The sequence below is a fragment of the Myripristis murdjan genome, chromosome 15 (genome assembly GCF_902150065.1).
Source record: "Myripristis murdjan chromosome 15, fMyrMur1.1, whole genome shotgun sequence".
Classification (NCBI taxonomy): Eukaryota; Metazoa; Chordata; class Actinopteri; order Holocentriformes; family Holocentridae; genus Myripristis; species Myripristis murdjan.
In genome coordinates this window covers 17297997-17363143 of record NC_043994.1, presented here as the reverse complement: position 1 = coordinate 17363143, position 65147 = coordinate 17297997, and the positions used below count along the sequence as shown (strand labels likewise).

Here is a 65147-nt window from a genome sequence, read left to right as displayed (position 1 = left end):
ACTGAACTACAGCCCACTGTCATCCAGCAGGGTTGGGGTGATGCAGCATCCTCTGCCATGGAACAGGATTGCACTATGCCTCTCTGAAGCCTAGGTGAAACATGAGGCTACGTGGCTGCAGAGCTGTCCATGTAGCCTGTGGTGTCTCCAAACAAAGTAGTGCTTGTGGCACCAAAATACTCCAGCTGTATCCATCACACTGTTCTCAGTATTAACAATGACAGTTATTCAGTTATGTGGTTCATTGTAGCGGGTTTAGCTCAAAGCCGTGCCATAGGTTGTTTATGCAAACCAGCTCTAGATGACTGTTCAGCTGTATCTTATTTTAGATATGTCTTTAATAAGTGTAAATGTGTAACATGCATCTCTAGGCAGAAGGTAAATGGATTATTGTTGCTTCACAAAATGATAGAAAATTTGCATCAATGCATTTCTCATTAAATCTTTACATAATGCTTGTTGTCAAGATTAAATATAGTTTATGCTGGAAAAAAAAAAAAAAAAAAACAATTTGTGAGAGGTTCTTCAATTAATTACACCTGCTCATTCACTGATTGATGAAACAAAGCCTAGGGGGTTATTATAGCAAACACACCACACAAGATCCACATGGGTATTTTTGGTTTGGCTCACTTCATTAATCCTTTATTCCATATGGTGGAATGTTTTGATTAGCTGGCTTAAGTTTGTACTCATCAGGTCCTGGTGTGCAGCCAGCATGTTCCTTCTCTGTCGTGGCCCAAGTTTCAGAGACAAAAACAACAGAGTGTACCGTAAAACCTCTCACAGACACCAAGTGGTACACTGACCTCGTTTTACAGATCAAAACCAACTGTAGGATCTCAATGAAATGAAACTGAAAATTTTTATTTTTGGAATCACAGCCATAAAACATGCCAACAGAGGCTTAATTTAGAGTGGGGTTTACTGTGTAATAGGGCCAAAAATAAGATCTCAAAAGAGGAAAGAAAGCCTTTAACTAATCAACAAGTGTGTAAGTTAAATGAAATCCTGCCATAATTTGGCATGATTTATACACCCCCATTCTTCAATGGATTCTTCATGTTTCAATTGCGACATCATTTGCAGCTTTTCATACCATAGGGCTGGACTGGAAACAAGGGTGACATTGTTTGGCTCAATTCTGTCTCAGTCTCCAGATTATAAGATCGGGGACCTTAGGAAATGTAGGTGAACATGTGTAAAGTGCACAATCATATGACAGTGCAAATGATCATTAAAAGGCTCGAGCACTTTATTAGATTTTAGGATGCTTAACATCTGTATGCTTGTAAATGAAAGGCTAGTTCAGCCTGTTCACATATATATTACAGCATATTCAGTGTATCAGAGTGCTCTTGGGGCTATAATAAGAACATTATTTATCTGTGTGTGTTCCCAACATGAAGACACTGTGACCAGATGGCTGAAATTTTCTAGGTTGTCGCGTTAATATATAAACTCCAGACTGCTAAATCCCTGCATCCTTGGCTGACCTCAACAGGACAGAGCTTAGGTGTGCACTTGTCACATTTGTGCACTGGCTGCCCTAAATGTGCTCTCGTAAAATTGGTCACAGTATAAAGAAAACACTGTGATCTAAAGTAAAAAAATCTTTTTCTAATTTAGCCTGTTTTTAAATTTGACCGGACAATAAATGCCCTAAATGGAAAAATATTGATGCAAACAACAACTACTTTTAGGTGTGTTTTGATGACTGTATTTTGACTGAACTGTGTTGTGCATTGATTAAGAAAGCAGCATCACAGTATAATCATTACATCTTATATGATAAATACACCACAAACCTTCCAGTATTAGTAGAGTCCATGACTGCTTTATATGGGAAAATCTGCACACTAAGAGTGACATTGTACCTCAAATGAAGTCCAATCTTATGGGTTCAGCAAATGAGATTAACTGCTTTCAGTACAATATGGAATGTTTAAGTTTTACAACATAAGGGAACATGATTGCTCAACATGTTTAGAGACCCCATACAGATCCATGCCGTTTAAAATCCATACCGCCCTAAAGAACCTATGACTTGAAAGGATTTAGATACAAAAGGTTAAAGGGGGCCAATAAAACAGAAATGGTGCTTAGAGAGGATGAGAGAACATTCTCAAATTTCAATACAAGGCATTCACACACAAACACACTTAGAGGAGAGAGATATATAGATATAGAAATTGAGAAAAATAGAGATAGCGCTCTATTCTTTATGCCTTTGTATCCCCTGTATTTGCAGGATGACGGATTCAACCACACTTTATGCCGTTTGAGGAATCAAACATCCAACATGGCCTTGTGCACAATCTGGTGGTAAATGTCAGTCGTCTGGTCTGGTAACTACACAGCTGGAGGTAAGTTCTGCCTACCAAGTCTTTACAATACATGAAAGGCCTGAGTCATTTCGTCATCTCGCCATACCAGAGCTGGCACACTTTGTAATGCAAGCCAAGTGTAACACTGAACTTGCATTGTGGGGGAAATGCAAGGGGAACACATGGGACAGGTGCCAAGATTCAACACATGTAGTATTTACCCAAATTGCAAAACAAAGGGTTTCCCTCAAGGTATTTCCCCAAGTCTGTTGAATTCTGTCCAAATAGGTTACTTAGGGCAACAACTAATAGCCCACGCTGGGTCTCCTTTCAATCAAACTAGGTAAGTATGATTCCAATATTTTATTTCTGTTTCTCCATTAGTTTGTTAGAACTTTGGCTGACTGGAATAGACTTGTGATTTACCTGCAAATAAACAGCCTATATATTAATATATACTGCTGCTTGCATTTACTAGTTGTAGTTTTATTTCCTTTCGCCATGATCAACATGTTGTAACATCACAGTTTTCATCAGGGTTGTTTTATCTACAATGAGACACAGCACAGTGTGTCATTTTAGGAACAATGACCCTGAGGAAGACTGTCAAGTCATAAGTTATAAGATGACAGCTGTTCCTGTTCAACTGTTTTTGGAGGAAACAAAGTTTTACAACTAAAAAGTGATCAACAGTTAATGCAAGAAGGTAATTTTCCCATGCATCTCATTAATTATTAAAATTAAGTTTGAATATGCTGTAACAAACCTGAATAATAACATATTGTACAATGGAAATTGCTGTACATCTCTAGTACTAATACTGTATATTATCTAAGTTAACTTGGAAGATCTCAAACTGAGTTCTTCAAAGTTCACTAGATAAAGACTTTGAAGTAGCATATGCAGTACTGCTTGTTCAAATGTATGTATTTTCTTTTCTTTTCTTTTTTTTTTTTTAGTTTGTGTCCTGCATTTATAATGTTTTGAAAATATACTTTCAAAGAATACATTTCAGAATTATAAACAGTATTACATTTGAGTAAAATATATTAAAATCCTGCTAAAGACAGAACACCTACAACTGACTTTACAGATTTAGGGACATCAACTGAATATCCTGAAGTAAATGAAGGTCCTGATTAAATAAAGACCATGTCTTTCCTGTTTTCTCCCCTGTTGTTCAATAAAGGCAAAAAATTTAAAAATAAAGACAAAAATGTGTATGTTTTCCATTTAATCAAACACACTGGTGGTAAAACTAAAATATAAGTTAAGATTTTGCTGATGTAGATCTATTTGTTGTACTGAAAATGCATTTGCAGCACTCTAAAAGTGCATAAAAACTCTAAAAATGTGTTCTAACGCCATGAATGCATATATAGTGTGTTTATATAAAAGATAATATGTGCAGAATTGTATTAACTCAAAATATGGAAGAAAGTTTAACTCAGAAAAACATTACTGTAGTGATTTTATGTACACAACTCACACTCTGTGCACTATTGTGTCAACTTAAGGGGATGTCAGTAAACTTTTATTGCTATATTTTTTAATATATTTTTCTGCTGTTGTAATCACACTGCCATAGACAGTGTCAAAAAACACAATTTAAGCTGTTTTTAGTAGCCCACTGCTATTGAATGAACAAAGTGTACAAAACAGTACAAAACTATTTCATTTTAGTACACTTAGAGTATACTGTGTATTAAACTACTGCAAGTAACCTATACTAAGTACCCTATATTGTCATTTAATGTATTTAAGCATATAGTTTTTCACTAAGGTGCATCCAGCCTAGAACAACCAATTTGTGATCAGTGATTTGAATATTTTCCTTTGCATTTTGAAAAAAGAAAGAAAAAAAGAATATAATTGTTTCGTTGGAAAACAAAACAAAACAAAACAAAAAAAAACAGATACAGTCTAAGTGAAATTCAGCAGCTTCAAAAAATGTTAAGTGAACATCTGTAAAGTGCACAGCAATCCTCAATGCAGCAGCCACAAGCTATGCTATAGGGGCCACCTTGTGGCAAAACAGAGCCGTCCACTCACAGATTATCAGTCACGGCAGTGCAAATGAACAGGCGACATTTGAGGGAAATAAAAACAGCCAAACATCAGAGTGGATTATGACCATTTCGGAAGTATTTTTCTGTGATAATAAATAGGGACGTCTCTGCGCAGCCTATCGGATTCCGGGATGCAATACGCATCCAAATGAAAAGAACGCCAGTCCTTTCGCTAATCCTTGTCTATCCTTTTTATCTCGGGACTCATAGCAGTATGATCACTATGGGACAGCGAAGCGGTGGGACAAAGCCATGCGGATGATATTCCGGTAAATGAGAGAAAAAGGCAGGTCTGAGTGACTTCAAGGGGGGCAAACTGGGCGCATGTAGGCAAGCTGCGTGTGCGTAAAACTGGGCCAAAATGTACCTCTTCCTGCTGCTGGGGATCTACCTGGCCACAGGTGAGCTTCGCTCCTCGGCGAGCGCCTGCCCGTCGCAGTGTAGCTGTTTTTACCACAACCTGAGTGACGGATCTAAGGCCAGGTAAGTTTTGGAAACACGGCGAAAAGTAATTAAAAATAGACACAAAAAGCAGCGTTTATTATCATGTTTCTGTATTCATACAGCATGCAGTTCTTTTTGATGGACAGTTCTTGTTCTCGCATGATGGCAGATGTTTTCATGGAGGTGAACACGTGTACAAAATATAATTCAGGGAATGCATGCCTGTCCAATTTTATTTAATGCAAGATTATCCCTCAAAGGCACTTTCTACCTCCGCATCCTTGCGTTTTATGCGAGTTTGAATGGATTGGGGGAATAGGAGTGGTTTCCCAAAATTAATAGACCATTTATGTTACTTGTGAACTTACCAGACCTTTGAGGGTTTAAACGTTATTCAGACTGTTAGGCTATAAACCCTGACTGCAATTTCGAAGTGTTTGTGCAAAACTGTGCATTTAATTTTTACACTGTGAAGGTGTGTCCTATGCGCACCATTTGATTTGTACAGCTAAATGAACACTTGTAATATCTTCCTTTTAGGAGCGTAATCTGCAATGACCCCGAGATATCTCTTGTGCCTGCCGGGTTCCCTGTCGACACGTCCAAACTGCGGATCGAGAAGACTGCAATCCAGCGCATACCGAGCGAAGCCTTCAACTACCTCTCCAGTCTGGAATTCCTGTGGATGTCTTTCAACACGCTGTCCGCCCTGAACCCCGACAGTTTCCGGGGCCTGTTCAACTTGGAAGAACTTCGTCTGGACGGGAATGCCCTCACCGCCTTTCCTTGGGAATCTCTCATGGATATGCCCAGTCTCAGACTTCTCGATTTGCACAACAACCAGCTGACCTCGCTGCCGGCGGAGGCCACCACTTACATTAAGAACCTCACATATCTGGATCTGTCCAGCAACAGCCTGCTGACCCTGCCGGCAGAGGTGCTCGCCACCTGGCTGGCGACAAAACCTGCACAGGGGCCCGAGAGCTCCAAGATGATACTTGGTAAGGTGCAATGCACATTCAAGTTTATTCGGTGAACAAAGCGTTAACTCGTTTAGAGCAGCGAGCAGTGTGCCATAGAGCACTACGTGAAGAATAAAGCTCATTAATAGTTTTGTTTTCTGCCAAGCAGTACGCCAGATCTAGTTGTAAACAAAGCTGTCAGCAACGCACAGCAGTCGTAAATACGGGTGCAGTGAGTACGTGTGAGCGCATGTTCCAAACTGCACTAACGTAAGCACAATTCTTAAGCGTATCACTCACTGCCAAATTTAGTGAATCCCTCAGACAGTTAACATGATAACCAAGTGCTTATATCCTACCTGCTATACTTTAAAACACAAACATTTATTTTAATTTAGTGGTGCCAAACGGTATATTCTGCAGAATTCCTCAAAAGGCGAATATAGGCTTTATATCATTTTGGGATGAAACAAATTGATCATGTGCTCTACAAATTAATCGGGTGCACCTGTCTCACGTTTGCGAGCCTGACTCTGCCAATCAGAACTCAGGACGAGGATGTAGGTCTATCTGTTTAGTTACAATTATTTTATGGGATTAAAGTTTAGAATCAACGATTAGAAAACCAGTGCCTGCGTGGTGCTGCTCCACTTTTAATGTTGTTGAAGGTTGGAGTCACAACAAGATCTGCCCTTCATCATCATCATCATCATCATCACCACCACCACCACCATCATCATGAACAACACCATAACCACCAGCGTCGTCGTCATGATGTAGTTTATGAATTAAATATTAATCCTCTTACAGGATTTATCACATAGGCTACTAACATCCACACCAGTCATCTGCATGCTTGTCTATCAGTTTCCACGCAGCTGGAAGCTGGTCTTCCTCTCTCACTCTTGCCTAACCCCCACACCCCTCCCTCCCCCTCTCCCCCTCCCCGTCTGTGCATGTCGCCCTCAGGTCTCCATGACAACCCCTGGGCGTGTGACTGTCGGCTGTACGACCTGGTCCAGTTTCAGAAGTCGCCAACGCTCTCTGTGGCGTTCATTGACACTCGGCTCCGGTGCTCCGCTCCGGAGAGTCTGTCGGGGGTTTTATTCAGTGACGCGGAGCTGCGTCGCTGCCAGCTCCCGCGCATACACACAGCTGTGGCGCGCGTCCGGAGCGCGGTGGGAAATAACGTGCTGCTGCGCTGTGGGACCATTGGAGTCCCCATCCCGGACCTGACGTGGCGCAGGGCGGATGGAAAAGTCCTCAACGGGACAGGTGAGTCAGCAGTCCTCTCTCCTCTGTATCTCTCTCCTCTAATAGCTTTCTGCTTAACAAATTTGCAATAATACTACTGTGCAGACCAAAGGTCTCTCTCTCTCTCTCTCTCTCTCTCTCTCTCTCTCTCTCTCTCTCTCTCTCTCTCTCTCTCTCACACACACACACACACACACACACGCAAACACACTTTGTTTTTGTATTGTGTGCATTTGTAGTATTGCATGTTGATTAAAAAGAGAACGACTGGTGGAGATAGTAAGGTTGTAAGTCTGACTGACAGCTGTGGCCACAACAGAGTTATGCAACAGTAATGATGATCAATTCAACATTTTAAAGACATTACATTTTTTTTTTTATCCTAACATGGACTTACACACATTGTTTAGCCTACATTTAAAATGTTCACAGATAAAAAGGATATTTCTCAGATTATGTTATTGTTACAGAATCTATTCAAAATAACCTCACCCTCTTTTTTTCATTAAATTTCTACTCATGTGCTGTTTTGTCACTTGCTATTTTTATGTTGTCACAGCAATTGTCTTTCTGTCCTCACAGTCCAGCAGGAAACATCAAAGGAGGGAATCACCTGGTCCATCCTCAGTGTCCCAGCTGTGTCGTATCGTGATTCAGGAAAGTACATCTGCAAGGCAACCAACTATGCAGGGAATGCTGAGGCTGTCATCTCTCTCATGGTCTCCAACACACCAAAACCAGATGGCAACCAAACCATCACTGACAAGAAACCCAAAGCCAAGAAACCCAACCAGATGGGAAAAGCTGCCTACCAGGAGAAACTGGTAGCCAGATATGTTGCTCAAACACCCACACCTCCACCTTTGCCTGCAGTAGACCCTGGCCTTCCAGCTGTTCCTGATCCTGGTGTGGCCAGTTACAGCCTGGCTGACAGAATCACCCCTGGGCCTGTCACCTCCTCCAGCCCAGACGGACTGCTTGATCTAGAGAAGACCAATCTCAGCAACCTGGCGGCCAACACCTCGTCCCTTCAGCAGGACCCAGACAGGGTGGTCCGCTCTGTGAAGGTGGTGGGGGACACAGACAATACTATTTCTCTTAACTGGAGAGCCCCTAAGGCCAAGAACACTACAGCGTTTAGTGTGCTCTATGCTGTTTTTGGAGAGAGGGACATGAGGAAGATCAATGTTGGAGCAGGACAGAACCGTGTGACCATAGAAGGGCTGGTGCCCAGGACGAAGTACATCGCTTGTGTGTGCGTACGGGGGCTGATCCCCAAGAAGGAGCAGTGTGTCATATTTTCCACTGATGAGGCAGCTAGTGCCACTGGGACCCAGAAACTGATTAATGTTATTGTGATCACAGTGGCTTGTGTGATTGCCGTCCCACTCACTGTCATTGTTTGCTGTGGGGCGCTGAAGAGGCGCATTCAGAAGTACTGGGGGAAGAAGTCCAAGGACATCCAGGACTCTTATGTGACCTTTGAAACGCTGTCGCCTGGCACTAAGGCCAAAGGGCTCGAGGGTGAGTATCTGACCAGGCTGAACCCAGAGGAGTCCAACAGACTGCTGTCAGCCCGCTCCAGCTTGGACTCTGAGGCCACAGCTAAGATCGAGGGACAGCCTAACGAGTACTTCTGCTGACGTCATGCTCCAGCTCCGGCTCCTGCTCCACGCCATCTCCCACGCACTCACCCACATCCTCATCCTCATGAGGACACCAATACTCATTCACATCACCATCTGCACCACCATTTCCATCCATATCCTCATCACTACCCTTATTCCCACCCTCACCAACATCCAGAGGTCAGCCCTCCTCCCACACGTTCCCATAGTCCATTGCCATGGGACACTCCCCCACCTGTCCCCCCTCGCTGGATCACACCACCAACACCACCGCCACAGCGAGCCAACTTCTATCAAAGGACTTTTGCACGCTGCACTATCATGGAAATATCAGTTTAGAGGGTTTTTGACATTTCTTATTCATGTTTTTTCCAGATATCTCTAGAATATATAATGTTTCTTGGAGAGAGTGAATATGAACGCTGAAACTTGCTGGCATGTTGTAAATGTATCTGTAAGATAACACAGACAGAATTTATGCAGTGAGTCAAAATTCATGTTTTTATTCACCAAAGAATGTCAATATCATTAAGTCTGTAATGGAAAAACGTCAAAGGCCGAAGGAGCATAACCATTATTGTAATTTAAATTTCATCTCAAGCCACTCACATGCTGCAGTGAAGAAAACTCTGCAAACTGATCTGATCTAAAGGGAACTGAATGATAGCTACTCCATTGTTTATATCATATATGTATGTGTATGATTTGTAAATAATTTTCTGGATGATGTACACTTACATATACAGTACGTCTATGCCTCTGTATATATCTGTCATATGTTCTCAGAGAAGATATAGACATAGGCATGGTTCAATACTCTGATGAAAGGAGAAGAGCTGGAGCTGGAGTGAAGTACACAGAAAGAACTGAACCATGACACAATGTAAATAGGGTGGAAATGATGCAAACTGTTGAACTATTTCTATTCCCACCAATGAGACAAATATTGCTTCAAATATCTCTATGTAGCCCACCTGTTTTGTGCCACCTACAGGCATCATTGCCTCATTTTATGTAGATCTATTCACCTCAATTACATTATTTGAATGAAATAAACTTTTATATATATGTATCCAGTTGCAGCATGTGTTCTCATCTTTATTTTCACCTCACCACATCAACATCAACCAGTTTTCAAACTGGGCCAACAAGGAGTTGAGTAAAATAAAGGGTGACACAAATTACTCTCTATATTATCTGGCGTTAGTTTTCACACAGTAGTTTGCCGTTAGCTGATTTATCGAATTTACAATGCATTGTGTTTATCTCAGTGTCCCACATAGCCAACTAAGCAGTGTCCTGTCAGGTGGCCAGTAAGAATTAAAAATGAAGTAGGCCAGGCCTACAGACACTGCCAAGTGTTAATCATGCGCGTCTTTCCCAAGAATCAGATGCCACTTGTTTGTACGTCAGGGATTAGTGTTAATAGGCTTCTCTCGTCTGCAACCCTTGGTATGTTTCGAGCACGAATGTAGCCCACAACTGTTGGAATTTTCTCGGACTATGGACATATTGTGTTACTTACTAGTCATCGTTTTGTTAAATTTCCACGCATATCGAGCTTATTCGCAATGTTTACCTGGATGCAGCTGTACAACAGACCGCCATGGAAGGTAAGTGAGTAACTGAATAAAGCTTTATTTACATGACACTTTTTAAAACACACGGTTATAAAGTGCCCCACACACGCGGAAAGACAAAGGTCAATGTATAGAAAAACCAAATACATTAAAAAAGACACACACATATGTATATATACATATTCAGACACGCACACACACGTATACATACGCTCATATACACACAAGAAAATCCATAGATCCTCAGTTTAGATCTGTTGAAAGGCTTGCGTTAAAAAAAGAGTTAAGAATACGTGCCTCATGACTAACCTATATCGAGGTAAATGCATTTAATCTGCTGTGACTGCGTCGGTGTGTGGCCTTGGATCAGTCATTGACGGGTCATATGTTCAGTGCGTCGGCCTGTTACAGTAGTTTTGTTTGCCCATTGATAAACACTCCTTATTTAAATAGGCTAGGTAGTCGAAATGGTGAACGTTTTTAAAGCTTTTTTGTTTTTGTTTTTTTAGCTGAGGTATTGTGCAACAGGCGAGGTCTAATGTGTGTAATTTATTTAGGAAGTAGTCTATTAGCATAGAGGGTAACCAGAGTGTAAAACTGCTTCCCTAGGTCGCTGATTTGTATGGAGGAGAGAGCCTATGGGGCCATACCAGAGAATCTTCCAGATGATATGACCAAAATACGAATAGAAAAATCTCACTTCACTGAAATTCCTCGGGGGGCTTTCTCTAAAGCATCTGCTTTGGAAAACCTGTGGCTGAACTTCAATGACATCACTGTGATAAACTCAAGGGGTCTGGAGGGTTTGCGGAATCTGACCGAGCTCCGTCTGCAAGGCAACAAACTGCGCTCAGTACCATGGACAGCGTTCGAGGACACGCCGGCCTTGAAGATCCTGGACCTGAAGCACAACCAGCTGGACGTCCTGCCGGAGCATGCGTTAAAGTTTTTGCCAGGTCTGACTTACTTAGACTTATCCTTCAATCAGCTTACGGTCATTTCGAAAGAGGTCTTTCTAAACTGGCCTCTCTATCAGAGACTACAAACCGAGGAGGAGCAGGAGGCGACCGGATTGGGGCCCAATGTCGTGCTGGCGCTTCACGACAACGCCTGGCTTTGCGACTGTCGCCTGAAGGGTTTCGTGGAGTTCATCAGGTCCCTCAGGCCTCCAATCATACTGATGAACTCCTACTTGACTTGCTCCGGGCCGGACTTTAGGGCGGGCAAATTCTTCCATGGGGTAGAGCTTCAGGCGTGCATGAAGCCCGTGGTCACCACCCCGTCCGCCAACATCAGCATGCCTCAGGGGGCAAACCTCACACTGCACTGCCTCGCCCAGGCCAGGCCCATCCCCGCGGTGTGGTGGACATATGGCCTCAAGATAATCAGAGGATTTCATGGTAAGAGTTTGATGTGTTATCTAGACTCTAGGCTTGAGCTATATCTTGTTATAAATTAGATACTTAAAACCTTAAAACTTTCGTCGCAGATTCCCATCCTTCTATGAACAGTTAGGCTTACTAATTAGGGGAGGGGGGGTAAATCTGGATAGATGTAATCACCACAGAGTCTCTCGGTCTGCACGTACATGGAGGATTCTCTCCATCTGCACCGCGCCATCACTGTTGATTAAGAGATACTGGAGATTATCCATTATCCACATCATCATAGTGGAATGGTTTCAGTAACTGAGGGCACCAGACCTTCACTTACACACACAACCTTTTTATAAAGTACATTGGAACAAAGTAATAATGGTCATACAGTATATCACTTGGCAGCTGCTGCTCCCGTCCAGTACCACTACTTTTACTGGCACAAGGACAGTTTGGCCTACAACTAGACAATTACAACCATTACTAACATTACTGCCAGTAAGCCAGTAACATTACAATATATTACATTAGAAACAAAAATCACCACTGCGTGTCATGTCTACTATGATCATTATTTACATTATCTTCACTGAAGATACGATCAAATGGTAAAAACAAGCCAGAGCAAGGCCATCAAGCATTCTTTGTGTGTACGTGTGTGTTCTCATGAGGTAAGGGGTAGTCATGTAAATGTTTTCCCTTTCCTTTTGACTGAGACAAGATTTGGTAATGTCTTGCACCTTTTAAAGGTTCCTTTAATAAAATAAATTTGAAATGTATTAATGGATAGCCCCCTGAGATGAACCATCTTGTTTTCAAGGGGGTCCAACATAAAAAAAAAAAAAAAATTATTATAACTACTTTGAGGGAGAAAACCTGATATTGGTGACATAATAATGTTTGAATCCCAAAAATGTGGGCCTTAAGTTGCAAAAGTGTTAATGATTTTCTCATGCAGAGTTTTGGAAGCATATGTAGCCATGTGGATGTGCTTGTTTTCCTCTCAGAGTCTCAGGACAGAGTCGACGAGGACACCATCAGACTGCGCCTGGTAATCCCGTCCCTTCATATGGCTGACCGTGGTGTCTACACCTGTAATGCTGTGAACTTCATCGGAAACTCCTCTGTCAGCATCCTCCTGGACGTCCACTCTCCAGGCGGCTCCCAGTTGTCACTCTCCCCGGGGTTCCAGGCCCCTGCTGGCACTGCTGAGGAAAACGTCTACATCGACATCCGCATAGCCAAGCAGACAGCGCGTGGCATAACCATTGAGTGGTACGCTGTCCTGGACAACCCGTCAGAAACCTGGTTCACCGTCCACTTTGGCCGCTCAGATTCTGCCAAGAAGGAGATGATCTACATTGGCCCTGGAATTAACTCTTACTCAGTGTCTGATCTGATGCCTGCAACCAAATATGAAATTTGTGTCACCCTTAAGAACCAGGTGCCTCGTCCTGGCCAGTGCATCGTCTTTGTAACAGGAAGTGACATCACTCAGATGGAACAGAGGGAGAAGTTAATTCATATTGTGGTGATAGTTTTAGCCATGGTGCTGGCTGTGCCCATTGGTATATATGCCTGCACCACTGACACCAAGCTCGCCTGCCTGGAGGGCATCCTGGCATCTTGGAAGAACCGCCGGAGACATGGCGGCACGGCGGAGACAGGAAGGGAGCGGCACGGCACTTTTGATAGCCTGCAGGCGGGCAGTGATGAAGGCCTGGTTAATAAAGATTCCAGTGAGGAGAGGAAGGTGAGGAGGAGGTCAGAAGACAGACAGCATAAGGGCAAGACTGACCCCAGCAGACTCACAGCTGAACTTTATTAATATTCATTGAACCGATAAGTGAAGTTAAGTGAAAAACTGATCTTATTTCACACTCATGTCACACAATGTTTATATCATTTATCTTAAAAAATGAGTGCAGATAAAGTATCTAGGACTTGATTGGCAACCAACAGCTTGTATTATGTATATGAAAAAAGTTAATCGGTAACACTGGCTTTGATAGTGACAAATAGTAAGACCAAAATTCAGAAGAATCCAAATCATGTCTGCCTTGGTTTTAATCTTATCTCTTCCTCTGTTCTAGGCCGAGGAGTTTGTTGCAAAGATGTGAGTGGTGACCGTTTTGTCAAGACTGTATTTCAAGGATTTGCACCACTGTAGAGAATGTGCTGCTGTCTGTTTCTGTCTCATTTGTTGTGTCATGACATATTTCAGTTTCCATTGTTTGCGCACATTTTGATTGCTATAAGAAGCCACTGTGAATGATTTAAATGTAAGGGCACTCAAGATGACTCTTTTTTCCATTCTTAGCACTTTGAGATTGTTGTATTTATTTATATGTCTATTTATCTATCTGTCCATTTATTTGTTATTGGGTCCACCTTGTTAACAATGTCACTTCAGTTTACACGTTTTGATGTAATTCTTCACCTAAAAAAAGAACTTTGATAAATAAGCCAGATCAGATTAAACATCAGATTAAAGTTTACACATACTATGTATAATGCAGTTATATGATGATCAGATATTAATAGATCATAGGGATGTTTTCTTTCCCTTGGCCACAGAATGTAATCAGTGGATTTTGAGGAAAACACAATATAAAATCTTACATCTTCGCTCTTTCCTGCCACCATCACAGCCTCCCTTATCCTTCCCTACCTACCCCTTTTGTAATGAAACTGTGTATGAGGGTGTGTGTGTGCGTGTGAATGTGAATTTATGCAATAATATAATAATATGCTATTCATTTAGGGACATTTGGCCTTACTGAGTCCATTATTGTTTAAGTGGGATTATGAGTGACACCACTTAGCTGTAAAAATTTGAACTACATGTCCTTTTGATAATTTCTGTGTTTGCGGTGGATAGAGCATTTACTTAGTGACATTTGTGTGTTTGCAAATTTGAGGCAAAAGTTAAAACCTTTAACTCTTCAACTCCCATGATACTTTCTGCCAGGTTTACTTTTGCCAACATTTATTATGGCATAACAAGCACGTCAGAACATAAGCTGACTTCATTTAATAAAGCAGAGTTTACTCATGTTGTATTTTAATGAATCTGATCCATAATACCCTAGAGAGTTTAGAGAAACTTGTAAGGAATGACAAGTATCAGCATCGGGAAGTTGTCCTTTCATTTATTATTTTTCACTTTCATTTCAGATTCAGATTCAGATTCAGATTACCTTTATTTGTCATTTTATGATAATACATAATTGGAACGTGTCGCAGCCCATGCTGTGTGTGTGTGTGTGTGTGTGTGTGTGTGTGTGTGTGTGTGTGTTTTTTTTTTTTTGGTGTACATTAAAGTTTGATTAAAGGATGTTTAATCCTTGTTGCGTCACTGCATGTATATGTTACAGTTCCTGTCTTCCCACTTGTGCGAGCAAGAGACTCAGCAGCTGTGCATAACACATGATCTGTGGTGACCAACCCAGACAGATGGCACATCAGCTACACGCTGGCCAATGGCATTGTTCATTTGACATAATACTCAAACACTGGCATCCTCCCCAGCATCCCCTCCCCCCATCCCTTTATAATCAAATCACACAAGCCCACGCCTCCATTTCATGTTGTCTTCTGTGACGCAAGGAGATCGGTTTATCTCTGCTGGGCCCGGTTCTATTGACTTAAGATCAAGGCATTAACAACTGGCTGAGATTGGCAGCTCTCATTTTTGTGGAGTGCAGACACATCTGCTTTGTTGCATGTTCAGATGTGTTTATATGCTTTGTGGGTGGCAGACTGATGTCGCTTTTTCTTGTAATCCTTATCCTTATTTGTCTGTGACACAAGATTGTGTATTCTGTAGCACTTCATCTCAGCTTTATGACAAACCACACAAAAATCTTTTTGTCATTACATATCCTCATGATGAAGCTGTTTGTTATTTAAACACTATACTAACAGCTGCAGGTCTGATGAATTGGCATCATTCTGATATCTGTTAGTGTAACACACAATTTAATTAGGAGGAAGAAAAAACAGCACTTTGATTTACTTTTTAGAACCTCTGTTGTTTCAAGCAGACCATCACATATGCACTGAAGCAGATTTTGTGAATACTGTACATAGCTTTCTTTCATGCTGGTGCATCAATGCTCTTTGCAACTTGTAACTCTGTAATCCTCTATCAAATAGCCCCGTAATCCCGGCTGCCTCTTACACGGCATAATGCATGATCATTTCGGCTGCTCCTCATATTCCACCATCTCTCTTCAGAGCATTAAAAGCCTGCAACACTGACAAGTGTGCATGTGTGTTTGTGACTAGGTGTGTTTGCCTGTGATGATTTTGTGATGATTCCTCAAGAGTCTTTAGACTGTACTGATGTCAAATAACGGCACATATGCATGTGGATCTGTTTTCAAAAACAAAAAAGAATAACCTAGACCATTTTGACAAGTAGTAAGTCACATCTCAGTTTATGCTTCACAAAAAATAAAAAGATAATCCGTAAATTCCACTCCTGGTCCACTCCTATAACTGTGTCTAATGTGCTGACCGAGGTTGGAGAAAGTTTCGAGCCAGTCACTCACATCTTGTTCATCCAAACTAGATCAGGGCAGATGGATTTTGGTTTCCAGCCAACGATGCAATATTGTACAAAGATGAACAAGTTGGTCCTTGGATTAGAGAGGGTAATCTGCAATTTCCATGCTTTATGTAACTTTGGAAAAGTGTACATGTTCGGTGGATGTCTACACAAATACCCACTGAGTGGTTTAGTGTAACTTCATAATTGATAAGAGCTGACAGACTGTAAATCTACAAAGAAAAAATGTTTGTTAATCAGAATCTAAAGAATAACCTACTCAGTGTTTTCTGTTACTTCTTTGTCTAAAATACCAGAAAATACCTTTGGATGCTGTGCTACTTTGTCTTCATTTATTTTGTTTTGTTTTCTCTTGACATAATTTTTACAAAGGCTTTTCAACCCACTAATTGCTTTTCTCTGCCACATCACCACAATCAGTAGAGAGGAATAACACGACTTCCACCTTACAAAAACTAAAGGTTCAGCTTAAATGATTGCACTTTGTGTTAAAGACAAGGATCTGGGAAATGTAGCTGATCTCAGACCTGACCTTTTGATAACGTCCTCAGGCTGACTGGCAGTGCTGCCAGCATCTTGTCTTCCTCCAGGAGGGGGCAGCGGAGTGTACATTTACTGTAACAGGCTCATTAAGTTTGTCTTAAGTGAGTTGACAGCAGCAGGCTTGATGATCAGCCTGCGAGATTTGTATCTCTTGTACTCCAGTCCAAATTTTTAAGTGGTTGTGGCCTGACATCCTGCCCCTTCTCACAGGGTTTACTAAAGTTCCCCTTAATATTTGAAAAAATGAAAGGAAATGAAATAAAATATTAATTAAAAATTAATTTTAAAAAAATTAAAATGAGCCAATAGTTTATCCACATATTAGTTCATTTTCAAAATTTATTTACAGTTCATACAATAAATTATGTTTGCTTTGTTGGTATTAAAATTCAGATTTTTTTTATGATGGCAATTATTTTTCAGAAACAAGTAAAAGCAAGCAAGCAAGAAAGAAACCATTAAAGATACAATCCATGTCAATGGATGAAACACATTAGAACTGAATCACAAATCTTTTGGGACAAATGCAATTATGAAGTAATATTTTTAATAGAAATAATTTCTATTATGTGAAATCTCCATTGATTTTATTTAAACATTACTCACCACACCACACCTGCACCTGCGTTGTAGGATTATAGGCCTTACTAAGGTGATCACTTTGGTCCACTTCCCCTGGGTTGATCTCTTTAGTCAGTTCAAGTGTCATGTAATCTCTTGTAAGGAGCTTTGCTGCACAGCAAATAAACAAGCTCACTTGTTGAAATGTTGTATATGACTTCATTTCCGACAAATGTTATGGGTTGACTCAAGTTAAGCAGCTGCTGAATCAACAAAAGGTTCAATAGTGGGTTTACCCATCTAGAAAGCTGAACCATAAACACATATAGCATCACAAACTTATTCTGAATGATGATACAATTGACTGGAAATGTTTTCTTCCATTACATGAAAATAAAATTAATAGTAAACATTAGTAATAAAAGTAAGTTGTTCCCATATATCAGGGGTGTCAAACGGGTGCCATGGAGGGCCGAGAGGCTGCAGGTTTTCATTCCAACCAAAAACTCCACCAGGTGATTTCACTGATTAGTTCCTTCTCTCTGCTTGGAGATGGGGTAATCAGTGAAATCACCTGGTGGAGTTTTCGGTTGGAATGAAAACCTGCAGCCTCTCGGCCCTCCATGGCACCAGTTTGACACCCCTGCCATATATTTTCAAACTTGAAAACTCACAGGCACACACACACACACACACACACACACACACACACATACAGAACTCTAGTAGTCGTTCTGCCTCCTCTTCTCCAGTCTCATTTTGAGCTCTGAAACCAGTGCTTTGTTCACAGTGTCCTGCCTGGTCATCTCTGATTTCCTTTTCGGCTTAACTGCCACTGCTGCTGATACAGTGGGCACCACCCACTGCCTGTCCCCTGGTATGTAGGAAGGGGGTGGAGGGGGTAGGGATGGGGCACATGGTGGCGGAGGCGGGGGCCATTGTCTGACAACATTGCTGACATTGTTGTTATAGTTAACATTCTCCACTGTGAGTTCCGGTTCCGGCTCTTCCTCTGCAACACGAAATTTGTCTGCAGAGTTCTCTGTTTTCTTGAAGGGGTTCTTCCAGATCCAGGTCTGCTGGTGCCGTGGCCTCCTCTTTATACGGCGGTTTGGCAGGATCCGGTTGGACTTTTTGTTGCGCATGAACATTGCAGTGGAGATGATGACTGTGACTATGACCATGAGACTAATGACACCAGCGAGCATGCCTAGGATTTGCAAAGGCTTGTCTCTACTCTGCATTAAAAATGACGCCAAAGGCCCCCCACTGAGTTGGGTCTGTAAAAGAGCACAGGGAGAAGTCACATCCATGGGACTGAAATCATAGACTGTCAAACACAATGCTTAACTCCTGTCTGTTCTCCCTTATGTGGAGTCCTGCCTGTATCATTTGGCCAAAACACATGATTTGAAGTATACATTGTTACTGCTGCCAAAGAGACACTGTTAAAAGCACAAATAAATCATTGCCAGTGACAAATCATAGCCAATATTATTATGCCAGTTTAGGAACAGACAAAAATGCTTATGTCCGGGTGCTTTTGCCAATTAAGCACACTAAAATAATAATGATTTTACAATGAAGTGCACTGTTTTTCTCACATTTGGTCAAGACAAGATCAGAAGAGTTGATTGGGACACGCATAGCTGAGACAATCCCGCACTGCATTTGATAATGAAATGGTATGGATTCTTGATAAAATCTACAAAGAAGGATAAATCTATTCCTTGGATTATGGAAGCGTGTTGCAGTTGTGTTTTTATATTAATAAAGACAATTTAGTGTTGTGAGGATAGTTTACACTGTGCTCCTGTACTCCTTTACAGACGCCAACCTAATTCTAAAGCAGCTTTTTAAAATAATATACCAGAAATTCTCAGTACCTCAGAATAATGCTGATAATGCTGATAATCTCGTGGCAAGCTTCATTTATGGCACAACCCTCCTTGTAATCTTTCTGATCTTGCCCTGAGATTGGATACGTGACTTTTTCACAGAGTTCCAGTACATAAGTGTTGAAATGAAGATTGTCAAAGAAATGGCGAAGGAGACAACGGTCAAACAAATCCCAAACACAGCCCCTGGACGCTTCCTTAGGCCCAGGAAGTATGAGAAAAATCTGGATTTGATCTGAAAACACAATAATTGCAAGTGTATGAGATTGACTTGTTCTACGGCTGCAAATCTGAACTTGCTATCTAAACAAACACCTGATTGAAGCTGACAACTTGGGCTGTGTTGATGAAAGCTGCTCTGCAGAGAGGCTGTAATCTCCTCCATGTAAAACTTCTGGGATGTTTTAACACTCATTCTTTACATAACACACTTCACACAAGGAATACTGCAACGTTTTGGGCAAAATAACCTTGTACCGACTCCAATACCATTTTCACCTCTGTACATCCAGTGGTCTGGTTCCAAAGGGTAGCATTCTGTGTTAGCTTAGCATAAAGACTTGAAGTGTCTGGAAATATTAGTTGCAACATCCAACTTATCCTCAAACACCTCTAGTTTTTTAGAAAAAAAAAATATCGGTGTATTTCAAATACGTGATACATGAAAAAAGGGTATTTTGTACAAAACTTTGAAGTATTCCTTTATGATTTAGACTCTTGTAGGGAATGAAGAGACAGTTAAATAGTAAGTGGAAATGAGGAAACAACTAACTAGAAAATGCAGCTCCACACTAAATTCATTTTCTAAGCATACTAAAAAATTTGATTTGGATCAAGAAAAATTGGAAATTTGGAGGGAATGAGCATGAGGCCTGTTTCATACTGCAGGTCCAGCATATTGGATTTATTTCGGTGCTACTTTTCTCCTCGCCTCTTCTGGCCTCTTCTGGCCTCTCCTCTTCTCTCCTCTCCTCTCCTCTCCTCTCCTCTCCTCTCCTCTCCTCTCCTCTGCTCTCCTCTCCTCTCTAGCACTCACTTGGATTTAAAACACACATTCCTACTTTGCTATGCATGGACTAGACTTACCGCTTCGCTAATGTCAATCTTGACGACTGCGGTGGTGCTGAAGGAGGGCTGGCCTCGGTCGCGGGCCTGGACCACCAAAGACCAGGTGCAGTCCTTCTGCTTGGTGATGTTCTGCACGATGTCTATTGACTTGATGTAGGACTTGAGCATAATCTCCCCCGTGTCAGAGTTGATGTCAAAGATGTTATCTGGGTCAGCTTTCATGATGGAGTACTCAATGACGTTGTTGGGTTCCTCTGCATCATCATCCACAGCCTGTGCAGATGCATTACAAATTAGCAACAATAACAGCAGCATTATTCAGGGTTTCACTTTGTCTGATGCTCACAGCAACTAGCACTCACACAGGAACATACCTCTATTTTCACTGGTGCTCCAATGATCATGGTCTTCTCCAGGAAATTCTCATTGAACTCAGGTGGATGGTCATTCAGGTCCAACACAGTGACAAAGACCTCAGCCAGGCTGTACTTTCCCTCAGTGTCTTCTGCCTTCACATAGAAGTTATACTTGGATCTGACCTCTGCATCCAGGTTTGCCCAAGGCTGAGTGTAGATGATCCCAGATGTAGGCTGGATCAGGAACCTGCGATTGGAAGGACATAATTGAAAAATGACTCTTTAGAAATTAAATTCATAGTATGCAACACCCATGGAATACACACTATTCTGACTGGGGCTATTTTGTGTGTAAACCTTTATTTTATTCTGTGGAAAACTTACTGAGAGTCTGCGGTCTTTGCCTTTAATGCCCTGCTTCACACTCACATGTGGGGCAGCAGCTTTCCTCTGCCACTTGCCACTGTGCAGCTCTAATGGAACAATTGTGGCTTAAGCACCTTGTTCAAGGGCACCTTGGTGCTAATGGTGGCAGAGGAGAGCACGACACAATGACCCAGTTTTTAGATTTTCCCATCACGCCCTGGAATTGAAACCTTGATAATTATTATGAATGACTATTTTCGGAAAGTATCATTCCTTAAAAGGGTTAGGTTTGCTATTACAGCTCCGTATGTGGCCTATTTATGGATTTTCAGTTAAATGCAGATCTTGTGATAGTGGAAGATTAAAATGTTCCCAACATTTCTTTAAAAAAATAAAAAAACAAAACAAAACAAAAAAAGAAAAACAGGTACAGAGGAAATAAAGCTTATCTGTGCTGCTCTCACAGCGTGATTTTCCATGTCAGTCATGGCAGAAAGACATATTGCACCACAGCAATGTTGCACTCTATTGCTTAAAAAACAACATGTATAAAAGGAATGAAATTAGATTTTTTTTTTTCTTTCCTCAGTGACAGACATGCCTACTGTGACATTGTCACACAGTAAGGTATTTGGAACTAAAGGGCAGTCTATTTCTTCTCCAATCCCATTAGAGGATTAACAGAGAGGACCAGCAGGCAAAGATCAGGACTACATGGTCAGGTGCATGGTGAAGTATTGTAATGCATCAAAGGAGGTTAGCTTTGAACACCAATGAGAAAAAAGTCTACAAAAGCAGAAACCAAACCAGTGCAGCTACACAGCATTGGTTTGGTGCCTTTATGAACTGACTGAACCAAGCCAAATAAATTAAAAAATAATAATAATACAATAAAACGAAATAAAATAATAAAGATAATTTGCTGTCATACTTCCCAACACGTAACATATATTGTTATATCTGGTCTTCAGTCACAAGGTAGCATTATGGCAGTCTATAAAAATATTTCCTTGTCAGTTAATATGCTTAGCCAGAAAATGTATGGAGTTTGATATCTATGTGTAAACAACATGTAAGTGAGTGACATTTTCTTGAGACAAGCACCAACTCAAGACCATCTCAGACGATGATGATGATTTTCATGTCAGCAAATATAACTTTGTCCCTGGGTTTATGGTGCCTTTTTTTTGTGAGCAGTGCGGTTCTCTGCGCTGTCGTCAAATACTATGAACTGCTAATAATGTTTCATAAGCGATTGTGTTTTTTGTCAGAGGGTTTTTATCTTGTCTGCTGGAACCCGACCAGCTGATTTTCTCCACCAACACTGACATAATCACCACACGTGGAACTATGAATAGGCAGTGGGAAGACAGCAGAAACAGATATGGAGATGGAAACATGATAGATAGATAAATTTATAGATATACCTTTATACTTTTACTTAAAAAAATTATACAAATAAGACACATAAAACTTGTCTTTCTTCCATATGTACTGCCATGAATAGTGCTGCAAAACCATGATTTCAATAAGGAATGTTTTCAGCAATTGCTTAGTAAATCACAGGTGAAAAATCCAAAATTGCCAAGGGTTAATTTAAGTGAAAATGTGAAAATGGAAAAAGCATTTAATTTCAAATTAAATCAAGTACAGGCAATTTTTCCATAGTGGACCTTTAATGTGTGGATGTGTGTTTGAGTGCTGATGGCAGACATTGTCACAGATGTAATTATGGTGAGGCTAACCAAAGTTATCTTATACTCACAGGTCAGCCCCTGAGCCATAGATAGAGTACTTTACTTCCCCCCAGAGTCCTGAGTCTGGATCTGTTGCCTGTAGAAAACAGAAAAGAAAGTAACTCAAGCTATGAAATTCTTGTTTACATGTTTTTGTGTAATATACAGATCAGCGATTGAAGCCACATGTGTGTGTGCCTTCCCCTCACTGTCTACTACCGCCACTGTTGTGATTGAGTGATAAAGTGGTAATGCCTTAAAAATAAACTACCTTTAAGATATTTTGAAGCTGGGTGTTTCTTTGCTGAATGAACAGCACAGCAGATTGCCTTGCCCCATGGATTCAGTAAAGTGAATGGATCTACAGGATGCTGGATTATAACCTGATGTTAAAGGGGTCAGCTATAAAAAGACTGTATTTTGATGTCACAGGCACATCAGTATAATATCAGCTAATCTTTCTGAATGTCCTTGCAGGAGCGCTTGTTTGCTGTCTCTGTTGGTCCCAAGGTCACTAGTTGGCTGTTCTTTTATCTAATTGAAATTGCCTGGGATCACGGTGATGAGCCCCTGTGGTGTTCACGCAAGGACAGGATTTATCAGTGAGCCTCCCTGATGCTTTTAGCCTCTACAAGGCTGATGAACTGACAAGGGCAAAGGTTTCAGTGGACCACAAAACTGTCCAGATCTGGGGATGAAGAACAGTTCTCCGTGTTCTCTACTACTTTCAAACAAACATAGTGGTGCTGTCAAGCAAAAGGTTTAATGCTTGATTCCATGTTTTCACTTTAGCTGAGGGATTGTATGATCCTCTATGAACTGTGGAAAATCTATGACGTGGTGTGAATGAAACCTTATATATCTATCTATCAATCTATCTATCTATCTATCTATCTATCTATCTATCTATCTATCTATAGATAGATAGATCTATTTATGCTAACTGGAACATGGAAAAATGATATGGATGTATATGGAGAGAGCTCAATATGTCCATAAAATTATGCATGACATTTCTGAACATATTTTTGTGCTGCTGCATGTGCTGCTAAGCATTAGAAAAAAAAAAAAAATCTGGGAATTTGGTGTTACACAACAAAATGAAAGTGATAGCCATCTGGCAGCTTACCTCCCCTAGCTTTCATCAACATGTTTTCACATTTTATCCCAACCCCCCGAAAAGTCTACATTTAGGGAATTAATGGCTCTCTTGAGCATTTTGTTAAAATCAGCATTCCTCTTTAGCCTGGAGTGAGTGACGTACATTGGTGATGGCATGTATTTTTAGAGAGGATGAGCTCTCACTCACCGTCACTGACACAACATTGGAGCCACCGGGTGAGTTTTCGGGAATTCTTGCTATGTAGTAATCTGAGGAGAATTTGGGGGCGTTGTCATTGGTGTCCAGGAGATGAATGACAATGTCTGCTGTGGCGCTGAATCTCTCCGGTGTATCAATCTCAACTGCAAGTAACTAGGGGAGGGAAGGACACATTAAAAAATAAATAAATATATGAAGTAGTGATATGATATAGATGCCATTACTTATAATCCCCTGAAATATCACCGCCATTTGTTTAGAAATGTGTGCATTTTTTAAATCCCATTTTAATCTACTGACTTGTGCAGTTGCAGTTCATTTGAATGAGGAGAGATGAGAAAGATAAAACCGTGAAATGGGTTAACCTTGTATGTGAGAAAATGGTGTTTCTCATAGTCCATAGCAGCAGAGTCCTCAACCAGGATTGTGACCTGAGCCTCATTGAGGACCGTCTGCGGGACGACTCGCAGCATCCTTCCTGGTCCGATCAGCCTCAGGTTGAATTTGGCATTGGCCCCCTGCAAGTAGACAACACGCTGCATGAACATACTGCAACATCTGCATTATCATCATCTCTTGTTTTGCTGAGGTGATGTCATCACACAGCATGGCAGAGCTATGGTATACATGTGTCAGCCTATTTATAGTAAACAGCATTCATTGCAGTGCTACCGTAAACCAACAACAGACACATAATCCATGATATGTTGTCCATTCAATCAACGTGAAACCCTTGCATCTATTAACATCGAGGATTGTATACTGTACAGAAATCAATAGAGTATCTGTCTCAGCGGTACTATTAATATTAATGGAACATAATATCATTGTTCCTGTGGAGAAAACATTCCCTGATTTTGTAACAGGTCAACATCAGTAAGTTGGACAAGGGTCACACGAGGAGCTGCAAACACAAAGGGACTTGCGTAAGCTGACAAATGGCACTTTTTTTAAAAAAAAATTTCTGTCGGCTTACATTCAAATTTATGTAATTTCAAAAGGATTTGAGTGATAATGGCTGAAAGCTTAATGTTCATTCATAGCGCAGGTCCTTTTGAGCACATTATTATAGTGTGGGAAATGTTAATTAGCTCAGTTTCCCATTGGATGTTTATATAATTTTATTACAAAAGTAGTGTAGTTACATAATAAAAAATACTCTTTGTCTCTTGGGAAGCAGAGGTACCTTTCAAAGGCAGCAATATCAGCACTAAAAGCTGAACGAGTAATCACTGAATGAATAAACCCCTGAATGAGGCAATGTGTGGGAAACAGGATGAGGGACAAGTCATTGTTTTGCAATTAAGTCTCCAGTCCTGGCATTCAAGTCCAAGTCTAGTCCCAAATCAAGAGAGGCAAGTCATGGTTGTCAAGATAAAACTGAGCCTGTTTTTTAAGTGCCTGAAAGGTTTTTTGAAGATACTTTTTTTTTCAGGTCCAAGTCAAGTTGCAAGTCCTAAACTTTAAGGTTTGAGTCCTCAACAAATCATAATGCACTCTTTACCAATCTTACTTTAAAGTTTTAATTATTTAATTATTTATTTTACCTCTGCCTGTCCTGTATATGCAAATTATTGCACATGCTCCATTAACACATCCCATTTCATATAATTCATCTAAACCCCCGTCTCACTCTCTTCACCACACATGCACACACACGGATGCCTCTGCCCTGCTCTCCTGAACAAAATGAGCGAACCTACAAATGAGCGCCTCTGTCCCTCCTGCCTCCCCTCCCTGCAGTTAATGTAGATTATGTCTGTGGTAATGTTGTTAGGCTGCTGCGGGCCATTCATCTTTAACAGATACCTAATCTAACACTGGATTGAGCTGATTGTTGATTGATTTGATTAGATGTCAGCTACCTGCTGACTGGCTGTGGGTCAGTGTGGATCTGGGACATGAAGAGCTAATTGGCTGATGTTAATTGAAGTCATGTTTGCTAGGAGAAGTCAAAGGTAACTTCCTTAGCTTGCCTTGCACCACTACGGATCCTATAAACAGGGGTTAATTGCATAATTTGAAATCTTTGGGTTTGGGTAAGGTAGACTATCAAGTCTTTCCGAGTCAAATAAAGTCAGAGTGAAGTCGTGAGTCAATGGTGTAGTAGTCAAAGCTGAGTTGCAACTCCAGCTTGATTTTGTCAAGTCGAGACTAAAATCATTAAATTTGTGACTTGAGTCTAAGTCAAGCCCAAGTCATGTGCCTCAAGTCCACACGGATGGAAACAGGATTACTAAGAGTCACTGCACCTGATCAGAGTCATTGACGGTGATCTTCAGCCCCCTGAGTATCTCTCCCTCTGGTGGATGTTCATACATGGTCAGCTCAAAAATGTTCTGCGGGCCTTTCTCCCCATAGAAAGTGGGTGGATTATTGTTCAGATCCACCACCCGGATCACCACTGTGGTCACTCCGTAGTCCATGAGGCTGCCATCAGGACCAACTTCTGAAGCCTGGACACAGAGGGTGATAATCATGTTAGCCATCTGACAACTTTGGCAAAAGAGTTCAACAGCTTGAATATCAGAGCAGAAATAATTCAATTTGTTTCCATTGAGAGTCTTTAGTTGGAGGTACAATTTTCATTTTTTTTTTTCAAAATGAGGGTTTTCTCAGTCCTTTCTGTCTGCATCTATATATACTGATACACAAATAAACATGACATGAGAAATAAAAAAAGAGGGAAGTGAGAATAATCTCTTAAATGTAAATTTTCTTGTTTTCTTTCTTTACCAGAAAGAAAACAAGAGCAGTTTAGACCTGTCCTGGAAAAAAAGAGTGACAGAATGAGTTGCACCTTACCCTGACTTTGATGTTGAATATCTCTCTCTTCAGATACATGGGGTGAGTCAGCAGGGTGATGACACCAGTAGTTTCATTGACGCTAAAAACTCCATCATCACCTGCAGAGACAAGCAACAGGCAGACTTATGAATCCTCTCATTACAACAAAACTCTGTGAGATAGAGCTCAGTTAAACTTTCATCTCATTTATTTCTTATTTGGATATCAGTTGTATTAAATAACACTGTAAACATACTATTCCAAGTGACATGGTGTTGTAATAAACCAGCAAGTAAAACACGTGGAATACATGCGACTCACAAAGTCTTAAGGTGAGGAGCTTACCTTCGTCAAATGAATAACTGATTGGATTTGGATTTCCCACATCACCATCTTTGGCAACAACAGTGTATATTTCCGATCCCTAGGAACAGATTATTGGAGTGTGATTGAACAAACTGATATGTTAGGCAAAACACATAAATAATTAGCTGTGATAACTTTAAAGTATCCAAAATAAATGGCCTGCTGTAGATCTGGACTGAAACTTTACAGACCCATACATGCAGTAAATGATTATTATTCAGATTGCTCTCACATTAGAGTCAGTGGCAAATATTATTGCACAATAACATTACAGAAGCAATGTTTTTTTTTTTAAACTTGTCCATTGCATAAATTACACACCAAATTTCATGCTTTTCAAGGTGCAACCATAGGAGAGAGATGTTATCATACTCACTGGCGCTGAAACTTCATAAACGTAGCCAAAGTATGGTATCCCAATGAAAGATGGTGGTGTGTCCTGGGCATCTATCACATTGATTGTCAGAGTAGCACTGGACGACAAAAACTGCTCCTTGCCATTAAAATTCCCACCACCATCCTGGAACAAAGGTCATTTTAAGCCTCCATGTTAACAATTTTGTACATGGATTAGGGTTTTGTACAACACCACACAGATCTATACTGCTATATGTGTAAGGCTAAAATAATAAAGAAATAAAGGCTAATACTGGGACTTTGTGGAGGAATTTCATTTAATTTGTGTGGTAGGCCATGGAGCATCTGATTAGACTGTGGGCCACCTTTTTGAGGGAATGATGTTTCAGGTTTTTTTTCCCTCATAAACTGTCTTTAGAGAACTGTCATATAGCATATAATCTATGTGATGCTACTGGGTGAAAGATGGGGAATTCACAATTTAGAGTCTTCAATTCAGCTGAGTTAAATGAATTTGGATTGTAGGAAGAAAGTGGAGCCCACAACACAGTGAGAATTGCACATTTAAAGGACCAGGACTTGATCCTTTCTGCTGTGAGGCGACAACGCTCACCACTGAGCCACCAAGTTACCCCAGTTACAGCAGTGCATAAGACAACAGCTGAATGAGTTGTGATGCAACCATTACCTTTGCAATGACAGTGACAAAGTGCGTCTTGGATTTCTCATAGTCCAGCATTTCCCCAGGTTTGATACGAAGGACGCCACTGTGTCTGTCGATGGCAAACAAACTGGGCTGGGCGTTCTGCAGCAGAGAAAGGACAAAGGTGGCGTTTTAAAAGCTCACACAGGCGCACAAACGAGGTCACATGGGTGAAAAGCCTGTTGATGAAACCCCTAAACCACATTTATTACCACCACTCACGTGAGCTATCATGAAAAGTGGTCAGATGGCCGCATAAAAACTGTGCACTCAACAGCCCCTTGAATTAGGCCACATCCTGCATAAAAGTCCATCTCTCTATCCGTTGGGATGTAAAGAGCCTATATGCCCAAGGACAGGACAGGCAGGTGGAAGCTGCTGTGTCCAGATGTACACGATGCCACTCGTCCCAGTCACTCCAGGCCAGCTGTTCCCTGTTCGTAATAGCCCAAAGTGCAAACTAACATGTCCTGCCACCCCCTGCCAAAGCAGCCCTCTAAGCCTCCAATACCTCACACAAATGTAATTGTGATTTAATCCCCCCGCCTGATAACCACACAAGCATATTCAAGCACATGCACAAACACACACATGCGTACACATGGCATAAAAATCTAAACGACGCTAACCTCATTATCTTTGCATTTATACATCCTTATCCTTTTCCACCAAACCCAGATTAACCTTACCGCTGGCCACTGTCGGCTTGAATTTTATATGAAAGGCATGTGTGTGCTTTTTGTGGTCACATGATTATTTCAGAGTAAGCAGGATTGTGGGTAGGTGGTTGGTAGGCCCACATCTGCGGTCATTACCTGGAGGTAGTAGGTGACAGAGCCGCCTGAGCCTGTGTCTCTGTCCACTGCCTGGACTTTGAAGATGCTGCTACCAGATGCAGTGGTCTAAAATCAGAAACAGAACATAATTCTGGTCAGAAAAAAAAAAAACATTATGTACAATCACACAGTGCTGTCATACTGTTTGGGGTTTTTTCATTATCTCGCTGTGTGTGTGTGTGTGTGTGTGGTGAGGGGGTGTGGTGGGGTCTCCACCTCTGTTTTCATTTAAAAGGTTTGGGCTTAAAAGGTCGCAGATCAAAGGACACCACAGCAGCACAACAATACAGTGTCCCTGGATTTTATTTAATGCCTTATGACTGGACTTACTTCCAGTACGTCAACAATTGCAGGCATATTTTGGAACTCTGGTCTTTCATCATTTGCATCCATCACAAATATCGTCACTTTTTCCACAACCTGTAAAAAGAATTACAGAAAATTACTAATCCATAATTTAATTCCATATTAATTTGATTAAGATTAATTATAATATTATAATTATAATACATACCTTGCTTCGGCCGTCTGTGATGCTGACCAGAACTTCAACAGAATCTTGTTTCTGATATGACAACAGAGGAAGAGGAAGAGGGAATCAGCGAAGTGTGACCGTAAGACCAAACACAGAACAACAATCTGATTTGCTTCAGATTGGTAAATGGTGAAATTAACATGAATCTTGTTTTGTTGATGCCTCAGTGAACTTTACCTCTCTGTCTAGCTTTTCCACCAAGGTGATGTTTCCGGATTTGGGGTCGACTCTGAAATATTCTTTGGACCCTGGCTCAAAGGCAAGGCCATATCTCACCTCCTGACCCTCAGGATCTGTGCCATTGAGACAGTAGATCTGTGTACCTGAGGAAGGACATGAAACTTATTGTTCAGTCTACTTAAACCCAGCTGATCACCGGTTGATGAATTTTTGGAAGACAACGCATTGGAAATTATATGGGATGCCTTGTTTTTTTTTTTGTTTTTTTTTTAAAGAAAAAAAGTGCATGGTTCCAAATTCAAAAGGACCAGCCTTAAATCAGCTACATCTAAGAGTGTTGTTGACTTCATGATTTGGTCAAACATGTGAAACAAACCAGGTTGAGATAAGCAGATGGTACAATTGTGCCCTGGCTGATGGAAAGCATGGAGGGAGAGCCCCACCAAACACTTTTTTTACTACTGTCGAAAACGCACTGCACATCAACAGGTGGCATCAACAGATTGCAGCCTCCTGATGAGCATGTTAGTGTGAGCACATACATATGAGCCACACGGCATCTGTTCATTTATCAAAGGCAATTTGACATCCTGTGCTCTCAGATACTGGCAACCCAAACCCGTCATTTTGTTGATTGGTTGTTCTGTTGGTCTATTAGCAACTGGAATTAAATGTCCTGTAGCTCAGAAGTGGATCTCACCGACAGCCGTGTCCTCTGACAGGCTAAACAGAGCCAGGTTCCCGTTGTGGCTATAGGGCCCATTGTCATAGAAATAGGGTGCAAAGTCTGCTTTTGCTGAGGAGAGAGAGACATCAAACCAAATATTAACATTAGAACTTATTGACCTTGATGTGTTATCACTTATTTGCATATGTTACAGCTAACTGAATTAAATTTCCATTACATTTTACAACCAACAGCACCCTGTTTAAGAGGGTGCAAGAGTACATGTTAATAAACAATTTATTATTGTTACAAATGCTGGCCAAAGGGGCTACAAAAACAAAGCTGGCTATACTGCATTAAACGCCCCCCACGTTCTCTATCCCTTTGGCTAGGATTACGGGTTGCTTACGTCAATGTCCTAAAATATCTACGCTATACATAGGACAGAGATCTCTGGTGGCAGAAATAATGCAATTTCTGTTTGTGATATCACAATTATTCAGATAGTATATGATGGTATACCTATAATATAATATTCATCAGCCATAGAATGATAAAGACCTATGAAACTAATGTCATACATCAATATCAAAGCCAAACAAGGTATAAACTCCAGTGTAGCTATATAAACAAGTAAGCAAATGAAGTAAGAGCATGCATTAATTGACAGTAGAAGTCAAACATAAACTAAGCACACTGCAGAAAAAATTACAATCATCTGCTCAGAGGCTCTCCAATGTCTTTGAACCGTCTGATCACAGCAACAAGAGCCAGTTACATTACCAGAGAACTGAGAAGTGACACTTACCAAAGCAGACATGCACTAAAACAAGAAGCAATGGCAAATGTAAAAATTTGACATTCTTCATCCTAAAGAACAAAGTCGTGAAATTGCACCATGAAGAGGGCTCAGTGGAGAGTCCTGCACATGAGACGCTCTCCCTCAAGGTGTTTGTGGACAACTAGGCGATGGCTGAGGCAGATGCTCACATGCTAATCCAATGACCCATCTTAACCTTGGAAAGAGTGGGCACCTTCAGTCCAGCTAGGCTACTTCATCCAATTCAAAGGAGCTGGCACTGTCTCCAGGGCAGACAAGCCAGGGGCACCTGGCAACCTGGCTGAAGATGGACAGGTATATCACTGATATTCAGATTCTATGTATTTATTTTACAAAAATGTATGAGTCCGTATATCTATGCAAGTGCCTGATGAATAATGTCTAAACTTTTTTCAGTCTTGGAGGAGATTTGCAGGATCTCACTAGAGCTAGGAAAGCAAAAGTGCAAAAATCATGTGAATTTATGCATTTATAAATTTAATTTACCAGTGTGTGTTTCAGTTAAATTCTACAGTCTGATGCAAGTTGTCAACAGATACTGTCTAGACTACCACCAGGAGATGTTCAACAAAACATTTGCATTCAAGTTTACACTGGCAAATACTCAAACACTGGATTCTACATTTGCTCAGAAACCAATCATATCATCTTTTCATTAAGAATAATCATCTTTACTACTGTAATGTTTTGCTTGTGTTAGGGTTTATAGCACATTATCACTTTAATTGCTGCACAATGTCCTCCTTTCAAGTCTATAATGGAGTGTAGCTGATGTCATTCTGATTTACAATGTGATTGTTGTGATCTGCCTGTTGAATAAAAAACAATTACACATTAAGCGCTGTGTCAAACTATTTAATGGACAATGACGTGGGATTTAAAATGGGGCAGAATCCATACTTACAAGTCTGGTCAGTGTTTTGCCCACAGTGCACACCATCTGCTGCACTTCATAACCATCTGTTGCATGAGGCAAAACAGAAAACCTCACTACTTATTCAATTAATAGATAAATCATAACGGAGAGCATGAAGCAGATCAAAGTAGTGAACGATCTGATGAGATTACTTCCTGACTGGGTGTTATGATGAGACTCATAAAGTGAGTGAGTAGACTGGTTGTGTTTTCAGTGTGCGCACAGTCTTGTTTCAGTACTTTGCAGGAAGTTACTGAAACTTGTTTATGATTGTTGGCCATATGGTTTGTACACAGAAAAATTAAATTTCTTTCTTTTTTTTAACATTTATTAATCCAGACAGCTTTAAGTGTGGTTGAAGGTTGATTAATGTTACATACAGACATGGCAGGATGACATGCTCATCAGAGCAAAATGTATTTTATGAATGTTTTTGTTTGTTCCTTCCTTCCTTCCTTCCTTCCTTCCTTCCTTCCTTCCTTCCTTCCTTCTTCCTCCTTCCTTCCTTCCTTCCTTCCTTCCTTCCTTCCTTCCTCCTTCCTTCCTTCCTTCCTTCCTTCCTTCCTTCCTTCCTTCCATCCTTCCTTCCTTCTTTATGTTCCCTCTTCCTCTCTCTCTTCCTTCCTTGTTTGTTTGTTCGTTCCTTTATTCCTTTCTTTCCTTTATACACGTTGTTGTGAAAAACGTGTGTGGTGAGGATCCATAGTTAAACACCTTCTTTATTAAGTTAATACCTTTCTTGGACTTTTTGAACGGTATTTTAAGCAACAAAGCTGGCTAAGCCTCTTGTTTGATAATCTTATTTGCCCCCTGAGGTACTCTTGCAAGCAGGTGTTATATAATAACTACTCAGTGATCATCTTTCTTCTGACAAAGATCATCTCTCTGCAAACACCTACTCATAACTGAATAATATCTTCACTTTTACTGGGTAGTTTCATTTAATTTTCCTACTGTTAAATCCAGACAGTGGCCAAATCTCACTGAAATTGTCTTAAATTATTTAATACTACTACTTTTTTTCTTTGACAATCCTGCCAATCTGTCTTCAAGCACATATTTATATTTATATATATTTATCAATCCCTAATATCCCCACTTTTGCTTGAATATGTCTCACTACAACATTTCAGCTTTTCATTTTGACAGGATCTTTCCTAATCTACAAGCTTGTAAAAACAAACAAACAAACAAACAGCACTAGGCACTTTTCCTCTCTCATTAAATTAAATTTGTGAGATATAAAACCATAATTTTAGCACTCAGTGCATAAGCCAGGGTTTTGGCATTACATTTTTCTTAATATAAATGTTAAAGGGTAAATCTTGCCATTTGCATTGAAAATAAAATACTGCACTGTATGTATATAAACATACATGCCTGTAAAGCACTAACAAAACATGTTGCATGCAAGAGGATTTACACACATGAATAAACCTTTTACAGAACATTTTCATATACTTAAATGAAATCTACTTTATAATCTGAGTGGTATTAGTCAAATGTATACAGCATGACCTGAATGACAGCTTGGTGTTCCAATTGTGCTTTCTGCAAGCTGCACACAGTCACGAGGGGAAGCAAAACAACTGGCAGATATGAAAGTGAAAAATGCATTTGTAAGAACATAAGTGTGTGATTTAAACTCGGTGACTTTGGCCAGTTGTCAGATTCCCTACAGGGAAACAGGCTAATGTGATATATTGAAAGCACAATTTTGATTTTTACCTCTTCTGATGTACAGTATGAGGGTATTTCATAACAGGGCCATAATATACAGTAGCACAGAGAAAAGATCACCTGTGTGATGATGGTCAAGGCCGTGGTTTCAAGTTTAATTCTCATGGTGCTGGCAGATGGCAGGCCCACAGATTAACCCACTGTGCCCTAATCTCTCCTCATCTTGTAATGCACAGGCCCTGTCTGTTGGAGACAAGGGTCATTCGGACATAAATGTGCAGCACAATTAGCACACACAATATTGCCATAAGCAGCCATGGATCCTGATAGACCAATCAGCAAAATGCATATATAGCGTGCGATACCTCTTGAATTCAGAAAAGGCTTTACCTCAGTGTTTATCATCTATCATCAGTTGTGAGCTTTGTCTTAAAATATGTAACCTGTCTACTGGTGTCAGCACATACGCTGCACCATAAAAACCTGCCACTGAAGCTTTAGTCATTCACTATATGCAATTGGTTTTGCATTGATCAAATATCATAAGGATAAACGCTCACTGCATCTCTCCAGTCATCTTCTTAGTTTCTAATCCCGTGCCTTCAATCACAGCAGCACGAACTGACCTCTTTGTCCCTTGTGGGGGAAAATGCCGCTGCTCTGCCCATGGGAAATTTTCTGGGAGATGCTGAATGCTTTAGATTGTCACTGCATGTGCCACGTATGAAGTGGATTATGCACATCAGTATGCAAAAGCAAAGCCAGTGTTCGTCCAGTGTCTTTTTCTCTTTTGCCTGAAATATTCTAATCAGCCTAAATCAGTTGCCGACATGGCAGAGGAATATCTCATATCATGCGTGGCCATCACCAGATGGGCCACCAATGTCATGGACCTACATCCAAAGGGATATCGACCTTAAAGGGTTTAGAATCAATGCGGAAATCAAGTTCCAGGAAATAAGAGGAATTTTTAAATTAAGGAATGTCATGCATAAAGCCATGGAGAATGATGGAGAATGAAGACACAGCAGAGGATGGAACAGAAATACAGCTTACTGCCATGAAAATTGATAAAATCCTCTTCCTTGAATGCAAGAAGGAAAAATGCACACTTCTCTGAGTTGTGCAATTTAAATGAAACAGTAACAGATATTGCATCCATGCGTTATTTGATCATTTTAAAATAATAGTAAAAATATTTGAAAGCATTTTATCTTCCAATAATAATAATAATAATAAAAAAATGATTGCATGAGAAAATGTTTTCCTCAGTAACATTCATGTTTGTTGTGGATGATTCCTTTATACAGCTGAAGAAGTTGGAGCACGATTCTGGCTGTCTGTCAGCAAGCAATGTTTACAGAGCAAGTAGAATTAGTTTGGCTCTTGTCCTGTGCATGTCTCTGAAATGTGAGGGTGCAGAAAAATATCACAAGAATGCAGACTAAAAAAATAACAAATTATCACCAAGACATCAGAAACATTCTGGATTACAAGGATCCAAAGGATGCCCAAAAATGTCACTCAGCATCTCAGAGAAATGAAATGTTTACTTTAGAGAAAATGCATTAAAACAAAATAATAATAATTAAAAACTGTGAAATTTGTCCATAAATCTTGATAAATGCTCAAATTAACATCACTCCAATTATTTGTTTTAGGTTTCAAGTCAAAAACAGACATCTGAACTTTAAATATATTTTGGCCAATTTGTGTTGCTGCAAGATAATTCTGTCTGTTTGGAGCACCTGCGCTCAAGCTACCCAATTCAGCTTTGCCATTTTGGATTATTATTGATAATCTCATGTGCAGTTTGTCAAGGGCAGAGGTTTGCTTTTAGTACTGGTCCACTCTAAAACTAGGTCACTCTTTTAATCTCACTATGTACAGTATACTTTGCTGAAATGCAGCCTTTTCATTTCATAAACCTGCTGAAAATGACACACGACACATGACACACATCATACACACATGAAAATATGCAAAACATAAGCTTGATGAGACCAAATAAAAGTGATTTTATAGTTGTTTCACTGCATTGTAGGGAGTAAGCTGTTGAATTAATCCCTCCTGAAGATGCACCTCACATCACTCATTTGACTACTTTTTTGTTAAAAAGCACAGTCCCCAGCTGTAATATTATAATGACACTCACGGTAATTACATTTTGCAGACCTAAAATAAATACTCATGACCGCATAGCTCATAGATCAGACTGAAAGAATTTCTTAGAGCATTCTCAGATTTGACAGACATACAAAATCATTCCAGTTATCTTATCTGCATATTTCTCACAATGCATTGCCTTGTTTAGGCTAATAGTGACAACCACTGATGAAATTGGTGTTCACTTTAATCCCACCCACCACCTAATACAGATTAGCTCGAGCTCTTGATGACACTCAATCAGTGAGATTTCTCACCGAAGATAATTTGATTGACCTTTATAAAACCTGCATCATTAATTAAATCAGACAATTACCAATTTGGACACTGCAATTGTGCTGTCTGTGTGAACATTATAAGTAGAAAAATGAAATGTAGATATGGTCCTGTATGGCTGATACTGCATGTAGTAAATCAGTGGCTAGTTAAATTTATCAATAATGCGCTCGTATTGGCTTAAATCTACCTAAACAGATACATTACCTGTGAATATAAAATGCATCAGTGATTTATTTTTCAATGATGAAAATGAATGAAATGATACTGATATATGCTAGCCATTGGTGCTAGAACTGGGCTTGTGCTGTCCTCTGCTGAACGCCCCTCTCTGGTACATCACTGGAGTGTCCTGCTCTCTTTTACACTGCTGCCACCAAGTGGTTAAAAAATGGTGGTGAACTTCCATACTTCATGTTTAAATTGATTGAAAACAATCAGTAACTTAAAATTTAATTGGTTGTAACTGTACATTGACATGAGCCATAAAGTGTATGCCTTTATCTACATTTGTGGATAGGTGTAACAATCATTAAAACCACCTGAGTTACCAAGCAATATGCACACAGACCTACACAAAGAGTTCCCCACCATACAATATAACAAGTATGTGGATGAGGAAAAAGGGGAATATTTACACAACTGCAGAAAATCAAGAAGTGAGCTGTGAGGAATGCATGCATGATAAAATAATCACTTCAAGGCATTTCAAGGTTCATCAGAGAGAGTGTGAAAATGTAAGACTGGTGCAGAAGCAGAATACACATTCTTTAAGTAATCTAATCAAATGAGTATTTAAGTATTTGGAGGCTGATGTTCATAACTGTCTTTCAGGGTCTAATTATGTGGGAGGTAATTGGGTGTTTATTAACAAGGGCCACTGCTTGGCCTAGATGTTGTTCAGGTGGCTGCTGAAATTTTTGTTTTGTACCGGGAATATTCTGAGAAGCAGGTGCCCCCATACCAGAATTCATCCAGTGACCAGAAATCCAAACTTCCCTTTGATCCAGACAGATGTGCCGTCCCAAACCAGAGGGTGATAGGAAACAGATGGTGACAATTAGCTGAATGGATGATGGTGTCAACGGTCCTCTTCCTGGGATGTAATTATCATGTGAGAAAGTTCACAGAAAATTTTGACTACCAAAACATTGCTGTGCAGCTTTTTCCTGTCACTGACTGTGATAAATGAAAAGAGCTGTAGCTGGATGTTTTCCCCCTGCACTCTGGCAGTTCATTCAAGTGGTTTATAACATACAGTATCCTGGCTGTACTGCATCCAGGGCCAATGTGTGAGGTCAGGATTGCCTTAATTGAGTCAATTAGAAGACTCGGTTGATTCGAGTTCATTGGTCCAAAAAAGGTTAAAACCAAGTAATGAAACTGACCAGAGTAAATCAAGATCAAAAACAGGCATTAAAACCAACTGGATTGTTTTTTCCAAATACAAATCCAATGAGTTTTTTAAGGATGCAGATCTATAAATCCACGCTGTACTATACCCTTCAACATCCGGCCAATCAATGCATGACTAATTCATGTGTAAAAGCTTGAGGACCATTTCACACCAAGGTTGAAATCTCTCAAACTGCTTGTAGTGCCAAGGAAAACAAGTCAAACATACAGAAAAATCAGCATTTTAACATTGTTGGATAGAATCTATTCAACATCCAACAGTGATCCAGTGTGAGTGAAAACATCCAGAGTGGTGTCAAGAAAAGGCAAGAGACTGGAGTTACTTACACACCCCCCTCACCACCACCCCACCCCCAGGCTCTGACATTGTACTTTGTGTACTGTGCCTGTTCTCGAGGGGCAGCCAATTAGTCGACTGACAGTGGGATTTTTAAAACAGAACTGTGCCATAAATTACGGCGTGGGCAAGATGGGATACAGTCTAAATTAATTCTGGAGGCACTTTGGGACAGAGAGGTCGTTAGCCAAAATTGCAGGGTGATTTGGGACCACGTGACCTCGCCTACACAGGATGTCCCGAGCACGGAGCGGTAAAGTAAAGCGTGGCCACACAGCCAAAGCGCCCTGTGAACCGGAGCAGAGCCTATCAAAAGTTGGAATAAAAGTTTTCAAACAGTGGCACTTAAAAAGCAAACATCACTCTCAACCAAAAAAGGCTTTCATCGGATGTTGCTGTATTCATCGCCAGATCCTATAATAACACACCGCACCGAGCCTTGACTCACTTTTGAGCCACAATGTGGTTGTAGGCTCTTTATCTTTTTTTTTTTTTTTTTTCGACTTGGTCTCATTCCGCAAAGCTGTGTTAATGTAGATGTTTCCCCAAGACACCCGTGGCTTCGAGCCGATTTTACGCCGGTTTTTCATTCATTTGGCAGAGAAGCGGAGAAGAGAGGAACCAGCGTCTGGGGATACAATGAGGCAGTGTGTCCGCTCCTCGCTCAAGACAATGCATCAAGATGCGACGATGGACCGCACTATTTCTCACAAGATCGGGCACCTTTTGGTTGATCGCCGGGAGACCAGCTAAAGGTTTGTAGCGTCCACATCACCTCCGTGTCGATGTTATACCTCTAACTCTCTGGAAGAGCATGTTTCAAGGCGTAAAAAAAAATCATTTAGGGTTCACAATAGAGCTTGTAAACATCCTGCTTCTCAGCGCGTGTATGCGGTGATGAAGGAATAATGTTGTAGCCAATCATAATTTCCCTTTTCCTATACAATCATAACGTATGAAAAGTCTTGAATAGCTCATTTGATTCAGGTTATATCAGCCGCAATAAGGGACGGTTGCGCAATAGCGCTATGTCGTGTCGTATAGTCCACTGATCAATAATGCTTTGAGTTCCTTACATGATCTCTTTTGCCAAGGGGATTTCGAATATGTGAAAGCCTCATCTTCTTAGTGTACCGTGGATTTATGGTATGCAGAGCCGTTCATTAGGCTGTATTCATTTTGGTTCAGTCAAGTGTAGTGGCAATGGAGATACCCCCATTATTAACTCCCCCTCCCCCTAAAAGACTTGTATATTATCACATACACACACACGCACACACACACACACACGGTAGTTTAGTTGTAATATATTCTAAATAGCATCACTATGTATTCTTTTTCTCATGTCTGAGCAATATCAAAACTGAAATAAATAAAATCCACATGAGCATCATCATGATAGATCATGGTGATTTTTTCAGTATTTGCCCAGAACAGTTAGTTTGTTTGCACTAGCACCAGTAGATGAACAGGAAGCCTTTCATTGGGAATTTGGCCTGTAGCATCTCCATGAGACCCTGCTTCACAGCTTTGAAGGCAGCCATTAATGTAATTTGTAGTGAGATGATAAACAGAGTGATGTGTGTTTCTGCTTGAGCAGATAGTCAGATTTGCCAAACGCTCCAGTGACTCTTGAATATGTAAAAGCACTCAGCTCAAGTGCTTCAGCCTGACAGTTTGACGGCTATGGCGTATTAAGCTCAGATAATTGGGTGAAATTTACTTACAGAGCACACAATCACTCCACAACGGCTTGAAAACTGTGTCTTTTCCCTAATGGTATGCTTTGTAGAAATGATTCACTCTCTTGACAGGTGCAAATGGTGGGGAGGTTTTGCATAGACTACATTTAATTTCCAGGAAAGTGAAAAACAACCTCTGAGAAATGAAACTCCATATCCTGTTAGCATAGTTGATAAAGGCTCTTAAAGAACTGCAATGTAGCACAATTGTGGTAGCCTTAAAAAAACACATATTCCTGTGGTTAGCAGTTATGGTTGTGTGAATGTGGGGTTATCGCCTCCACACAGTTTTACCATGACAGTCTTGAATTCTGGTAACTTTGGTCACATTTACGGCAACCATTACTTCCAAAGAAAGACTTCCTATATTAGTCACTGCAAGGTGCAAGACATTGTTTTGGTCTTATCAAGTTTAGACCTTCCAAGTGCCCTCAGCATTTCTTGAGAGCAACTGATCCACTTGTTATGAGCAAGTACCTGTTGTATTGTTTATATGTTGGTGCATGTGCTGCAGGTTTTACCTCACAGCTGTCACAATGAGAGGTAGCGTTTTATGTCACTTGTAAAAGGGCAATGCATAAATCAACAGTGATATCACCTCATTACCAACATGTGTAGCCTGCATCGTATATCTCTTGAGTCTAAATTGTTAATAAAGAAATGGATATGCTGAAATGACACTCGGAGCTGGGATCTCAATTTGCTGTGTCACTTCCATGTTTGGCATTTTGACTCGATGCCCTGTGAAAGAATTCCACTGTGTTCACTGGCACTGAAACGTATCCCTGTTTACATGAACACAGTCTCCCTCACTCTCTCACACTCTCCCCTGTAAATAGAGACAGTCTTTTCCTGTGGCTCACATGTTTTAGGAAAACAGGTGTAATAAAACAGTTGTCTGTTGATTGGTGATACTAATTTTTAAGCCTTGTATTGTTTTGATATCAAACCTTATTGGTTGAGTTGAGGCTTCTGGTTGAGGTGATAAGTTCATATTCTCTCTTGTATTTCTCCCCCATTCCTCTTGTAAAGTTTCGTGTCTAAAGCGTAATTCAAAAGAGTCTGCTGTATGATAATTTCATAATAAAATGCTATTGTCTGCCATTTTTGCTCTCCTTCCATTCAGGTTTATTTTTTACCCATGCACTATATGAAATGATTCTCATGGCTTCAGCCAAATATGTAACAGTACACAGTGTGCAGTGACTTGTTTTCCATCAAGTGATGGGGCATTTGGTCTTATCCATATTATTATAGTAGTAATATCATAACACCAGGATTCATTATTCATTGTATTCATTTTTCTGTATTTTTAACTCTTTCAAGCTCAAGCTATTCTCATCAACTATTTTCCTCATTGCAGAATGAGACTTCATCCACCACATGACAGAGAACCGGGTGACCACGCTTCTGCAAGACAGCCACCGTCGACCAACACATAGACTGTCTAGGTGTCCCGTCTCAGACCCAAGACCTAAGAATGAAGACCAAGTATGCTATAGCCTTCATCTGTATTGTGGCCCTGGTCATCATTGAAAAGGAGAGCAATATCTTATCAAGGTAAGAGCATGAGATCAGAATGTGAGATAATAAAATGTTTAATCCTTTGGCTGGACTTTGGTTGGAGAAATAACCACTGTTTATGGGGGTTGAGAACTGTGTCTGTACGAGGACTGGGCCATATATCGACATGAGACTAAATATCATATGGGATTTTGGATATAGTAATATTATGACATGGCATGAGTGCTGTCTTTTTTAAAGGCTGCTGTCGGTAAATGAATGCAATTTTATGAACTTATTTGACTGTGCCAGATTATTTACCATGCCTTTTAGGTCATCGTATCAACATTACTAGTAACTGTCTATCAAAAATACCTTGTGTGCAAATGTGTTATTCGAGCACCCATAGTCCCTGTAATATAATCACAATATCAAAATTCAGGTATTTGGTTAAAGATGGCAAGATTTGCGGCAGCCCGGTAGCTCAGCATGTACTATATGTGAAGGCTGAGTCCTGATCGTGGTGTCCTGGGTTCAGATCCGACTTCAGGCCATTTGCTGCATGCCATCCTCTCTCTCTCTCTCTCTCTCTCTCTCTCTCTCTCTCTCTCTCTCTCTCTCTCCTGCCTTTCCTGTCTCTCTCTACTGTGACTGTCAAATAAAGCAGACATGCCAAAAAAAAGAAAGGAAAAGAAAAGATGGCGAAATTTGATTTTGTCCACATTGCCCAATCCAAGTCTCCAGATCCACACCCTGCTGGCTTAGGATCAAAATATGCCATAAACATGTCTTCTTTGTCTCCCCTACTCTATGCCAGCCTTCCTCCTGTCCAAATAAATAAAGCATATTTAGCGTCATGGACTGCTCACTCTTGTTTTAAATTTCCAAGAATAAGAGCAGTAGTTAAGTACTCCACCTCTGGAAATACACATGGGCCCCATTTGCGTGGGATTGAATGCCACAAAAGTTTTCTCGCCATTGTCTTTTGTCTCTCTTACTCTTAGCTGTTTAAGTATCTGTCTAACTGCATTTCCACTCTCTAAGTTACACATAAAAATGCAAAGGAGTTTAGTGTGCTGCATAGTCTTGAGTGGCAAGGTAACCAAGAGGCCATAGAGGCTGTTTTGTCACTGTCCATGTTTTCTCTGAAACTCTATAGCTCATACATTATTTGGCTCCACCTATGAGTGTCAATTAAATGCTGAAAATGTAAAATGTAAGACAAGACTCAGAACCGTCTGCAGCATCATCTGTGTGAAATTCACGGTAGTTCATCAATCTCTCTATCTTATCAGGGTCTCGGATAAGCTGATCCAAAGACAGACTCCACAGCAGACCCCGCAAACCCCACTGGATTACAACACAACACAAAATGGCTCCCTGACTATGTTCAAACTGCTTCTTTCCAGACTCACTGACATGAAAACGAATTACTCCAGTCTCTCAGAGGAGCAGGAGGAGGATGAACTAGACAATACAGGCACCAACAGCTACAACGGTGGCCGCAAACACATATTACTCTTGGCAACCACAAGAACAGGCTCCTCGTTCGTGGGCGAGTTTTTCAACCAGCATGGGGAAAACATGTTCTACCTGTTTGAGCCGTTGTGGCATGTCGAACGGATGCTGACAACTGGCACAGGGGCAGGTCCTAACGGGACTGTGTTGGCGGGAATCTACAGGGATGTACTGCAGGGACTCTTCCTTTGTGATTTCTCTCCTCTTGAGAAGTTCATCTCTCCGCCACCGCAGCACCACATCACCCCGGCACTTTTCCGTAGAGAATCTAGCCTGTCACTCTGTGAAGACCCCGTGTGCACTCCTGTGGTCAAAGATGTGTTTGAAAGGTATTGTAAATACTTTGGATATATTCTGTGTTAGATATAGTGTTGGCTGAATGTTGAAGCAGAGATAAAATTGCACTGTTATGTTAAATATGTGAAAACTATTCAACTGTTTGCCCAGGTTCCACTGTAAAACACGCCGCTGTGGGCCGCTCAACTTGACCCTCGCATCTCAGTCCTGCATCTCTAAGGGACACCACGCCATCAAGACTGTCCGTGTGCGCCAGCTGGACTCACTGCGCCCTTTAGTAGAGGACCCTCGTCTGGATGTCAGGGTGATCCAGCTGGTCCGAGACCCACGGGCCATCTTAGCCTCCCGCATGGTGGCTTTCTCCTCCAAGTACCAGACATGGAAAGCCTGGGCGCAGGACGGCCAGGTGCCCGAAGACGACGAGGAGGTGAAGAGGCTGAAGGGAAACTGTGACCATATCAGGATGTCTGCAGAGGTGGGGCTGAGCCGACCTGGCTGGTTGCGGAGGCGCTATATGCTCGTGCGGTATGAGGATATAGCTCGCTACCCCATGCAGAAAGCAGAGGAGATGTACAGGTTCACAGGGATACCATTCAGTCCCCAAGCCCGGGAGTGGATTCTGAGGAACACCCAGACCACACAGGAAGCGAGCGGAGTTTACTCCACCCAGAAGAACTCCTCAGAGCAGGCAGAGAAGTGGAGGTTTAGCATCCCCTTTAAACTAGCTCAGGTAGTGCAGAAGGTGTGTGGACCCACCATGCAGCTGTTTGGGTACAGGTTTGTGGATGATGAAAAGATGCTGGTCAATAAGTCCATCAGTTTGCTTGAGGAGAGAAGGTTTCGCTCCTCGTAGCGTCAAAAATGCAGCTGTGAGTATTGAAAAAAACAACAACACTGTAGAGGATGGATTGTGGCCAGGAGGTGCCAATTGTTGTGGCACTGCACAGACCAAAACTAATGATAACTAATGGTGCCCAGAGACAAGGGAGTTTCTCACTGCTTTACTGATGACTGGGCACCCAGGCCATATAAAGTTATCCATGCTTACCTGTTATGTGCCTAAAGGAATGATAAGGGATAAACTTTTATGCTAAATTATGCATCTAAACATGTCACTTGAAAAAAAGAAAATATATATATATATATATATTTATTGGAAAAATATGTTTGCTGAAAAGGCTTCTATTCAGTCTTTATGTCACAGTCTATATTTCATATGAATGAAAACAGCATAGATGGCAAGCCTGTCTTTTAAGATATTACCATAACATAGACGACTTGATCGATAGTTGATAATATTTAGATTACAATTTCAGGGATACACTATGTTGACAGTGAAACCGTTAAGTGTTTTGTTTGTGTGTGAGTATGCGAGAGAGTGAGAGGGATTATGTATGTGTTCATGGGGTGTGTGATGTTTAGTGCTAACCTTGCCTAGTTCAGCCTCTTTCACTTAAGATAGATATGCATTAGACTAGGTGATTGATAGAATCTGTTTAGTTTAGACCTGATCTACTTTGATAGGGCTTAACATATTTGACTCAGGTGATGTGAATGTGAATTTGTATTTTGTGGTATCTTAATATCAAAGTCCATATCTTCTTAACATGCTGTGCCAAAATAAGAGCTTAATGTTTTCAGCCAAATGCCATATAAATCTATTCACTTGCAATATGTTCACTTGTGCCATCCTGATGTGCCATAGAAAAGAGGTCAAATAAGAGTGGATTAAAGGTGTTGATGAGGTCATATGTGTATAAGTGTGTTCCTACTGTAACCCTTAAAGCGAAATCTATGAAATTCGTGATTGCTTGGTTTGGTGATGTCTTTGGTGATAAGCAGCCATTGCTTTGGTGTTTTGTGCTGAATTTTGCAACAATCACATAAACAAATATGGTCTATTTTAGTGGGACAAGTGAAGCAACTGCACATACCAAATTTATCTATCTAGCGATGTACCCCAATCTTTTTATTTTTAATCTAAATGAACCATTTTGGCTGATTCTGTAAACATAAAACGTGTTATTTACCATGTGCCAGAGATTTTTTCGCAGGAAAGTCTTACCAAAGTTTTTAGAACAGTAAATGTATAGTAGAGGCTTTTCATGAATGGGGTATAGATGAAGTCTTTGTTATATGGTATGAATTGGAGATAGTACACAGAACTGACATTTATTTAAAATAAAAAGCTCTAGATTATTACTTTGACTGAAACACATGTACTGTTGCTTTAAAATGAACTGCATGTGTAGCTTCTAGTAAAGTACCAGTGGCCCCCCCCAGACCAGAAAACGGCTCACGGCCATACTCTCAGTCATGATGGTATATAAAGGTAAGCACTGTGCATCTGGCTCAATGGCTGCATTATGCTCAGCTTGGCTGAGGTACTGATGAAACTGGCATGCTAGTCGTGGAACTGGATATGCATTACAGGTGCGTTTAGTTGACTTTTACTGCCTTAGAGTTGAAAACATACAGTTAGAATGCAATGAAATTTGCAAGTCTTCAGTGTTCAAGACTTGCTATCAACTTGTTAAAGCCAGTAAAAAACAGAGTGAAACTGGAGCTATGAAACACTATGGATGTAATGTTTTCATAAACTACGTTGTTTTAGAGTGTGGTGACAAATGTTTGCAGTCATTCATTTGTCAGAGAGGGGTGTAGGAAAAAATCCTGATGCCATAAATTAGCAAAATAAAAAAAAAAATAAAAAAAAAAGGCCTAATGGTTAATCACGACACAGTTAATAAAGAAGCACAGTGGTAATGGTTTCAAAGGCACTTAAAGTAAAGTGGTACTTTTAGCACCTCAGTGCCACTTTTTTTTTCTTGTTTCTCTGTCAGTCATCCTGGTCAGATGAAACTGAAGATGTAGACACAGATTCTACAACAGAGACACAGTAGTGAACAGATGAATGCGTAAGTTTATATTCTGCAAAAAAAAAAAAAAAAAAAAGATAATTTAATTTTTTTTATTATTTTTTTTTAGCAAAACTGTGCTGAATCATGATTATTTTATACCCACTTGAACTGCTAAATGCTGCGTCACCTAGGCACCAGATGGTTTCCATATAGAAACAAGAGTTTTCTTCAGCAGTCCACTGATTGTAAACAGAACCATAAATCGTCCCTCATGTTACATGCTACACGCCCTCCATATAACATAGTGTCATTTAAAGACACTTCCTCTGTATCCCACTGTAGTTATTTCTCCAGTTGTTTAGGACAGTCAGTGGTTAGGGATTTCATACAGTTTAGTTGCTGTTATTACTAGTGGGAAACCCTGCGGATATGACTAGTGTTAACTCAGCAAACTGTAACATCTGTTTTGTGCTCACATGGCCACAGGGCGAACAAGTCCGGGCACCAGAGGGTTTGTTTCATTCTTAATTGAATTGTTACATCACGTTGGTGGGTGTGTTAATGTTTAATCTCTAAAGTGATCTGTTGTGGGTGAGCTTAATCGTTCTGTTTGGTTTCCTTGCTTTTGTGAGTATGCTTGTAAGATTGGTAGTGAGTATTCATGCTACATCTGGTACAATGGTGCTCGGTTAGTTTTCAGCTGTAACCAACCACATTGGCAGCCTGCCCTATCTGTGTGGGAAGGTCATCATCAAGAAGGCGCAACCATCCTTTCCTGCTTCGCTTGGCATTTCCTTTCAGTGGCTTGTGTCAGTGTAAAGATTTCTGAACCAGCACCCACAGTTAAATTCTGAAACATTGCATAAGCTCTGTTGTCAGATTCCACAATCAGTATTCCCTTCCTTTCTATCACTAAAGTATTCAATCAATACATCTGAGGCCCATTTTTAGGTGTATAGTTTGTTCTCAAGGCTTGAAATGTGCGGAGAGTAAAATATGCATGGAGAAAATGAGAATGAATGTGGGAATGTTTACTTTGTCACATTCCTTGAGTGTAGCTCCATGTCCCACTGCATTTTGTTGCTAGGGATCCCCAAAAGGATGATGGAATAACTAGATCCAAGAAAAAAAAAAGGCAGAAACAGGGAGGCCATTCAAGCCTACATTCTTTCTCTGTGTGTCATGCCCCATCAAAAACAAAGCGGTTCAGAGTTCACAGCTGTTGGTCAGAGTGATTTGCCCCCAGATAATTTCATTGATGCTGGATTTTCCCATGCTAACGTGATGTGTGAAAAGCTGCAGATGTTTCCATAGAAATATATACTGCAAAAGAGTAATCTTCGTGACAAATCACTTATGAGCCAGGGCTGCCCACAGTCTGCTGGCCAAACATCTCATCTACACCACACTGGAATTTACAGGTACACATCATTAAGGATGAGCCCACTCATCCTATGGCTTCTTGCCATATATAACGCAAGTTTACTTTTACTCTGCATCCACTGTCTGTATTTTAGAATGGGAACACCTGAAACTTTGCCAGCTGAATCCTACCTGACATGCCCCAGTCTGATTTTCATTGCTGATCCCCATGAGCTTTGATGCTTTGACAGCCTTGGTGCAGAGCATGCAAGCTAAGGCGTACTGGAAGGCACTGCTTACTGTGCCCTTTCTGCTACAATGTACCAGCAGTTTTTGAGCCACTTTTCCTGCTGGCACTCCCACCACTGCCATCCACAAAGGACACCGACAACAACATTATCCACTCATCTCTCTCCGCACAGACACAGCTGTATTCTTCTGTTGCACTATCGTAAGAGCATCACCGATGAGATCTATCTTTGTCATCCCTGTGTTAGACAAAATCTGGGAGTGAATGTGTCCTGGCTGGGGCCTTTGAAGGTCAAGGCTCAAGTCTCCAGGCTTGCTGACATCACAAGGCTGGCCCTGCACACTAAAGAGAAAGACGTGTGCAGTCAGCAGTCAGTGGCCAACAACCTGTAGCTGTTGTGTCTCAGTCTGTGACAGCCGCACCGAGGGTGTTGCGGCTGTCACAGGTCATGCCGCAGCCCTGTCCGCTGTCTGAGTCTGGCATGCGGCATATGTGTCACGACACGACTGTCCTACAATCTGAGGACAAGGAAGAGTTCCTGGGTGCCCTGTTAGTCGCTGTTGTCTTGTTTAGCGCCTCCATCTCTCTCACTGCTCCGTTCCAGTGGGTGGTAAAAAGGGAGCACAGCACAGATGCCATGTACGTCTGTTATCTTTCACCTCAGTAAACAGGAAGTGTTGTCATCAGGCTGCAACCCGTAAGCCATTTAGAGGGCAAAACCTTTGTAAAATATCGTCCTCTATGATCTATGTTCACAGGTGGAGCTTTGTAACAACTTCCCCATCCCTGCAGAGGTGGACTTACATTATACACAGTGAGAAACCATAGGGTAAATAGGCTGATAGGCAGAGTATATGCGTAGAAATTTTAGAGGCAACTACAGGCTGCCCATGCCTCGGTATAGTAATACAAATTTATAGTCTGATAGTACGTGATTATTTTAAAGTATTTATTTATCAATTTATTTGTTTATTTAGTTATTCATAAACAAAATGGATAAAGTATCAAAATGCAACATATTGTGTAAGAGAGATTAGAGAGAGACATTTATAGACAAAAAAAAAAAAAAAAAAAAAAAAAATCAAAGCAAAAAAGTTACTAAACAGGCACCATATAAGCCACCAAATAAGCAGTAAATAATACCTGAAATGGAGTTTATGGATAAGCTGCCTCCAGATATGCTGGTCCCACCTGCTAATCAACGAAAAGCAAATGGTAAACAGCAAGGTCAAGCTCCAGAGATACAGTATGTTTACTAGTCATCTAAGGTTACGTTTAGGACTCTGCAATAGTTATTATGTGACAAATATACAGTGGGACTCATTTTTGGGCGAGCAACCTTCATCATCATTTGACACAAAGTGCCTGCTTCGGGCCCTGTGTGTCAAGTTCGAGTTTGGGTAGCTAATTTGCGCATGTTCGAGTTTATTTACATAGCGTTTCTTTTAAATGTTGCCAGCTGGATTTCATCACCTTTTTCTGTTAGACTGTTGGACTGGATATGGATCCATATGACAGCCGCTGGATGGAGATAACATCGGTAAGTTGTTTGATGTTATTTTTTGTGATGGCCTAAGCTTTTTCTGCTGCCGGCTAGCCGGCCTTGTGTTTGTTTGTTTGTTTGTTGCTGTTTGTGTTGCAGATCGCCGTGTCTTGCAGGTTATTGTGTTAATGTTAACGTGTGGTCTACCAATAGGCCTACCACAGTTTGTTGTCATGCGTGGCTGTAGCCTACCCAACATCACTGAATGCTATTTATTTGCTTTCTGATGACATCCTTGATTTCCTGCCCGACTGATTTATCCTTTATATGACTGAGATTTGAACCTGTAATTAGTAAAGCCGGCAATGTTTTGAAGGGTTTGTGGACTAAAGGAAATTATAGGTGTTTTTTTTTTTTTTTTTTCTGATAAAATGTGTGCGTATTCCCTGTAGCCAATTTGAAAACATGTTGATTTTCGTCAGATATTTCAAATATCTATGGTGAAATGTCACTTCACCTTTTTTTCTGAGTGACCATTCATTTCTATAGTAGTATACCTTTTCACCCTATCTGTTGCTGAATTTTAAGTCTGTAACCATGCACCAGAGTCAACCTGGTGTGACCAACATTTCTTGGTCACACCTTTTGCCCAGGGATCGTTTCAAAGGGCCTGTTAAGGCCTATAAAGCATCAATGGGCTATCAAGCGTTTTTCTTCTCTTTCTTTCTGTGGAAAACTTCACCTAAATCATTATGTTTGATTAATTTAAAACCAAACTTTCCAGGGGTGCCCTGTAGCTCACCGGATAAGAGCATGAGAACCACTTGTTGAGGCTGAGTCCTGAGCGCAGGACTCAGGGTTTAAATCTAACCTCAGGACAAAACTTTCCTTATGAGTGCAAGAACTTTCTCTTCAGCCCTAACCCTTTGCTTAGTCCAAGCACTCCAGCACTTCTAAGCCTCTAGCAATGTCAGGAGAGTGTCGATCACAAAGGGATCACTTTAATAAACTAAAGGCCTTTATCAGTTCCTTGTTTATGCCTTTAGGGAAGAGGCTCATAATTAAAAATCTGGACTGCTTTTGTTTGTTTTTTCACCAGATTTACATGAGCTCCTCTTGGACCCGCTGTTTTTTTTTTTTTAATCCCTAAGAATGAGAAACAAGAGATAGGATGCTCCATCTCTTTAAAGTGTCTGGCTGGGTCTGGATGCAGGATTCTTCATATCTTCTTGTTCTCTTTCTCATCTTTTTTTTAAAGAGTTCCTGCAGTGTTTCCTTTAACACTGGCAGCGTCAGGCACCCCACCCACCACCAGGAGGATAGGGCTGCCCACCTCTAAATCTGGGCATTTTCTGCAGCCAGTCATTCTGTGCAGTCTAGAGTGTACCGTATTTTATTTCCTACTCTAAAGGTTATGTTATGTATTGGTATAAATTTAATTTAAAGATTAGGCTTAAGCACTTTTTCAGCTATTTTATACAATTTACTTGAATCTGTGAAATTTGGTGACTATGTTCATTTTGCCTAAAGGATGAATCTGGCAGTTTGGGTCACTCCATGACCCTCCTTCTAGCAACACCAGCAGGCAAAATTTTTGAGCTTGACCACTAACGTAATGTCTCAAAACTACTTTTGTATTGTTATGAATTTTGGTTACAATATTCATGCTGCCTAGAGGATGACACTTGTCCTCTCCTTGGTCTGCTGCTGCCACATCTAACGGGAATAACTTGCTTGTTCTCCTGTTTATTACTAGTCAAGGAGTGTGTAAACAAAGTTCTTTTTTAACAGCACAGAGCATTTTGTTTTAGGTGATTCTGGGTTTAATTTGTTAGTTTGGCCTCGGTTCACTCCAAAGTTGCTGTGAATCAACCTTCCAGATCTCCGTAGTAAAACTTTTTACTGTGGTCGTTAACACTTAACAAGGAACTCTTCCTTGTAGGTACCGTGTTTGAACTGTAAGTACCAGAAAAATCATTTCTTTGAGACAACATTGCTACAGCAAACAAGCTGTGTCCTTAAAGGAAAATATTGCATTATATTGTAAGAACGTAGGAAAAATATTTTATCATATCAATAATGTTTAGAAGTAAAAATGCTTCAGGACCTGTTATCATGAATAAATGCTTAGAAATTTGTTTATCTTGAAATGTGTGGTGAAATTCATTTGTCTTTTTGACAAAAGAAATCAATGAAAGTAAAACCTTTGGGTGAGCTATGACTGTGTGTCTGACTTGCGGTCAATAAGTGTCTGTCTTAGTGAAACATAATATGTTCACTTTTGACAGGAAAAGGGAAGGATGAAATGTCAGAAGAGAGAACGGTAATTTAAGAGATGTTGTTTTGTAACACTTAACGTGTCCTTAGACATGTTTATTTGACTGTTTTATAAGCTGAGGCTCAGGAAGACCTCTTCCTCAGAGAGAACCAGCCACCTTGTTGTGTGCTTCTCCTGTGCTGCATAAAATAAAGAATTGATTCATAACATCTGAACTGATAAAGAAACTTGTTTTGAGACTTAGAAAAAAAAGAACTTCCAAGAATTTCCCCCAGAGTCCCAATTCAGGGTCCGCCTCCTTTGAAGGTCGCATTTCCAGACCACATACGTCATACTCACTCAACAAGACTGTCCCGATCCAAAGTGTCCTCCAAGTTTGGCCCAGATACGCAGCCTTCTTTTAGCAGAATGTTGAGGACACAACGGGTGTGTCCTTCACCCTCCTTCACATCCCACATATCCCATTGTGCACAGTCATTTTGGAAAGCTACAGTGGCAGCAATTGAAAAGGAAAGTGATGCAAATGTAAATACAGCTGTACACTTTAATGTAGAATAAAGCGAAGATTTAAACAATTTATAGCAGCACTAAAGGATTTTTGACCACTAGAGGGTGTTGAGAGCTGAAACGTCTTGTAAATATGAACAGTCCTGCTTCCAGCTTCGTTGTGCAAAACCTCCATGTTCCATGTCACTCTGACACGGGTCATGTTGGATTACTTGGATTACCAGTATATTGTCTCTGCCCTGCAGTTTCAAAATGTGGTAAAGCTGCACACATTCATGTTAAGCTGCTCTGAATGAACTTTTTCTGTCACTGCTGATTGCAGCAACAGAGGCACTTGCACGACTGATCTGAAATTATCTCCAGAAACTTCAGAGATGCTTTTACTGAGCGGATGAAATGGAAGTCAGAGGAAGAGCTCATTCAGGCCGATACAGATCTAAAACCAGAAAAAAACAACAGGCTGTATGGTGGAAAGAAGACACACATTGACACTCACAATGCAGTTTGTCATTTTACTGTAAAAAAAAATGCATGTAATGTTGCTTAATGTAGCTGGAATTGAAATTTTAACCTCATCTCTTCTTGTCATCAGCCACCTAAGTTAACTAGCATAACAGAGTAAAGAAGTGATTTAAAATGAGGATCAAATGTTTAAAATTTCATTTGGAAGCATATTTTCCATGTCAGCATACCTTCACCTGGAATAATGTTTAACGAACAATGAGTAGCAGCGGTTTCATCTCCTGAGACTAAATTATAGTCATCATGCTTTCTGAGGTGTTGTTTGCCAGAAGAAATTGCCTCAACATGACCATTGCATCTGAATCATCGTAGGCAGGTCAGAGTGCAATTTTTCAAAGGGTAGAATAACAAAGGACAGACAAAAAACAAGATTGATTTTATAATATATAGATTTTCTTTGATAGATTAAAATTTATATATAGCAGGAGTAAAATTTCCCTTGGCTAGTTTTTTTTTTTTTTTTTTGGAAACCCATCAAATATATGGCACTATATATATAAACTTTTGTAATATGACATGCTTATACAGCTGATGAATAATTACAAGATTAGATTGCATCAGCCTACATAAAGCCTTCACAGAGAGGGCTGGTGTCTATTCTCTCTTCAGTCTTTACACACCCAGAAAGTTGAAGTTACAGTTTGGTGCCCCATGCTACGAGGGAGACACTGGTGTAAAGATTGTCGTGTCTATAAACTACTGTATTAATAGATGCATACATGTGCATGCATGCACACACAGACTGAATGACTCTGCTGTATGTTGAGTAAGGGAAGGGAGAGAGCCAGGGAAACAGGAACCCTCCCTCCCTTATCTGCCTCCTCTGGCCCCCTGCCCTGTCCCTCCTCCTTCTAAAACATCCTCTATACCACCTCAGCTTCTTGCAGTTGGAGATTTGGACATGTAGTTGTTGCTTTTGGAAAGATCAACAGATGCAAGCTTCTTGATTAGTAGTAGTGCTTCTTGATTTTTTTTTTTTTTTTTTTTTTTTTTTTTTTTGTGTGTGGCTTTGTGTCTACCTCGGCGCTAATGGCATGCCTGGTGTGTTATAGATAGTAAAACAAATCTTTGTCTTTTTTAGGGCGTCCCATCATATAAATTCCATTTATTGCCTCACAAGACACACACACACACACACACACACACACACACACACACACACATAAACACACATGCCCTCTGCACCCGTACCTCTCTCCCAGCACACTCCCTCTCCTCTTACTGGCCGCCCCTCACTGGAAGGTAAATAAATCCTGTGGTTGGGGTGGAACACAGAGTGCCCTCATATGCCTCTGGAGCTGCTCTGTCTCAAAGAGGCCTTGTGTTTGCCTCTCCAAGGTGGCTCCACTCCACTCAGCCATTCGCTGGCCATGCTGATGAAAAGACTGGCTTTGTCAAATTCCTAAAAATGGGCTGAACCCCAAAGAAAGAGGGCTCAAATCTTAGATTTATACAGTAGCCTATATTGTGGTTAGTAGTTCTCATTACTGATAATTTGTGACAGACTTTTGTCTACTCTAGACAAAAGTCTGGAGTACAGTATGCTGGCTTTAAATGCTGTATTTCATATTTAGCCTATTATTTCCTGTTATTCCTGCAGAGGGCAGTAGACCCCACATGATCACCAACAGTATCACTTCTTTTTCTCTCCAGTATGTGTGTGCGCTGATGTGTACACATGTGAGAGCGTGTGCACATGTAAGTGCTGACATGCATGTAGGCTGATATGTGCATTTGAATGTATGTGAAGCATCTTTCAGTTGATTGCTCACAAATTCAGCAGTAATTGTCATGACATTTTACCTACCTCGTTACAGGAAGTTTTCCTGCAGTTCAAGACAAAGCAGAAAATAACTCCTGCCACTGCCTATTCCTCTTCAATCCATTGTCGGCCTCTGTTCCCCTCACTGCTCCATAGAGCTCAATAGGACGGAAGTGTGGAAGATGTCCACATCAAAGGGGGTACAGGCCAGCACTAATCCGCAAATAATGACAGGCAGACAGGACTGACCTTAACACATGTCCCCTAACTTGATAATCCAGGATGGTACAGAGCAATCCCTCATGAGGATCATGGTGCAACATGCATGGTGTTTTTTCAAGGGACATGAACGAAGTGAGAGACGGCGTCCTACAACATCTTAATGTGTAACATTTTATTATGTTTTTGTCATGAGCAGGAATGATGTAGGACAATCAGGGAGAGATTTCCAGTTCATGAGTACAGTATTAGTGCCCTCTCCTTTGGCTCATAGGCTGACTCTGACCAAAGTGGACACACTTTAGTGGCCAGGCGCTGCAATTGGGAAAGATTTAATAGATGTCAATGTTCAAAAGCACATAAACCTCAAAACTCTGTTGTGCAATGAGTATTTTTTGAAATGTTAACTGAAATGAAAGCTTTCTCTCTCCCGCTCTCTCTCTCAATTCAATTCAGTTAAAATAGGTGTATGTACTTATTGCCCATGCATATATAAAACACAAATGGAGAGACTTTGTTGCTGCCCTATGTGCCAGAATGCATAGTGGGGATAAGTCAGTAAGTAAGTTATATAAAACACAAATGCAAGTGAAAAGAAGGTGACAACACAGTTGATACCAGAGAATCTAATGACATGAACACAATCCTAAACAAATTAGATATATGCTTCTGTCATGTAAAGATATATTTTACAGCTAATGTGGCATACTTGCGTCTTTCTCCAAAAAATAGTTGGCCAATTTGTGGAATATTCGTCTCTCTCTCTCTCTCTCTCTCTCTCTCTCTCTCTCTCTCTCTCACTCTCTCTCTCACTCTCTCTCTCTCTCTCACCTATTAAACCCTCAGGTGGGAAGCTCCTCAGGGCAAAAAGCTTGCAGAGTCACCTGCACCATTGTTTGCTCTGCTCTTCCTGTGTGAGGAGCCAGTGTTGTTTGAATACAATGGGGTCAGGGAAATCACAGCAGCTGTCAGACAGACACTCCATCATTGTGACAGAAAGAAGAGAGACAACAAACGCTACAAATTCTGGGCTCACTACCATCCTATCACTATGTTGGTATTTACCACTGACCTATAATAAAAAACGGAGCAATTTAAAGCATAAAGTACTCGAGTAAAAAAAGTATATTATAGATCAGTGGTGTTTACTCACTACCATTAAATGAAGCCTTTATAAAGTTCAAGTTGCAAGTTGCATTTTGGTCTTTCTGATAAAAGATTCTTCACTTAGGAGATTTTGACAGACATTTGGTGGCTATCTGTAACTGAAAAAGTATTTTTATGTGGTATGTGTGTTTGCATGACCTATGGATTAACAGAGCACCAACAACATTATTTTACCTGGGCACTGTTTGAAATCCCAGTATAGATATTATCCCTTACTTTTCTGCGTATTGGAGAAATATTTGGGAGCTCAAAATGCAATATTAAAGGGCAGGGAATCTGATGCCCTCACTAATAATTAAATAATACATAAATGAATAAATTATTATTTTCTTAATAATTTCTAAGTTTTGTGTTTTCTATTGAGTGTAATATAGTTAGCAGAGCAGCTGGTTACTTAGTAAACTTTATTCATTCTAACTTGTGATACAAAATACTTATCCTGAACTAGTCGACTAGTTGATCGTGAAGCCATTTTAATTTTTGACATTTGATACTGGAATTTGATGTCTTTGCAGTTTTCTCGAAAAAAAAAAAATCTTTGCTGGATGTTTTTGACTGTCAGTCTCTCTTATTGTTTCCTCTGACTTTGTGTCAAAGGTGCAAGGACCTCCATTTATGTACGGCCCATCAAACAATATTTTGAATATGCTGTTAAAGGGAGGCATTTAATGTAAAGTGAGCTACTGAACTATAGATTAAGCAAATGTAGTTTTGAATCTATACGTTCACAAAATAGATTTTAATTGTCTACTTCCCACCTTCTGTAAGCCCAGCCTGCAGTTTAATTTGTTTTGTAAGCTGACAGGAAGTCATTGAAAGACGAGAAGGCATCGTAAACCAGTGTGTGTAAAAGAGTGCACAGAACACGTAACTGATATTGCTAAATTGATATTGGCATCCTCAACAGAAATTGATATATGACGCTGTGCCTTCCACTAAGTAATAGTAAGCCACGTTATTCACTCCTTAATCTCCCGGTGAACTTCACAGAGTCAGCCGGGTATGTTAGATTGACATAAAACAAAAGGTAACAGTGTGCGGCTGAATGTCTCGCAGACATCAGGCCCCGATGGGAAAGGTCTATCTGAAGTGCCAGAATTGGGGATTAGGGAAGGAAGTCACTCTGGGAATGTCAGCTTTGTCAGACAATACAATCCCATCATCACTGCTACTGCCACCATCCTCATTAAACTTTTATCAAGCTGCCTACAAAACAGAGGCTTTTATCCCTCTATTGCAGCCTCATGTTTACAAGTTTTGAGAAATTATGATCAGGGTTGATGCATTTTGCATTGCAAACAATTCATGTAAGTATTAGTCAATAATGATTACAGTGTTAGCTGTAGTTTAACAATGTTCTCCTAACCTCTTCCACTTGGTTGCTTCCACGGGTGAGTTTGTCATTGCTGCACGGCTGAGCTTTGTTCAAACCCACAGAGGTTTAGTTTAAATTCTACTGGATATCACATATGTCCTGCTGAACTGCAGGAAAATGGTATTATATGAGACATTTAGATATTTTCTATTTAATGTAATGGTGCAGCGGTAAAAAATGACATCTTGGGTTTGACTATTTCACTCAGTCTAAGTATGATCAAGCTTCAATGATGCGTTGAAACCAGCAGATACACAATATATGTCTTTTCTAACTTTGAAGCAACTTAAGGGGGACATTTAAGGGGATACCAGACAGTTCAAGGGGTTAATACAAGCAGTAGCAACCAAATCTCATTTGACACTGCACCTGCATACTATAAAATGACAATAGAGTGTCGTCACTCTTTCCTCCCTTAACGCCAGTATGTTCCACTATGCCTCTTTCCTTATAGGTGTACCCCAGCAAGGTCAGCCGATAACGCGCCCGGATAAAAGACTGTAATAACACCAGTGTTACCTTATATCCAGTAGCTCTCTCTGTACCCCTCTGTCAATCACTCTGCTGGGCCTGCCTTCTCGGGTTGCATGAGCTATGATTAGTAATTTCTGCCATTATTTATCCTTTGTGCATAATTCATGGCCACTGTTCTTTTTGACTGTCCCGTGGGGAGAACACGAGAGGGGAATCCCACCCTGCTCTGACAAAAACACAGAGGGCTTGTATGCTGGTGGGAGTGAAAAAATAATGTTGCATTTTTAATTATCCAACCAATGGCTGATTTATAATTGATGAGTGAATGATAGTAGGTGCAGGCTTGCTCCTCTCCCATCAAGGGAATGAAATGGTGTGGAAAGTGTTGGGTCATTAGGCTGTTAGGGATAGGGTCCTCTCCCAGCCCAGAGTCCAAGTATGACAAAGCCGCAGAGAGGAGATCCCATACAGTGGCCAAAGTGCAGCAAGCTTTCTCCCTTCCCTTGGTCAAGTCCTCTATTGTCCCTCTGTGTGGTTCTGCTGAGTGACGGTGAGGTTTGTTACTGGAGAAGCCTGCTCCAGTTCACTGTGGATAGGGCTGGTTAACATGACAATATGTTTTGGTAAAATAAGAGAGTGGGATCGGTTTGAACAAAACACCCTGCTAGGAGGACACCTACCTCAACACACATCATGAATTACTGTTTATTGTCGCTGGATGATTGCATGTACAGAACGCTTTTGGTGAACTGCCTCTAATGAATATGATGTGAGCGAGGAACTGTGAATGAAAACGCTGAAAAGTCATCCTGTGTTTGAGGAAAATGGGGAGGCAGTTTAGAAATGGTCATGTTTCCCTCCAAGTAATTCTTAATCGCTGTGTTTTCATCTCCAGGCAAGGCGGTAATGACCAATTCTGACTGACTGACCATGGGAATGGGCACAGCTTAAATCCCCTTCATCTCGGTCGCTGTGTGTGCCCGAGTCTGATTCCCAAAGTTTCACACACACGCGCGCGCACACTCAAACACACACACACGCTCAGGGTTACAGAGTTGAGTCTGCTTTATGGTGTAGCCACCCTTTGATTCACCGCTCAATGAAACTTGTGACTGTTTTAATTAAGGGGAAAATACACTGACAGTGTAGCACGCGGAAATCCACCGCCATGCACATAAAGGGCACTAATGCTTTTCTTCCTGTCGACGCAAGGCTGGCCCCCTTTTGTCAGACTGACCATTCACTTCTCATTCATTTTCTTTCCCTCTCTTTTCTGTTCTTAAGTATGGCATCGCATGAGGCCTGTGGCTAATGACATGAAAAACATATTGGCAGGGCCGGGCCAGGTGAGAAAGAGCTTCTTGTGACTCTTGTGAGTTTTTGTAAATACATGTGCATTTCTTCCCTCGCTGTCGGTCATATTTGTGACAGTAGAGCTGTTATCTCTGACCATCAGGACAGGGAATCCTCTTTAGCTGCCAAAGGAACAACAGGGTATACTTCACCCTGTTCTGTTGTTTGCTGTGCCTCAGGGCAGGAAAGAGTTAACCCCTGAAATCCCACGGGAAACTGGTTTAAATATATTTTAATAATTTGTGATATTCTCAACAGTCTCTGGAGAATTTCCCACTTCCACTATGAATGCTATCTCTTTAAGGTGCACCCTGTGTTTCAATTCACTTCACTCCTTTGATGCCATTTTTACAGTAAACTAGGTATTGGGAAAGAACACTCTCTGGTCATCAGCCAGTATCTAAAACAGCTGACAGCTGTCTGTGGGTTGCCATGTTAGTCACAGAGGTGCAGCTCTTTGTTGTTGTGGTATTTTGACAGATGTTTCACAGAGGTTTGTGTATGCTGGTGTGTGACAAGTCATCTCTTCCTCTGGGGATCAATGTCTGTCCTGTTCTCTGGACGATCTGATGTTTATCTCCTGGTGATCAATCACACAGCGCTGACAGCAGATGTGGATTAGTGTTACCAGCCCCGCTGCTGCCGAGTGCTGATGACTGGGCCTCTGCAGGTTGTTTGCAAGGGGAAGGTAAGAAAACTTTTAAAGTTGCAATACACATAATATAAAATTGATGTTCACAGTATACACAATATTATGTCTAAAATGTGCTCTGTGGTAATGTGGTAATAATTTATTTGCAAGACATTTTAGCTGTAGCAGTATGTTTATTCATGTAAATAATTTACTGAAACGTAAATGAGACCATCTTACAACGTCTGTAAAAATTATCAGATTTATTATTACATATTACTGAATATGAGCTGTATTTTACTAGTTTGTTATGAGGGACATTTATGAATTAAGCTATGGTGAATTAATTTCTGCAAGCAAGTTGAGATGTTCATACAGTGAATGCAATATGCCAGTTTAGTTTACTTTTATCATTAGGGATTCAATAGTTGCTTTTGCTCACATAAAGACTTGAAATGACCTTGGTGTTTTGATAACAGATGGGATTCTATCGCATCAGTTTACTTGGAGAAAAAAAAAGCCATTAAACATGGGCCCAGTATCCTCAGCCCAAAATAAAACTCCTATACAGTGTAAATGGCCTCTCTCAACACTTAAAATAAATGATTGATGATGGCTGCTTACTCACTGCAAATGGGTCTCAGTCAGGATTTTCATTCTTAATGCAGGTGTCAGTAATCCTCCTTTGCCTCTTCAAGTGATGTTTTTAGCCCGAGGAAATGCTTGACCAGATTCCTCCTTTACCGCGTAGAAACAGTGTAATCTCTCAATCCTTGACACAGCAAATAAACACTGCACAGAATGAGAGCCAGGCAACTTTATCTCCTACTTCCTTCTACATTGTCTCTTTGACAAGTTTTGAGGGAACGGCGCAGAGGAGAGAAAAGAGGAGACATATTTCTTAGGTAACAAGCCCAAGGGGGCTGTGGCAGTAGACTGAAGGTTAAGTGCATGTAGTAACACTCACAAAAAGGAACTTATAACCTTAGGATATCATGTCAATGTGTAAACTTTCTTTTGGCCTTCCATTAAGACATCATCTCTCCTAAAGAAACAACTTTTCACAAGCTGTTACAATTGTGAATGTAGTAACTTTCCATTAACATAATAAACCATTAATGCAAAAATATTTATAGGTAATGATGTAATAATTAATTCATCAATTATATAATTTCTCTTATTAATAAATATATATTTTACATATAAAAAATGGTGTAGAGTTGACATTGTAATTGGGTGTGAATATTGAATGAGTAGAAATGTGTAAAATTAGTCTGAATCTTGCAAATATTGATGACATTGCTGTACTATGTGCCTTCCTTCAAACTACTTATAAATTAATAACATCTGAGATGTAATTTCTTCAACAAATATACATGTAGATGACATGAGGCCTAAGAAGTTATCTAAATAAAATTTGTTTGTCCACCATAAAAAAGTTGTTTATATCACCGAGTCAATTTTCTTACAATATGTCAAACAGCATTTTTGCAGAAAAACTAAACAGCATTGTGTCTGTTTAGTTTTTCCTGTTAACTTTGCAAAGAGATTCTGACTGATTTATTATCACATATTCATCCATCCATCCATCCATCCATTTTATAGCCACTCACTCACATCAGGGTCACTGTGGCAACCTGACAAACAGCAGCCCTGTTCCTTGCAGCTTCCTCCATCTCCACATAGAAAAGTAGTCCCTCTGACATGTCCTAGGTCTGCCCTGGAAGGTGTCCTCCCTCTTGGCCTCAGCTGATAGACTTCTAAAGGGAGGCACATGAGGGGCTCACTCTGTGTCCACCTCAATTGGCTCCTCGCACTTTGGAGAAACAGCGACTCGACTCTGAGGTCCTCCTGGATGGCAGCTCAGCCCCTATCATCACCCATCACCCAAAAGACTGAGGCTCAGGATTGATGAAATGATGATCATGTACACGTGAATCTCCTTGTATTTGAACACATTTGATATGGACGAGCAAGCAGTTAAGTCCTACTAAAAAGACACTGCTCACAGAGGTGAATCCTCTATTAAGGTTTCCCAGGTGTCCTCGACTTGAGTGCTGAGGTCTCTTAGTTGCATCATGTGGTCAGTAGGTTGAATCTTCCTCAGCATCTCACTCATTTTCCCCGAGAAGGGTTAGTGCAACAAATGTGTGCAAACCATGGTGCTTTTTTCTTTGTAAATCATGGCTGCTTTGAGGTTCAGTCCTCCTGTCCAGCAGGACAAACTACAGCTGTTTGCACCCCGCCTGAGAGAGGTTACACTCCATGTGCCAAGAGCCAGTTTCCATTGCCACCTAAGGCTGCTCCATGCCTGACCTTTGCCTGACAGTCATTGCACAGTGTCCCTACCTTTTACCGCGTGTCTGGTTGGCCACGAGGCTTAATATTCAGCTGTTTGTCATTTTAGCACTTGGATCTGGTGCAAAATCTCACATTGTGCTTTCAAACAATTGAGATATAAAGGACACATCTGCCTGTCTGTCAGTCTATCGATGCAGATAGACTGATAGATTATAAATCCCATTAATAGGAAAGAGAGTATTACTGTGATAGGAGGCCACATTTATTAAATTAAGAGAAAAAAAATAATGAATTAACAGGGATTTTACACCATTAGCTGCCTGCAGTTTTTATTGCATTTGTATTTTTTAATTTGTAAGTCAGCATAAGCAAAAATGGACAGAATTTTGTATCTGTTTTATTTTCAGGAGAGTGACAAAGGGAGAAACATAAAAGAAACAATTCTGCTTTTTCTGATATCCAGGGGGCAGTATTGGCTGTACATAATCTAACAAAGACTGACAACCTTGTCTTGATTCTGTTTGAGGAGTTGGTTAAATACAAAACTCAGACACTAGCTATATGACACCGTAATTCACATGGGAGTTGGTTTAAACAGAAATTAAATAAGAAAATCTAGTGTGTCAATAAGCATGAGAAACCCTCCCTTTATTATTTCTATTTATAACATAAAAAAAGATTGTTTACTGGTGGACGGCAAACAGCTTGGAGTTCAACAGACAGGGCATAAAGCGGGTCTGATAAAGACACAACAGTTCCTGAAGCCCAGGATCAGCAGCACTAATGGGATTAGACCTGCCTCACACACACTAAACGCCAGGCTCCAAAGCTATGAGCTATGAGGTTAAAGCATTTAACCTCAGGAACAACACAGCAACTTCCTTTCAAAGTGAGAGATTGTTCTTTATTATTGCCAAAATGAAAATGACTTTTATTCATAACAGGACATGTTAGTCATAAAATTATTAGGCACAATGCGGCAGTCTGAAAAATGCCTTCCTTGCTGAGGGACTTTTTAAATCCTCCATCTCTGTCCTACCCCTAAGGGGCAGCAGAGGCCTGCACTAACCAGAGGGGTGGCTTGTCTTTGGGCACCAACTCTCAGCCGGGACGCTCTCATTTCCAGGACCAAGACACAACGGTAAGGAACAAAGAGCCAAAATGAAACAAACATACCAGCCAATAATCTTAATAGTACATATGCATTTTCTGTTTTATTTCTTTGTCAAATTTGTGTAGTCTGCACATGTAAATTCTGATTTTTATTTTGCTGATGAGCTGATTTATACTTATTACAGTGCATTGAGGTGCTGAGGGAAGAGCAAATAACATCTTTTCAAGGCAAAGACAAAGCTAAGATTGTCTTCTCATTCTCTCAATCACTTTATTCTTTCTCTCTTTGTCTCTCTCTCTCTCTCTCTCTCTCTCTCACAGACACACACGCACACAGCACACACACACACAGCTCTTCTTTCAGCAAACAGGTTGATATGGTGAGACAAAGTTACTGGGTGGGCTCCTCTGCAGCAGTGGATGTCCCTCGGTTCAAGGCTATCAAGTGTTTTCCATTTTAAAAAAAAAGAAGAAAAGACAGAAAGAAAGAAAATTAAAATAAATAAAACAAAATAAAATAAAATGAGCCAAAAGTTTGGTGAAGTTTGGCTCAGTGCTTAATAAAGGCAGCAGGTCAGCGAAGGGAGAGGGTGACAGCGAGGTTAGCTGGAGGGCCAGACAGCGCTAGATGAAAGTGGGAACTCTCTCCCACAGCTGTCAGCAGTTTTTAATGTGAACTTTGCAATTGATTGGCAGAGCCAGCCAGGTTCTACCACCAAACTTTTCCAGTTTGGTGGCTTCTAGTTTCTGAAGTGTCAGATGAATGCAGCGGTATGAAGAGTCCAGTATCAGGTGTCATCTTTAGAATACACTTAAACTGAATATAGCACATAAATTGTTAGTTATAGCACAACCAATCGCTTTATCATCCTTAAATTTTGGATGAATATACATTGAAACATGTGTTGCACTTCTTTGTGGGTGAAAAATTCATAATGTTTAGGATTATTAAAGCTACAGAGAGGATAATGTAATTCAGTTCAATGAAGGCTCCAAGTAGCAAACATGTACTGACAGCCTAATCTGTTTAAATCCATGTAAAGTGTCTGAAAACAACATCAATATTTATCTGGGCTATGTAAGAGTGAGGTTCCATGTAGAATACAGTAATCTTTAGCCTTTACACAGCACTATAATTGAATCAAGTCATGATCTTTCATCCCTGTAGTTATTTTAAGACATGAATGACACAACAAAAATTGAAATACACCCCCTCCCCTTTCCCATTTCAACAAAAGGTCAGAAATTCAATCACCACTGCTGCTATTGCTATAATATTATATGTATGGGAAACAGTTGCTGACCGCCAAATTCTTTGGCTGCCTGTGGTCATTTTGTCTTGCCTAAGAACAGAGGCGTCTCTCACTGGAGTTATCCATTAATCCCAGTAGGCTATGAAAGGAGTATGAGTGTAAAACACATCACACACTTCTGATTCTTTACTCTTTGTTTAATTGTGTTTTGCTCATTTAAATCCCCTCAACAGCAGTAAATGTGCAGTAGTCTGAACCATTATTCCTATTCAACCACTCACATTTATTTTGATTATCCATTTCGATTTTCCCTATACTTGAAATTACTCTGTGGTTTCTGATTATTGTAGTTGATAGAACTGGGACCTTTGATAGATAATAGATACAGATTACTTAAGAGTATGCCAACATGTTTTAATAGCCTTTGTGGCTTGTTTTTCCTTTTGGCATGGCAAGGATCATGCTATACCTTTGATTCACACACTATCTGGAGAGCCTCCACCAGACGGAGTCAGGTAGTGACAGCAAATTGTGCACTATATTTATATTGTGTAGATATAGTTACAGATATACAGTGGATATGATGGAGAAAGTTCTGTTTTTTTTTTTTTCTTGACACTTTGTTGGATCTGCTTAGAGACAAGAATAGACAATACACTGTTGATACTGCACTTCTGGCTGATAAATTGTATGTACATTTGTAAGAGCGCAATGTAGCAAAACACCCCAAAAATGTCTGACCTTATGACTGTATCACTGATCCAGTTTTACTTCATGTAGCCTTGTTCTGCCTCAGATTTTGATGTTGCAAATCCTGTCACCTCATAATAGCATCATCATTGATGTTAAATAAAATGTAACACTGGTGAAGAAATCCAATAAAAAGAAGTATGAGTAAGTATGAGATAATGAAAGCAAAAAAAAAAAAAAAAAAAAGTAGGACTAGGGCTGACAGCATGATTCAGAGCATGGGAGAGTGGGAAAGGAAAATGTGGAGGGCAAAATATAGGTGAGGGAGGCAAAGGGAGGAAGTGGAGTTGAGTTGAAATAA

The 65147-nt window shown here is 40.5% G+C and overlaps 4 protein-coding genes and 1 long non-coding RNA gene across 9 annotated transcripts; 4 read left to right on the top strand and 1 right to left on the bottom strand.

Moving 5' to 3' along the window:
- The first annotated feature begins 4541 nt into the window (after positions 1-4541).
- lrit1a (leucine-rich repeat, immunoglobulin-like and transmembrane domains 1a) lies at positions 4542-9756 on the top strand. The gene is made up of 4 exons (XM_030071333.1): positions 4542-4879; positions 5381-5841; positions 6772-7077; positions 7639-9756. The coding sequence occupies exons 1-4, from the start codon at positions 4758-4760 to the stop codon at positions 8697-8699; spliced, it is 1950 nt and encodes a 649-aa protein (XP_029927193.1). The 5' UTR covers positions 4542-4757; the 3' UTR covers positions 8700-9756.
- A 390-nt stretch (positions 9757-10146) lies between these two features.
- lrit2 (leucine-rich repeat, immunoglobulin-like and transmembrane domains 2) lies at positions 10147-29989 on the top strand. Of its 3 annotated transcripts, none has more exons than XM_030071089.1 (4): positions 10147-10297; positions 10874-11664; positions 12648-13491; positions 29979-29989. In XM_030071089.1, exons 1-3 carry the CDS (start codon positions 10188-10190, stop codon positions 13466-13468), a joined length of 1722 nt encoding a protein of 573 aa, XP_029926949.1. In that variant the 5' UTR covers positions 10147-10187; the 3' UTR covers positions 13469-13491; positions 29979-29989. The 3 variants fall into 3 exon arrangements, with proteins under 3 accessions (XP_029926949.1, XP_029926950.1, XP_029926948.1); XM_030071090.1 differs by lacking the exon at positions 29979-29989 and adding an exon at positions 13734-14870 and having other exon boundaries at positions 12648-13393; XM_030071088.1 differs by lacking the exon at positions 29979-29989 and having other exon boundaries at positions 12648-14870.
- Positions 18013-31430, bottom strand: cdhr1a (cadherin-related family member 1a). 2 transcript variants are annotated; one of them, XM_030071086.1, is made up of 17 exons: positions 31302-31430; positions 30527-30622; positions 29824-29969; positions 29626-29676; positions 29442-29531; positions 29091-29177; positions 28261-28377; positions 27592-27735; positions 27195-27273; positions 26868-26968; positions 26315-26518; positions 24428-24580; positions 24051-24215; positions 22771-22838; positions 20658-20886; positions 20302-20556; positions 18013-18597 (listed from the first exon to the last, which is right to left on the bottom strand). In XM_030071086.1, exons 1-17 carry the CDS (start codon positions 31360-31362, stop codon positions 18040-18042), a joined length of 2604 nt encoding a protein of 867 aa, XP_029926946.1. In that variant the 5' UTR covers positions 31363-31430; the 3' UTR covers positions 18013-18039. The 2 variants fall into 2 exon arrangements, with proteins under 2 accessions (XP_029926946.1, XP_029926947.1); XM_030071087.1 differs by having other exon boundaries at positions 18512-19450.
- A 7052-nt stretch (positions 31431-38482) lies between these two features.
- On the top strand, positions 38483-44362 carry chst3a (carbohydrate (chondroitin 6) sulfotransferase 3a). 2 transcript variants are annotated; one of them, XM_030070679.1, is made up of 4 exons: positions 38483-38880; positions 41231-41427; positions 42780-43217; positions 43336-44362. In XM_030070679.1, the coding sequence occupies exons 2-4, from the start codon at positions 41348-41350 to the stop codon at positions 44036-44038; spliced, it is 1221 nt and encodes a 406-aa protein (XP_029926539.1). In that variant the 5' UTR covers positions 38483-38880; positions 41231-41347; the 3' UTR covers positions 44039-44362. The 2 variants fall into 2 exon arrangements, with proteins under 2 accessions (XP_029926539.1, XP_029926538.1); XM_030070678.1 differs by having other exon boundaries at positions 42666-43217.
- A 4724-nt stretch (positions 44363-49086) lies between these two features.
- Positions 49087-63468, top strand: LOC115372820 (uncharacterized). Its single transcript, XR_003929477.1, has 4 exons — positions 49087-49198; positions 59398-59486; positions 62777-62871; positions 63165-63468. It is a non-coding gene; the product is annotated as an uncharacterized LOC115372820 (long non-coding RNA).
- Positions 63469-65147: the final 1679 nt, after the last annotated feature.

Bases quoted from the DNA above. Each gene is read 5' to 3' on its own strand.
- lrit1a (XM_030071333.1), top strand. From the start codon at position 4,758: ATGTACCTCTTCCTGCTGCTGGGGATCTACCTGGCCACAGGTGAGCTT. The intron at 5,842-6,771 runs GTAAGGTGCAAT...TGTCGCCCTCAG, and splicing joins GAGCTCCAAGATGATACTTG to GTCTCCATGACAACCCCTGG. The intron at 7,078-7,638 runs GTGAGTCAGCAG...CTGTCCTCACAG, and splicing joins AAAAGTCCTCAACGGGACAG to TCCAGCAGGAAACATCAAAG.
- chst3a (XM_030070678.1), top strand. From the start codon at position 41,348: ATGAAGACCAAGTATGCTATAGCCTTCATCTGTATTGTGGCCCTGGTC. The intron at 41,428-42,665 runs GTAAGAGCATGA...CTATCTTATCAG, and splicing joins GAGAGCAATATCTTATCAAG to GGTCTCGGATAAGCTGATCC. The intron at 43,218-43,335 runs GTATTGTAAATA...CTGTTTGCCCAG, and splicing joins GTCAAAGATGTGTTTGAAAG to GTTCCACTGTAAAACACGCC.
- cdhr1a (XM_030071086.1), bottom strand. From the start codon at position 31,362: ATGAAGAATGTCAAATTTTTACATTTGCCATTGCTTCTTGTTTTAGTG. The intron at 30,623-31,301 runs GTAAGTGTCACT...CTCTCTCCTCAG, and splicing joins TTTAGTGCATGTCTGCTTTG to CAAAAGCAGACTTTGCACCC. The intron at 22,839-24,050 runs GTGAGTGAGAGC...TGTTTTCTACAG, and splicing joins CCAATGTTGTGTCAGTGACG to GCAACAGATCCAGACTCAGG.
- lrit2 (XM_030071089.1), top strand. From the start codon at position 10,188: ATGGACATATTGTGTTACTTACTAGTCATCGTTTTGTTAAATTTCCAC. The intron at 10,298-10,873 runs GTAAGTGAGTAA...CTGCTTCCCTAG, and splicing joins ACAACAGACCGCCATGGAAG to GTCGCTGATTTGTATGGAGG. The intron at 11,665-12,647 runs GTAAGAGTTTGA...TTTTCCTCTCAG, and splicing joins GATAATCAGAGGATTTCATG to AGTCTCAGGACAGAGTCGAC.